The 71,097-nt window shown below is 42.6% G+C and overlaps 1 protein-coding gene across 1 annotated transcript; it reads right to left on the reverse strand.

The window, feature by feature from the left end:
• Positions 1–1,480: 1,480 nt before the first annotated feature.
• LOC115475538 (protein-glutamine gamma-glutamyltransferase E-like) lies at positions 1,481–34,839 on the reverse strand. The gene is made up of 13 exons (XM_030211323.1): positions 34,733–34,839; positions 25,531–25,704; positions 24,489–24,734; positions 22,606–22,724; positions 22,040–22,168; positions 18,927–19,098; positions 18,353–18,485; positions 15,104–15,207; positions 14,763–15,005; positions 10,310–10,627; positions 8,111–8,268; positions 5,917–6,050; positions 1,481–1,819 (listed from the first exon to the last, which is right to left on the reverse strand). The coding sequence occupies exons 1-13, from the start codon at positions 34,737–34,739 to the stop codon at positions 1,669–1,671; spliced, it is 2,088 nt and encodes a 695-aa protein (XP_030067183.1). The 5' UTR covers positions 34,740–34,839; the 3' UTR covers positions 1,481–1,668.
• Positions 34,840–71,097: the final 36,258 nt, after the last annotated feature.

Here is a 71,097-nt window from a genome sequence, read left to right on the forward strand (position 1 = left end):
TACCACACAAGTGAACTGAGATTTAAGCCCTGTAGGAAAGAGGCTTATAAAAATGTTTAAATGAAATACACCTAAGGAACATTCCTATTTTGAGTTGGAAATCTTTGAAGAGTTATACTGACTTGTAACTTGGTTAGGAGACTACATGTTTGGTTAGTAAAGGATGTAGAGTGTATACTGGATCCAGTAGGGAATCAGCAGTTTTACTGGTCTAATCCTGTACAATCTAACTGGAGAGTATTTCTTTCTGTTTACCAGTACAGTTAAATAATTTCATTCCACTTTAATAAATAATTTCTTGTTACATATATAAGGGAGTAGTATCTGGATTTATTGTAAATCAAATTGATTCCATTCACAGGAGTTTATGTTCACCTTTATGCATTCATCCGGTATTATCTTTTAAGGATGATGTTTTATTCTATGTTCACTCTGTCTCTGGTGACCTGAGCACAGTTAGTTCCCTCGGTTGGCGTGACTACATATTAGAGGTATTTTGATACTGTGTGAAGTCTTACCACAGATGGGTGACATATACATAATCTCCTCTTCCCCTTAACCGAGGGAAGTGAATAACCAAGGTCACTGTTTTGTCTTGTTTTCTGAGCAACAAGAAACAAAAAAATGATCGTACAAGTAATCAGGTGCTAAAACCATGCAAGACATTAAGGAGAAAACAAGCTAACCTGAAATGTACTCTGGGTTAAATAGGCAACCAATGTAATTTGAAATAACTGGGAGAAATAATATCATATTTGGATAAACCAAAAATCAATTGAACTGCAGCATTCTGAATAGTTTACGGTCTCCTAAGAAGACTTTTATTACATCCTAGTAATAAGACATGGAAAGGGAACCTGGGTGTTGGATTTAGTGGTAGTCTTGAAAGAATCATAGCGCAGGATCGAAAGACTGCAATGGCTTGCCAGTGAAGGTAGAGGGCAGATTCTGGTCATGATTGGGATCCAATGTGGAAGGCGGTGGTAGGGAAAGGGTTGCAAATTCAGATGCAAGACTTCAGGTGGGGGTGGGGGTTGGGGTTGGGTAGACTTGTGTTGGTGGAGTATGGACATGTCTATATTCATTTACAGACTTTTATTGTGGTACTGTGTAATTGAAAACTGTTCAAGCAAACTGCAAAATGGGCATATACTGTGTGTCTGTAACTCATTTTAATCCACGTGGATGGTGCCATCAGCTCTGCAGATTCAAACAATTTTTGCGCCATCAGGTTTGACGAGGACTTGCCTTTTGGCATCTAAGACTCAGTGGTGCACCCTATGTCCCCCCCCCCCCCTTGTGAAAAATGCAGTGTAATTCAACATAACAAGTGTGGAAGCCTACTTTAGTCATTCAGTGAAACCTTAAATCTACTCTTGTGCCTGATACAGCAGCCTCTGAGTTCTGTGTTGTGAGGGGTTTCCTTGATGTTCTACAAGTAATAACAGAAGACCGTGTACAATATAGAGACAAAACCCCATAAATCTAACAAATATTTTATTTCCAGATAAACTTCCATTCAGGAATTTTTGTTGTTGTTGTGTTGATGTTTAGCCATTTCATAGAATGAAATAATTTTATCCTGCATTTTATAAAAACTTCTTTTCAAGAAATATCTTTTCACACACTGGTAACAAATTTTTTCAGCAGACAGAGATGAGGAAATTACTAGTGTGCTGTCACATTTAGGTCTTGACCTCCCTTAACATTTGTAAACAAGTTGGAAGAAAAGTTGCACAGCAACTGCCTGACGTTGGCCCTGTAAGGGATGATGTCAAACTGGATTCGTGATCTCTGGTTTGGCCTTAAGGATGGTGTCCTGAAACAAGAAACAAGACTGTTAGTAGAAGGCACCTCCTGGGGATAATTGTGACTAGTTATCTGCCAAATAATCTGTGATGAAGAAACATTGAAGTACATATTCAATAGAATGAGTGCCAGATAACCTCGAATGGATAAATTATCTATTCACAGTCAGACTATGCAAGTATTTTTAAAAATCTGAAATGTCTCTCTTAAAAAGTAGGAGGAACAGACCCCAGCAGCTCAACTATTGAAGCCAAGAATTTTTGCCTGTATCTGGAAATCAACGTATCATGCCTTCCAGCACTTCATCCATTGACCAATATCTAAAAAACCTCCTTGTTCCATAAATCTTAGTTTTAATTTTTAATGAAATTAGATAAATCCTATATAATAAAACGCAACTCCAACGTTCTGAAGCCGAGAAAGTGAAGCCTTCAAACCTTGAAGCATTCCTGCAACGTTCCAGAACTACGTGTCGTCAATTGAGGAGATGGAGCCTTACAGAGCCACGAATGCTTCAAGGCTTGAAGGCTTCACTTTCTCACACACACATTCACTCTCTGTCTCTCACATACACTCTCTCTCACACTCTCTCTCACACACAGACTCACACACACACTCTGTCTCTCACACACTCTCTCTCTGACACAAACACACACACACACACACTGTCTGTCTGTCTCTCTCTCTCTCACTCACTCATTCTCTCTCACATACACACTCCATCTCTCACCCACACACTCTCTCTCTCAAACACACTCCGAGGAAAGGGTGGCATGGAACACGCTGGGGAGGAGAGGGAGGGGGGCATGGAACTCAGAGGGAAAGGGGGGGGGCCAAGAACTCAGAGGGGGAGGAGGGACCTTGGACGGAAGGGGGGCCTGGAACTCGGAGGGGGGGAGAGGGAGGGAGGGAAGGAGGGGGTCATGGAACTTGGAGCCCCCCACATACACACTCACTCTCTGTCTCTCACATACACTCTCTCTCACACACTCACTCTCACACACACATACACTCTGTCTCTCACACACTCTCTCTCTGTCTCTCTCTCACTCATTCTCTCTCTCACTCACACACACACTCTCCATCTCTCACACACACTTTCTCTCTCTCTCTCAAACATACACACTCCAAGGAAAACCTTGCTAGCGCTCGTTTCATTTGTGTCAGAAACGGGCCTGTTTTACTAGTTATTTATAATCTTCATCTGTTATCATCAATCAAGACTACTTATGAGGACATGTGATTTTCATATCATTTCATATCATGTCAATTTATAGATGTGGAGGGCCATAATCGAATGGGGCCGGCCATCTATATGGGCAGCCTTCTCTAAGGCTGACGCCGTAAAGAGGTGTCTCGAGCCGTATTATCGAAACAAGATGGCCGGCCATCTTTCGTTTCGATAATACGGTTGGGGGGGTTGAGATGGCCGGCATCGGTTTTCGCCGGCCATCTCCCGATTTGTGTCAGAAGATGGCCACCCTTCTCTTTCTAAAATAAACAGAATAGCGACTTACCCCCTGTTTACTAAGCCTCGCTAGTGGCTGGTGGTGCTCTAAAGCCGACTCAGAATTGCCGCATGGCAGCTGCTAGCTCTGCTTAGCAAACAAGGGGGTTAGTCTATAAATTGACATGATATGAAAATCGTATGTCGTCACAAGTAGTCTTGCTTGATGATGACAGATGAAGATTATAAATAATTTGTCTTAATTTAATTATAAATTAAAACTAAGATTTATGGAAGGAGGATGTTTTTAGATCTTCGAAGATATTGCTCAACAGTTGACGTGCTGGAAGGCACAATATATTTATTTCAAGATACAGAGAAGAATTCTGTCTTTTTTATCATGCTCTTTATGGAAGACAGTGGGTCTTATATGTTCGCAATAAAGAGAAGAAACAGGCATGAAATCCTCATTCACACCGAAAACAGAAGAACGGACCTCCTCAGACCTTGTGTTAAAACTCTGGCATTGAGTTCAGCCTTTTGCTTTTCTGAGCAGTTCTTCGCATCTGCACTGAATAGCTACTAACTTCATTACTGAGGATTTAAATGTCCTGTGTGCTGTTGTCTGTGAGGCCTTGTGCATAGCTAGCTTACGAAGAAACCGGTTCTTACATAGGGCAACACAAAATTGTGTTCTAAAGCCAACATAACCACTGCAGAAAGCCTAGAACATTTTACTGCATCAACCCTAAAGACCATTTTCGTAGAAAGGAGCAAGCATTTATTAAATAAATACATTTTATTTCTATAACTGTTCTTTTCCTTCAATTCATTTTACTGGTAGTGTCCTGAAGAATAAAGATTGTTTTCCATTATTTTCCTCGTCCTGCTTTTTATGGAAGAGCTCTGCTGATCACATTACTCCTTGCTTTTACCAGTAGAGGGAGCCATTGCAGAAGATTCTTGAAGATCACTGTTCTGCCCAATTTTGAGGGCACTGCATTCAGCTTTCACATCCAGGCAGCTGACATATTTGATTCCAAGCACAGCACTTTCGCTTACTCATGAACAGACGCATTTCTTCCTCCAGCTTGCTGCCTACCCTTCCTGGCTAGTTTCCTGGCTACATAAGTACATAAGTAATGCCACACTGGGAAAACACCAAGGGTCCATCGAGCCCAGCATCCTGTCCACGACAGCGGCCAATCCAGGCCAAGGGCACCTGGCAAGCTTCCCAAACGTACAAACATTCTATACATGTTATTCCTGGAATTTTGGATTTTTCCAAGTCCGTTTAGTAGCGGTTTATGGACTTGTCCTTTAGGAAACCGTCCAACCCCTTTTTAAACTCTGCTAAGCTAACCGCCTTCACCACTTTCTCCGGCAACGAATTCCAGAGTTTAATTACACGTTGGGTGAAGAAACATTTTCTCCGATTTGTTTTAAATTTACTACACTGTAGTTTCATCGCATGCCCCCTAGTCCTAGTATTTTTGGAAAGCGTGAACAGACGCTTCACATCCACCTGTTCCACTCCACTCATTATTTTATATACCTCTATCATGTCTCCCCTCAGCCGTCTCTTCTCCAAGCTGAAAAGGCCTAGCCTCCTTAGTCTTTCTTCATAGGGAAGTCGTCCCATCCCCGCTATCATTTTAGTCACCCTTCGCTGCACCTTTTCCAATTCCACTATATCTTTCTTGAGATGCGGCGACCAGAATTGGACACAATACTCAAGGTGCGGTCGCACCATGGAACGCACCATGGCATTATAACATCCTCACACCTGTTTTCCATACCTTTCCTAATAATACCCAACATTCTATTCGCTTTCCGAGCAGCAGCAGCACACTGCGCAGAAGGTTTCAGCGTATTATCAACGACGACACCCAGATCCCTTTTTTTGGTCTCTAGCTCCTAATGTGGAACCTTGCATGATGTAGCTATAATTCGGGTTCTTTTTTCCCACATGCATCACCTTGCACTTGCTCACATTAAATGTCATCTGCCATTTAGACGCCCAGTCTCCCAGTCTCGTAAGGTCCTTGTGTAATTTTTCACAATCCTCTCACGAGTTAACGACTCTGAATAACTTTGTATCATCAGCAAATTTAATTTCCTCGCTAGTTACTCCCATCTCTAAATCATTTATAAATATATTAAAAAGCAGCGGTCCTAGCACGGACCCCTGAGGAACCCCACTAACTACCCTTCTCCATTGTGAATACTGCCCATTTAACCCCACTCTCTGTTTCCTATCCTTCAACCAGTTTTTAATCCACAATAGGACATGTCCTCCTATCCCATGACCCTCCAATTTCCTCTGTAGCCTTTCATGAGGTACCTTGTCAAACGCCTTTTGAAAATCCAGATACACAATATCAACCGGCTCCCCTTTATCCACATGCTTGTTTACTCCTTCAAAGAATTGAAGTAAATTGGTCAGGCAAGATTACCCCCCACAAAAGCCGTGCTGGCTTGGTCTCAGTAATCCATGTCCTCGGATGTGCTTTGTAATTTTGTTTTTAATAATAGCCTCTACCATTTTCCCCGTCACCGACGTCAGACTCACCGGTCTATAATTTCCCGGATCTCCCCTGGAACCTTTTTTAAAAATGGGCGTTACATTGGCTAGGATTTCCTCTTAATGCTATACTTACTTTACTTCAAGTGGTTCTCTTAGCAGTCCACTGCCTTCCACCACTAACACGCAGTCCTTCACTTCCACTTTGAGTGGGTTGGCAAATTGTATGTCCACCATTAAAGGCTTGCCTTCCACATGCTGGCCAGTAAACTGCAGAGAAAAAGAGACTATACGTAAGTTATGCGCATATTTACAGAGCCAACATACATCACAAACAACTCTCTGTTTCGAACAAGTCACAATGCTTCCTCTTTAGGAGGAAACCATCTCAGGGAAGCATAAACATTCCTGTATTTATGCTTATCCTGTCATCTATCACTGGCATAAAAGTCCTCCACATTCGACAGTGCAGATCACTATTCTCATTTGGTAACTGAAATAGAAAAGTGCTTATCTTAACGAATGATGGTCCCTCGACAACGGCCAAAGTTTCGTGGCCGAGACACCACTGCTTCAGGGCTTCGGGACCATTACTGTAAAGCACTACTTTTCCGTTGATCATGAAGCCTACAGTACTGGTCCCGAGGCACTGAAGCAGTGGTCTCTGGGCCACAAATGTTGACCGTTCTCAGAGGACATTCATTTGTTATGATGAGCACTTGAGTTATTACTTGAATGCATGTCAGATGCAGCTAGAACCGTTTACACATTGTGGTTCTACTTGTACAATAGTTGGTGTCCACACTATAATAACAACGTCCCTAGATTTTCTGATTCCTAACGCAGGCCTTTAGGGCCAAAACACAGCTGTGTCGAGGCTTGTTAAGCCATGGGCTATCACTCTTTTATGTACAAGAGTTTTGATGTTTTGCCCACATATGAACTTTTATATATTTCAATAAACCGATATCGTTGGGGCTAATGACCATTCTCACCTTGTGTGTGTATTTTATAGAATTAACTCCAGTATGAACCATATTTCTGATAAATGAATGTTCTACTTTGCTATCTAATAGGATGCTTCATTTATACTGTGCTAATATTGTTATAATGTGAATGTTACCAGGGCCACTGCAAGAGTATTGGGTACTGTAGATGAATCCTCAGTATTCGTCCTTCTCAATTAACTTTCAGGCCCAGATGCATTAAAGACATTGGTAATTCCCGTTCCCTACCGATTCCATAGCGAATCGGTAGGGAACGGGAATGCATCAACGATAGGGAATGCAAATGAGCTACTCGTTGTAGCTCACTTGCATTCTCTAGTCCTTCGGTACCTGAGTCGGAGAATCGGGACGTCCCTTTAGATTAGGCTCCTCTTCCTGGTCTCTTCAGCCAATCAAAGCGGGCTTAGCTGGCTGTTGTTAGCGAAACGCGCTCTGATTGGCTGAAGAGACCAGGAAGAGGAGCCTAATCTAAAGGGACGTCCCGATTCTCCGGCAACCAGGAAAATAGAAAAATTTCGCTGTGGAGGTCAGACATCGGAAAAACGGTAGTGCATCTCATTATAATGGGCTGCAACGGTAGTGCAGCTCATTATAATAGCTTTTCAATCATTTGCATTCCGTTTTCGTTGCCTGCTACCGTGGCAGGGAAAATGCCCTTAGTGCATGCCCGGGGTGCACTACTTGCGTTTTAAACTGGCTGGAACCAGTTTAAAACACAAGTTGTGGGCTCGTTAGGTTTTGTGCATATGGGCCTCTGTCCTCTAATCTGACCCTTCCTCCCTAAGGACATGACTAATGAGGGCAATTTCCTAAAGCAATTTACCAAGATAAATGGGCTATTTGAAGATTGCTCACTCATCCTGCAGGTGGCAGTATAAGCTGATAGTTCTTTGAGTCGGTCTGACTCAGATCTGTTGCTTTGCTTTCACTGCAGCTGCGCTTTGCTGCACCCTAGGCATCTCGCTAGACATGTCCAATGGTTGGGATGGCCCTGAATGTTGCTGACAATTATTATTTCATTTCCTTATTTTCAAGTTTCCTCACTATTCTAACACGAATCTTGCTGATATCTAGTCATTGTGCTATAATGTAAACAGCCAATGTCAAGGTACAAGTGTTGCACCCCACCTTGTGTGAATCTCTTCATAAAGGTAGTTAAATAAATATTAATAAATAACATAAATAATATCACCTGACAATTTCTTGATCAGTAAACTACCAACAACAAAGAAGAAAAAAAGAAAAAAATAATTTGGAACGTCCATTGCCTTCTATAATTGTATTTCTACCCCTCTCCAGCCCCACCAAGCAGACGGCTCTTACCTTGATGAGAAGTGGAGGACTCTTCAAGGTCAGAGTTTCAGTTACCAACAGTTCCCCCTGTTTATCATCCTGACAAACAGCAGACATTTTGATCATATTGTCTTCCGTCAGAAGTTTGTCATACTGGGCGTAAGTTATTTTCAGGGACGCAGGTTTCTCTGGAAAATTCAGTATTATGATATTTAAAATATCAGAGCACAGTTGCATTTATCGCTAGATTTCAGAATAAAAGAAAAAGTCTGAGGGGTCCTTTGACAAAGGCAGGCTAGCGGTTTTAGCGCACGCTAAAAATAAGCACACACTAAACGTTAGAGAACCCATATATTTCTATGGGTGACTAGCATTTAGCGCGCCTGAAAAATGCTAGTGTACCTTTGTAAAAGGACCCTTGAATTTGTAAGTATTGACAATGGTCTCGGGGGCTCTTTTACTAAGCTGCCTTAGGCGCCAATGCATGCCTAATACAGCAATAAATGGAGTACCGCGGGACACAGTACAGCATCACCTGGAAGTTTTTGGATGTGTACATGCTAAATAGTTTTCTGTATTTTTATGGAGGGGGGGGGGGGAGAAATGTTAGGGGTGGAGAGTAGATGTTTCTACACTAACCAGTTAATGCATCTACATTATTGAGCGTTAACTGGTTAGCACCAGTGTGTTTTTTCTAGAAAAAAAGGTACCAGTACTCAAATGCCTGGCCACCCTTCAGGGGTGGCATAATCACTGAGGAACCCACCCCACAATAGCCAGGCCCCCTACAACCAGTCACAGAACCTATGACAAGGCAGAACTGGTGTGTAGAGCCTAAGCTTTTTCATTAAGACTTGTGGACCATGGGTCAATCTTAGAAGACAATGGAAAAGCTGCTGGTACTCAGTACCCCCAAGTACCCCCTTACAAAAAGCCCTGGTTAGCACACAAATAGCGTGGGAGCCCTTACTGACTACAAAGTAGGGGGCCCTGTTTACAAAGGCGTGCTAGCTAACTGTGTAGATGCCCGCAATATTCCTATAGGCGCCTACACAGTTAGCGTGCACTAAAAGAACGCTAGTGCACCTTTGTAAGCATGGCCCTAGGTGTTGTCTGTGGGAATTTTTAAAAATGGCCTGGTTAGCGCCACATGGTGGAAATAGAAATGATTTTCTGCTGCGCATTTTCAACGTGTGTCAAAATTAGAATTACCACCCGGGGCATGTGGTAGCCAGGCGGTAGTTCTAATTTGATGTGCGTTATACGTGCTGAGGCATCTACGCGTCTTAGTAGAAGGGCCCTCGAATAAACTACTCCAAAAGCAAGTTCATTTTTAAAGGGACCGATATTCGAAGGTGCTACTAACCGGATAGATGCTGGTGAGAGAGATATTCAGTAGCACTAACTGATGAGCCCTTTTACTGAGCCGCGCAGGTGTGTACGCGCATCCTATATGTGTCAATTTTGAACTACTGCCCGGCTACTGTGTGGGCCCGGGTGATAATTTCATTTTGTATGAGTGTCTGTTACACATGCCAGAAAAGATTTCTTATTTTCCAGTACATGGTGCTAACCAGATGGTAATCAGCATTCTACACGCACTGACGATTACCGCCTGGTTAACACGTGAGACCTTATTGCTAAGTCAATGGTAGCGGTAAGGTCTCAGGCCCAATGTCCATTTTCAACTCCCACCAAAAAGGCCTCTTTTGCAGGTGCGCTGAAAAATGGATCTGCGCGCGTCCAATACATGCATCTACATCAGCGCAGGCCATTTCTGGCGCACCTTAGTAAAAGGACCCCTAAATATCTTTCTGATCTCCTCAGCACTATCCAGACGGTGTTGGAGTGGTCCTGTGGGCAGTGCTTGGGAGAGCTGGAGGTTGTCCGCTTAGTGGCTATATTCAGATCAGTAACTGGATAGCAAACTGGATAAAGTTAAGATAACAGTTCTGGGTCGGTACTGAAGCCATATATTCAGCCCCGGCTGGTATCCAGATACTGGCGCTGAACATTTTCATTTTACCCACTGTGGCTGGTGTTTTTCTCAATGGCCAACTGTTGCTGTTACATAATCAAGCCCAAAATGTTTGTCAGATATTTGACATGCCAAAGGATGAAGTGACCATTCCCAGGGATGCTCTTTATTCAAGTGGCCAACAGCGATGGATAATATTTGCATCTTAAACAAGCTACTTCTATACATTCTGAAATAATTTGAAAAGTTACCTTCATTAGGCCCAAGAGAAACAGACTGGGAGGTGTTCAGGATCTCATTTACTGGCTTGTTGGTGTAGACTATGGCAGTAGCGTTAATAGCCACCTTTACTGTCTTGGAATCAGAAGCCTCATTCTTGAGAATCAAATTGAGGTTCACATCCTTGCCAACCTCAAGGGCTCCGACCACTTCAAACTTCCCAGAGAATGTAGGCTTTACAGCCTTTTCTACAGCTCCTGCACCTCCTGCAATTGACATAGCATGGAAAGATTCTGCTCTAGACAACCTTCCACGAGCCTTTTGATAGACCTGTCTTTCTTCTGCAGATCCTAATAATAAAAAGAAACAAGGTGGTAAAACATATCTGGTTGCATTAATGTCTTTCTTCCACATCATGTGGTATTTCTAGGTGCAAAATTGCCTGAAATGGATAACTAAGGGGGCCTTTTACTAATGAAGCAGCAAATGGACTAACACGGGATGAGTTACATCATGCATTATTCTTTGCATTAGCATGTACCAACTTGAGCCAAATAATTTTTTGAAGGGGTGTGTGAGAGGCAGAGAGTGGGCGTTCCTGTGCCAACCAGTTAATGTGCGGTAATGTAAATGAGCAAACTGGATGCACTTTTGTATATAACTTTGTTTCATTTATTTTTATTTGCTGTTTGATTATAATTATTTATTTCCTATGATCTGATACTTATCTGGTTGTTTATTTATCTATGTTATGGCTCTATTATGATTTTATATGATTTGTGACTTATTTATATTTTAACAGTAACGTTTTGCCCCTGAAGCAGCCCTTGTCGGGCAAAACATGGTCATGTTGGGCTTGATTTTATATTTGATTCTCCAATAAAATATCTTTTATCCTGCATTAACTGTGCCTGCTTCTATGACTACCATCCTAACATGGGATCCCTTACTGCCTACAAAATAGATGATGGTAAGTTCTCCCCTGGTAATCTTAACAAATGGCCACATGTTAATGGCAAAATTAGCACACGACTATTAATGAAATAAATACAAAATCGGGGTTTTCACGACCATGGTAAAACTGGCCTTAGCACGCAGGAAAGACCCGCGTAAGGTTACGCCACACTGCAGCTTAGTAAAAGGACCCCTACGTTTGAAATAGATGATTTTTCACTCTGTGATAAATAATTTAATAGTTTTCTTGTACATTGTCTTATTTTGGTTTTCTGTGGGGCCCTTTTACCAAGCTGCGGTAAAAAGGGCCCTGAGGTAGCGGGCAGCGACCATTTTTGCCGCACGCTGTGGCCCTTTTTACTGCAGTGGGTAAAAAGGCAGAAAATAGATGTGGCCACGTGGTTAGATGGCTCTTACCGCGTGGCAATGTGAGGGGAAGCACTTACTGTCACCCATTAAGGCGGCAGGATGGGCTCCTGCGCTAACCCAGTGGTAACTGGGTAGCAAGCAGCACTGCCCGATTACCGCCGGGTTACCACCGCACCAGAAAATCACGGCCGATTTTCTATAGCGCGGTAAATGGCACATGCTAGGGCTGGAACTACCGGCTGCACCCACATTGGGCCAATGGTAGTTCCAGTGGCGTAGCTACGTGGGGCCAGGGAGGCCTGGGCCCCCGTAGATTTGGCCCTGGACCCCCCTGCTGACAACCCTCTCGACCCCCCTCCCGCCGCCTACCCTCCCCCACCGTCGCCGTGGGCTACCTTTGATGGCTGGGTCCCCAATCCCCGTCAGCCGAGGAGGTCCTCTTCTTCCTCCGAAGGCTTTGTTCTGTTTCTGACGTCTGATTTTCTATAACGCGGTAAATGGCAAATGCTAGGGCTGGAACGACCACCTGCACCCACATTGGGCCAGTGGTGGTTCCATATTGGTGCGGTATGCCTGTGTTGGGCTTACTACCGCTTAATAAAAGGGCTTCTATATGCGTTTATCGGACATTTTCATGATTACAGATGAGCAAAATTGATGAGGCCAATAGTCAAGCGATTTCACCAGCTGCTGAGCTGTTAAATCACTTGGTCGGTTCTAGCCGCTAATTTTCAGTGACACTTAACTGGCTAAGTGCCATTGAAATTCACGGTTACGGCCAGATTCTATATATGGTTCCTAAAAAATCTGCATATTCTGTAAGATTTAGGTGTAGTGTATATAATACACTTAGTTAGTACAGTAGCGCCTAAGTCTACTTGCCTCCTTTTATGCAAATAAAAACCCGGTGGAAATCCCTGCACATAGATTTAGGCGCACTGACCTGTATTCTGTAATTACTCATGGAAATTTTGGAATGCCCATGAAATGCCCATAAACACGCCCCTTTTAAGCTACCTGCGATAATTTTGAACTGCGCTTTGCAAGTTAGGCGCAGTTCTTTATAGAATATGCTTAGAGATTTCTGTGCATAAATTGTAATTATTGCCAATTAGTGCTGGTTATTGCTTATTAAGTGCTATTAAAAATGCTGATTACCTTGTTACACCAATTAATTTACATGCATATCTCCACACGGGATCCAGGCCCCATATATAGAATCCAGGGTCTAGCGCCTAACTCGGTCGGATATATTAGGGATGTTCCGGGGGAGAAGTCGGCACTTGGCCGCTTAAGTGCTGATATTCAGACAACTCCGTCAGCAGTCAGCAAAATACTCATCGCTGCTAGCTGAATATTGGACCTGGTATTTCCTTTACCCATTGTACTATAACTATTCAAAAGACTGATAGTTTATAATGTCTTTGAGCATGGACCAACCATATGATTAATGCTTATTAATATCTGGGTACCCTTCTGATTATTCCCCCCCCCCCCCCAAACACATTTCTTATCCAATTTCATTGAGTCACACCTCACTGGCAAAGCCCTTGGGCCTTAAATATGAAATGAAGAGAATTGTATCCAGATCAATATCAGATTCAAAATGGAAAATGTCTTTCTGTTTTCTATTAGTCTTTTGGTGTTTGCCAGATGAAAGGCTGCAGTATCAGCCATAATGTGAAGGTGTCAGTATAATGGATTAGTTAGGGCTGCAATACCAACAATGACCACAAGGTACCTGTATAATTACATTTTCATTGCTTTTGCTCTCCTAATTGATTTTTACCACATGGTCTTTTTACTAAGCCACGCTAAAGTCAGCTCATGAGTTTCCCACGTGCTGTGGCCACATGGCAGTAAAATGACCACGTTTGTAATGGCCATGCGCTCATTTCCCCATTAGCCTGTGGCCATAACCACAAAAGCTCTTACTGCCACCTATTTAAGAGGTAAGGAACAGTAGGCATTTTCCTGTTCCTGGAGGGCTCAGAGCTTAAAATAAAAGAGTTTTAGGGAGATATGAACCTGGGTGCCTTGGTTTACAGTCCACTACACTGACCACTGAGCTGCCCCTCATCTCTGTAAGGATGCCAGTGTGGCCATTTCTGTAAAAATGCTGCCAGCCAGACATCTTTGTCCCTGGCTGGACATTTGGCATTCATGATTTGAACATTCCAGTTTGTAAAATGGCTGTTCATTCTGCATGCTCTTAGATATTTTGAAACAGGAAACCCTGACATATTTCCTGTTCAAAACTGGCTGTGAGATGGATAATCCCAATTCAGATGTCGGCATCTTTTCAAAAATGCTCCTCCACGTTTTCATTTTTGTATTTTGTGTTTTAACCTAAACTGTGTATGTTAATTGTAATTCACCTTGATTTAAGGTGGAATATAAATGATTAAAACCATAACTATATTATTGATGATGTGGAAATATTATGTAATGTGAAAGATTTTGCCATTTATCCCAAGTGGTCAGTTTTGTTCTCATTAATCTGAACACATGATAAGAGACTTTCACCTATGTAAGAAGATTTTATACCCCAGCTGAAAACGAAAAAAGTGTCTACCTTTTTCATGATTTATAATTTAAAAAGAGAAGTCTTTGATTGTTCATCCATTCAACTCTGCTTGATTGACCATTCATAAATTGATGCACTCTATAAGGATTAGGGGGCACATAATGAAGCTACTAAGTAGTAAATTTAAAACAAACTTGGGAAAATAGTTCTTCACTCAATGTGTAAATTAAACTATGGTACTCATTGCCAAAGAATGTAGTAAAATCAGTTAGCTTAGCAGGGTTTTAAAAAGAAAAGCCCAGAAGACATTATTAAGATGGGAAAATCCACTGCTTATTTCTGAGATAAGCAGCATAAAATCTGTTTTACTGTTCTGGGATCTGGCCAGGTACTTGTGACCTAGTTTGGCCATTGCTGGAAACAGGATACTGGGCTTGGTGGACCTTTGATCTGACCCAATATGATAATACTTATATTCTTATGCTCTCTCTTATAAACAAGCAGAGATTAATAAAAAATATTATTGTCAGAAGAAGTGTGATGCAGGGGGAGGCAGGAAAGAAGAATGATCAAAACCAAGTACCAAAGAAAACAATCGCACAATTAAAAGGTGAAGGTAAGCAAGGTTTCTTTACCTTCTGGGTATTTGTAGTTGTTCGTCACATCTACTCGACTAAAGCTGCCCACTGCTTTTGTGCTGGTGTATTGACCAACTGATCTTGTATCACTGTAAACCTTTTTCGTAGTCCCATCATCATACTGAATCCATTCATAACGATCAGCATTTGTTTCTGAATACACAAATGGCCCATCGTAATTCAGATCTATATCTCCTTCCTTAACAGCTTTCCGGGAGGTAGGACCCAGGCGAAATATCCCTAGAGTGTTAAGAAAAAGATCATTGAAGTGGACAATGACAGTAGAATCTCACGTATGCAGTGGCAAGGATTTTCTGCACGGTTTAGTCCATTCTTACCTCCACTTGGCTCCTGAGGAGTTGCATCTACTATCTGCCAACCGCTGTAGTTGGATCCTAGGTCAGGTCGGGTGAACCAACACTCATTCCAAACGTGGAAGTTCCTGCCAGTGAGAATGAACAAGTCCACATAAGAAAGTCATGAATTCTTTAGCTCTTTTTTAAGGGGACTCAAATGACTTCAGAGTATTGTCTGCATGATAACTGTTCCATAGTTCTTAGTTAATGCATTTCCATTAAAGAATAAAGTGTGGCCTTCAGCGAATGAATTCCGTACCCCTTTCTCGCAGCATTAAATAGCATGAAGTAAGTATTCAGCCAGCAAACAGATAAATGTGTTCATTTAACATTACGCAAAATTGCAGTACAGCTATCCATCCAGATTGGAGAACTGATAATAATAGCATAACATTAGAGAGATTACTTTTTAATTTAAAAGAATTCCAGATATTTTAAGTGGCTTGGGAATGGTGGTGTGGGCTGGGTGGGGATTAGTGAGCGGGCAAAGGACTTTGGGGAAAGGAATGTCAATGGGAAAAAAAGTATGATTTGAACTGTACTCTTTCTGATAAAGAGAAATGCTCTGGTTGATGGCATTATATGCTATGTTATACGGCAAAAAATAATTTAAAAAAAGCTGGTGAGTGGCCAAACATTGATGCTTAATGGATAACTTTTAGTCCTGCCCCACACCATCTCAAATCACACTCTAATTTAAAATGGATAAGTAGCTAGTGTTGGATTTCAGGGAACTTAACAGACTGGCTGTTGTAACTTTAAGTTCCTTTGGGAAGATCACAATCCACCTGACTGATGGACTGTAATCACTACCAAAGCTCACAAGCTGCAGATCATAAACATTTCATTTGAGATCTTTCTCCCATCACTGATCATTCTGGAGTCAGAATGATCAGAGTTTCTTCTCTGGCTGGAAAACCCGTTCGGTGTCCATCTCCCCACAGGGGACACTCGATGAAGTTACATGGAAATACTTTTAAAACAAATAGGAGGAAATATTTTTTTTACTCAACGAAGTGTTAAGCTCTGGAACTCGTTGCCTGAGAATATGGTATCAGCAATTAGCATATCCGGGTTTAAAAAAGGTTTGGACAGGTTCCTGGAGGAAAACTCCATGGTCTGCTATTGAGATAGATATATGGAAGCCACTGCTTGCCCTAGGATTGGTAACATGGAATGTGGCTACTATCTGAGTTTCTGTCATGTATGGGGACCTGGTTGGCCACTGCTGGAAGCAGGATACTGGGTTAGATGAACCATTTGTCTGACCCAATATGGCTATTCTTATGTTCTTATCTGGAGTGTAATAGGTACTTTCAGAAGCCTTGCTTCTGTCAGAATACTGAAGCAAATAGAAGCAGGAGAGATGGCAGACACTGGGAAAATCATTGATCCTTGTGATCTGGTTGATTTGAGTTATATTTTCATTGCTAAAATCTGAACTGTCTCTCAGAGGAGCTGCAATCTTTCAGATTGGAGGAGTTGCCTAGTGAGCAGAGCACTGGGCTGAGAACCAGGAGAGCCTGGTTGAAATCCAGCTGTTGCTCCTTGTGATCTTAGGCAAATCACGTAACCCTCTACATGCAAAATTTAGAGGGTAATTTTCATCCAGTGGCAGTCAGTGTTTTTTTAAATGCCCAGATATTCATTAAATATCCCGTATGTGTGGATGGCCAACACTTAAGTACCATTATTCAGCCCTTAACCGCTTAAGTTAAATCAGGTAAAGATAGGACTGCTATTGATGTGGTCCTATTTGCCAGTGAATATCGGCATTTATCCAGTAAAGTGACGACTCTGTCCCCAGACCGCCCACACAACAGCCAGTTTTAGCTTTAGTGGTTAGAGGGGACACTCAGTGTGAATATTTGGGTAAGTGGCACTGAATATTCCCTCAGGGCCAGCTCAGTGCCAATTATCTGGGCAAAAGGATCTCTTACTCAGGGGTCCTTTTACTAAGGTGTGCCAAAAAACGGCCTGTGCTGGTGTATATGCATATATTGGACGCTCGCAGGTCCATTTTTCAACACACCTGCAAAAAAGACCCTTTTTGGCCAAAAGTAGACGTTCAGCCAAATGAAAATTGGCGCACGTCCATTTTGGGCCTCAGACTTTACCGCAGGGGTGTGCTGGTAAATTTTTAACAACAGGCTCTTTCTCTGGACGTAGCCAGCTCTGCAGTTGGAAGGGCCAAGGGTGGCCCAGGGAGGGGGGGGAGGGGGAGCAACACTTGCCTACCTCTCCTCCCTCCCTTCGTGCGGGCGCACTAGGCATACCTTTGCTGGCAGCCAATAAATGGACTGCCACCACTCCCAAGGTCTTGCTCTGAGCAGCATGCTGGAACTTCTCACACATGCTGGAGAAGTCCCAGCCTGCTGCTCTGCTCAGAGCTGGAAACAAGGAGCAGGGAACAGCAGCAGTCTATTTACTTGGCTGGCAGGGCTCAGCATCCCCACCAGCAAAGTAAAAGAGAATTCAGCAGGGGGCCCAAGCCCACATTTTGGAAGCCAGTTGTTAAAGTAGCCATGGAGGGCTCTACTTTAACAACCGGCTCCCAAAATTCTTAAAAACTTAACAAGCGGCTCTTGCGAGCCTGTGAGAGCCTGCTCCAGCACATCACTGCCTTAACACCACCCATTGACTTAGCAGTAACATCTCACGCATTAACCAGGCGGTAATTGTCAGCGCATGTACAATGCCGATTACTACCCGGTTAGCGCCGTGCGCCGGAAAATAAAAAATATTTTCAGGCACCTGGGCCAAGCAGTAGTTCAAAATAGATGTTTGTAGGACATGCCTAAGTCACGTTTACTCTCCTACACGGCTTAGTAAAAGGGCCCCCCAGTTAAATGGCTTTGAATATCGACCCCTTAGATTCTAAATTCTCCAGGGATAGGGCAATATCTACTGTACCTGAATGCAACTCATCTTTAGCTACTACTGAAACAGTGCGAGCTAAATCAAAATAAATATCTACCTTTAGCTCTTCTGGCTTTTTTATAAATACTGCACTCCACAGAATGGAAGAGTAGCCTAGAGGGCAGCGGGCTTTGATCCTGGCAACCTGGCTTTGATTCCCACTGCAGCTCCTTGTGAGTCTAGGTAAATCACGTAACCCTCCATTGCCCCAGGTACAAAATAAGTATCTGTATATCATATGCAAACTACTTTGATTGTAACCACAGAAAGGCAGTATATCAAGTCCCATCCCCTTTCACTATTGATATTTACCAGACACTGTCAGCGCCTCCCAGGCTTTTTCCATCCTTGTCAAAATATTGATCAACACTCAGGTTTCTATCTGTGTCATGGGCGGACTCGAAGTTTGAGATCATCCGTGCTGGAATTCCTAAAGCACGCAGAGCTACAGAAAAAGATACATGCTTACGTCAATGAATGTACCGACAGTTGAAACGTAAAAGCTTATTGAAAATACTCTGGAGATTATCCTGTGCATTATAAAATGTTCTTTTCTACAGCATTTGCTAACATTCAGTATGTTGTTTCTGTTAAAATTAAAACTTCTAGGGCTGCATTTTGATTAAAACTTTAATCGTGATTAATTGCATGATTAAAAGTATGTTATTTAATTATTTCTGTTCCCACTGCAACTCCTTGTGACTCTGAGTTAGTCATGATTTAATTTTTTAAAATGCAGCCCTAAAAAATTAAAGAATAAAAAGATAAGAAATGCAAAGTACAAACTGAACATTTATGAATTAAAGAATCTGCAGAATAGCTATGAACAGCCTTCTAGTTTTCACAGCCTACTTCAGAAAAGGAAGCCTGATTTTTAATATTGTACCTGTACACAGCACCCCGGCAAAGACCCAGCATTGTCCATATCGGACTGGCCCTGATGAATTCCACTTTCTGAGGAGGGCAATGCTTCCATTCCAGGTACTTGGGCCAACTCCATCACTGTAGTTTCCATCCCATCTTCCCAGCACAACCCCTCGGTCGTCATTTGAATTAACCTTAAAAATAAAAAGAATCCTTCATAAAAAAATTAACATTAAAACTGTACCAGAACAAGCCAATATTGAATTTCTTAATTTGACTATTTTAACAATATTGTTATTATTGAACGTTATACTTTATCCTTGAATATACCTGATATGAATTATCTATTAATTTACTTCTAATTTTCTTGATATTTTATGTACCTTAATTGTAATAATACTCTGTACTTCTCATTCCGTTAATGGCGATCGCCATTGCGGCATAATGTAAGCCACATTGAGCCTGCAAAGAGGTGGGAAAATGTGGGATACAAATGCAGCAAATAAAAAAGCACATTACAAATTGCGGTCTTGGTTGTACTGCCCATTGCAGTTTTTCTTAAGCAAACTATATTTTTGTATCTGCCAAGTCAAAATATCCCCTTGAGATTTCTTACAGAACATGTGAATTCCCTTCAGAAAATGCTGAAAAAGCACAAAAGCTTTCACACCTGGTCTTCTGGCTTCTCCACTTGCTGTAGCTTTTACATTACTTTGTATTACACCCTGTACTTGTATTCCACTAATACCCATGTGAGTTCAGAAAAATTAGATAAAACACCCAGGAAAGACCATATATAAAATGTAAAAAATTTCTGCAAATAAAATCCAGATTACATCATTGCACTGGGTTTTCAATGTTGTGCAAAGGTTCATCCTGTTTTTCCCATGGACACATTCCCCTGATTCTAGAAATGGTGTACAAAGATAGCCACGGAATTGGGCATGTACTTATAAAATAGACTCCCTCCTGTTCATAAACTAATTGGATCAATTGGTGCTTAATTAGTAATAACTATCAATAATTGGCTTTAACAAGTGCCAAGTCATACTAATCAGGAGCTACGTGAGTAACTGATCTATGCCCTTATTCTATGCCCTTATTTTCAGCTGACGGGCAGTGCTATTAAAGGGCCGCTTCTGGCGCTGAACCCGGAAATTCAGTGCTGGGCCATTTCCAGTGACCAGCACTGACTATCTAGTTTCATTTTTGGCCACCAGTTGATAACTGGTTAAGCCAATATTCAGTCCTAACCGTCCATCCTCTAGCGCATAAAGATAGGGCAACTAAGTATGCGGTCCTATTTTTTCACTAACCTTGCACGGTTAATGCTGAATATCGGGCTGTACATATGACTGATTCTCGAGATAGCCAGCTCCTGGTTATGCATTAACCGTGAATATTGAGTGGACATAGCTGGTTATCTTCCATGGAATATTTGCGGATAACTGGTTCTGTGCGATTTAAATTTTCAGTGGCCATTGCTGACTGGTTAAATTGCTTTAAATATCGGTCCCAGTGTACCTAATTTCTATAACATAAATCTCCTAAGAGGGTGTGGCTAAGGGAGGGGCATGGGTGGGTCAGGGATGTGCCCAGTATTTAGATGCGGATTTATAGCATACTTGCATTTACATGTCTACTTGCCAGTAGGGAGGTGCAAACATTTACACCAGTCTTTGACTGACGTAAATGTTCGCGCCTAAAGTTGGTTTAGAGCCGCAGTCCGGAAAGATTGTTAATTATTTGATTTGTGTATTACAGGGGAATGTCCTTGAGACAGCCCATTTTGGGCGAAACGTGCATGTCGGACACATGATCCCCTGGGTTCGATAGATAGAAAGGATAAATCAAAGCTAAGTTAAAATCTTTTCATAAACTACTTGAAGATGCTATATATATGTATATGTTAAAAAAGAACCAGTGAAGACTTTGATGTTATATATATCGCTTCAGCCTAAAAATCTGGCAGCGATTAACATCACTGAGGTTCTTGATAAATTCTTATGAGATTTACTGAAAAGATATAAGGTTTGAAGATCTGAAGATAGCTGCTGTATACACAAGGTTGATTGTCTTGTAAAGAAATGTGATTAAGTTCCTAGTGAATTTTTACTGGATGCATAATAACGTTTATGGTTAGAGTTAAATCCAGTATTTGAAGATCAAAAATCTGCCTAATACCGAGTGGGCGCGCCTAAAGTTGGACATGAGAATGCAGACTTAGGGCCCTGTTTCCTAAGCAGCGCTAAGGGTGCGTTAGCATTTGTAGCGTGCACCAGGGGCATAGCTACGTGGGGCCATGGGGGCCTGAGCCCCCATAGATTTGGTCCTGGACCCCCCTGCCGATGACCCTCTCGACCCCCTCCCACCGCCAACCCTCCCCCGCCATCGCCGTGGGCTATCTTTGCTGGCGGGGGACCCCAATCCCCTCCAGCCGAGGGCCTCTTGCTTCCCGCGCAAGGCTTCATTCTGTTTCTGACGTCCTGCACGTTGTACGTGCAGGACGTCAGAAACAGAACGAAGCCTTGCGCGGGAAGCAAGAGGACCTCAGCTGGTGGGGGTTGGGGTCCCTCGCCAGCAAAGGTAGGTGACGATGGCGGCAGCGGTGGGAGGTGGTTCGAGAGGGTCGTCGGGGGGGGGGGGCAGCAATGGCGGAGCGTCGGCAGTGCCGGGGTGGGGCTAAAATGTGCCCTCTCACCTGGGCTCTGGACCCCCCTCCCGCTGAATTCTGGCTATGCCCCTGGCGTGCACTAATGATTAAGATGCGCTGAATGCTAAGTTGCCCATATGAATATATGGGCAACTCTAGTGTTTAGCGTGTGCTAATTCTAGCATGTGCTAAAAACGCTAATGCGGCTTAGTAAACAGGACCCTTAAACTAGCATTCTATACCGGTTCCATGTGGAACTGCCATTAAAGAATTTGCCTGCATCCTGGCACCTATCTATCCCATTGATTGTCGGCTAATTTGCAATGCAACTCAATGTTATATGGTACGTCACCTTTGGTATGGTAAAATTATTTGTGGAGGTTGCTTGGATTTATTTTGCTCTCAAAACCTTATTTAACTGATTGCAATGAAAATGAATACGTTGCTCTTTAAACGTAAGCTTCCAGGTGTGCTTTCCTTACCATGGCGCTCAGCACTCTGCTCACATATTTCGGATCGTTCCTCCTGGCGACATCTGCAGCTGCATCACGTCGGTACTCTATGCTGCTGTCTTGTAATTTCAGAATGATGTTCAGAATGCCTTGTTCAAACTGCAGAAGCAAAGGAAAATGTAGCATGTCATCCGATATGAAGGAATCAGCAATCACATTGGTGGTTTTTCAAATACTATGTGGAAGAATCTAATTCAAACGTTTCCAGATTGATTGATTGTTTTCTAAGTGACCACAACTTTAATTCTTTGCAACATTAGTGACAATATTTTCTTGTTAAAAAGCCAATTATTGGTACTAATTAAGTCATTAGTCATGTGCAAATTGGGTGTGAGCCCAAATTTGCGCTTGCAAGTTTTGGTGACTTTTATAGAATTAGGGGGTAAGTGAACAATCAATGCGTTGCATAGCAAATTCTTTGGGATTTTTGCAATATTGCAGGGCATCGAAATTCAGAGGAGCTGCAAAGGGTTAGCTCAGATTGGCAACAGCTATCCCTTGGTGGGTGAGAAAGAAATATCCATATTTCAAAGTACCTGACCATAGTCCCATCCTCTGCCTCCAAAATTGTTTGCACTTCCAACAAAAACAAGTCCAGCTTCATTCAGGACATACTCGTTCCTCTCGGCAGCTCCGGACATGTAGACATCATCTCCTGCAAAAGCGAAGCCATCAATACTGACTGTTAACATCTGTTCCTGCACGAGGTGCGTTGAAGATTTTAGAGAAACCCTTTATCCTGGAATTTTCCCATCTTTATGGAAGCGATTTTCAAACAGTGTGCATGGTTGCAAACTATATGGGCCCTGTTTACTAAGCCACGCTGTAGGCGTGCTAGCGTTTTTAGTGTGCGCTAACAATTAGCATATGTGAGTGTTTTTAATGTATTTATCTTACACAAATTTTTAAAGAAGATCTACCCATGATGCAAAATGTGCACAAGCCCTTTTGTTCTTTGCATATACTTTTTGTGCAAGCAACACGAGGGCAATTGTAGGAAAGGGCACTTTTTTAAGGCCCTAAGAACACACCTATTAATAGCTTATTCTATAAAGAAAAGTAGGCGCCTACTTTTTATATAGTTCTAGCCTCACAGGTCAAACGTGCATGCATATTTTAGGCATGAACACTTAGTCTAGTGCTTCTCAACCCAGACCTCAGAGCACATCCAGCCAGTTGGGTCTTCAGAATATCCACAATGAATATGCATGAGACCTTCCCACTGCACAGCATGGGTGCGTGATGGAGTTCCTGGTTACCCGTTGTGGTTGACCCCTGATGACGCTCAGTTGAGCGAAACACGGACCGTGTAGGGTCACATAAAGATGAGGGTTCAACCCAATGTAAGAAGGATTCCCGCACTCTGAAGAGCAGTTTTGTTTGACAATGGTCATATTTTGATTGACTTGGCGTTGGTAACAACTGGAGAGACTCGACAAAAGTCTATACTTGATGCCTTTAATATTTGGAAAGCTGTAGTGCTTGGAGATCATATCTGCAGTGGGACACTCTTATGGTTTGGGAACCCTGAATAGTATTGAGAGCTGTTGATGAATTGGCATTGCTGCAGCTGATTTTATATGAATGCATTTTGGGGGGGGCTGAAAAATTGTTGAGAGAAGTTACCATAAAAACACCTCTTTTGTTTTGTTACTTGCCATGCTATGTATTACACAATAAATTATATTGGATATATGGTGCTGTTAGGAACATGTGTTAGTGGAATCCATGAAAGAATGAAGAGTTATGGTATGAGTAGTGAGATTGAAGTATGGATGTAGCTATTTATAGGTTTCAATTTTTATGTATTTTGGAAGAGTTTATAGATTTAAAAAAATAATAAAGATTTGGAATTATATATAGTTGTGATTAATATATAGTGTAGTAACACTTTATATTGGAATATAGATACCCTGTTTGAATATTTTGTGATGCACATTCATTGGAGAAATCCTGAAAACCCAACTGCGTTGAGGCCCTCGAGGATCGACATTGAGCACCCCTGGCCTAAATGTTAGGCATGTTGATGCCTGGTTATGCTAGTATTCTATAAAGGAAAGGAAAGAAAGTAGTTGCTTACTTGGAGGAACCGCGTTATAGAATTGTCCCCCTCCCCCCCCCCCAAGAAAAAACTCCACTAATGGCTTTATTGTATGCTCACACTGGGTTTTTTAAAAATTTGTTACACTTCCAGACAAAGACATGGACTATGTGAATCAAATTACTTAAACACTTCCATTTTTAAAATGCACTCGTTAGTTTGAAAGGAGAAGATCATCTAATACTGTTCCATTTTTAAAGGATATTTCATCAGAGTGGCAAGTCTCTAAATTCATCAGTGTTCTCTGGGCTCATGAGCCATATCACGACATAGGATTAATCACATGCACTTTTACTTTAAGAAGAGAACATATGTTACCTGAAGCCCAAGCGTTAAACAGCAGTATGCATTTCCCTAGTGTGACGGATGAACTGCTGCCATTGGAAACTATCTGAGCTGACAGACTGTAAAGGCCAACGATCGAATCACTGGTGGTGGAGATACTGATCCTCAAGGTGTTCGAGTTGCTGGATTGTACGACAGCACTCCAGGAGCTACTGTCACTCCCTGATTTGGAAAGGTTGAACACTCTTCTTGTCTTGTTAGAGTCTGAAGGGCGGGGTCCTATGGGGAACAAGAGCAAGCAATGAGGTTTATTCAGCAGTCTGAAAAGAAAATGGCTGTGAAAAATAAACAAGGTGCACTGAGGTGACATGTCTGAGTTTCAGAACATTTCTCGGACAGACAAAGCTTGCCATTAGGCATTTTTGTGTAGAATAATGTTTATGATGATGAAGATTAAAAAACGTGAGAGGAATATTTACTCTGGCATTGGAGAGAGGGGGCAACCTCTTCCCCATTCCACCCTCGACCTCAAGCTAGTTCATTTTTGGTTCATTGTGAAACCATCTCCATCTCCCACAACCCTTGCCTTTACCTCTTCCTGTTCCCTACTATATCTCCATCTGTACGTCCACTAAGTAAATTCCCTTTCACTTTCCCAAAATCTCTCAATCCAAGACTCTCTGTAATGTCTTCTTGACTGTCCTTCTGCCCTTCCCTTCAGTTTCTCCATTTTCCTGCTCCCTGTTGATTCCCTCCAACCTGCTTCTCCAAATGAAACTGTAACAAGTCTAAAAAGTAATGGATATTTTAAGTAGATATAAACCCTGTCTCCCTGTCCAAAGCTAATAAGTCTGGGGCAAAACTCTGCTTGACATTCTTAACCAATGAGTTTTGCTTGAGAGTGAAGTGAAAATGGCAGAGATGGAGATCACCTGTCTACAAGATGAGTATTTGATGGAAGCCACCAGCCTGTGAGGTAAGTGTATGATGAGAACCACTTGTTGATGAGATGTGATATGAGTGTATGATGAAGGCCACCTGCCTGCCTGCGAGCTTAGCATGTGGTAGTGATTACCTGTTTGTGCTGTAAATGTGATATTATCCCCGGACTGCAGAGCTCTGTTGCATGTAAGTGTGATGAAGAAGGGCTGTGCTCTTCTTAAGATTAAGTCTGAACTGTCGTAGTAGCTGGTGTTGTGTGCATTCTTATTGGAGGTAAGTTCTAAATTCACATTAGATACCGTCAGGGCTGCAAAAGAAAAAGTAAAGTTTAGTTGCAGTGTGAAAAATGCATTCAGTCTCTGAAGAGAACTTTTAGACAAAGGAGAGAGGTCCATCATGTAAGTATAAATACTGTATATTATTAAAATATAAGTGAAAGTATTAGAAAAGACATTGGGCCAGATTTTATAAATGGCATCTTAAAAATCGGCATTGAAAAAACATGCGCTTAGCGTGATTCCATAAACCACGCCCAAAGTTAGACAGTTTATAGAATATGCTCACATGCTGTTATTACAACTAAAATTTGGGTGCACCCATTTAGCTCACCTAAAACCAGGCCTAAATACCTGCGCCTAAGTTAGGCGCAGATCATGCGTATCCTATAATAGTGCACATAGGGGCCCTTTTACTAAGGCGCACCAAAAAATGGCCTATGCTGGTATAGGCGTGTGCTTTGGACGCAAGCAGGTCCATATTTCAGCGCGCTTGCAAAAATGGCCTTTTTTTGGGGGGGGGGGGGGGGGAATGAACGTGTGGCAAAATTAAAACGAGTGTGTGTCCATTTTTGGCCTGAGACTTTACTCTAACCATTGACTTAGCAGTAAGGTCTCATGTGTTAACCAGGCAGACCTTTAAAGTCTGCTCCCTAGTTCACAAAATTCTATATGGTGAAGTCCCTGGCTATATGCTTAATCTAATCATCCTACAACCCAGGAATGCATTAAGACTATCCCGTTCATATCTAAACCTTCATTACCCAAGCTGCAACGGACTTAAGTACAAAACCATGCATGCTTCATCCTTCTCCCTCATCAGCTCACAACTATGGAATTCTCTGCCAAAAACTATTAAAACCATCCACAACCATCTCAATTTTAGGAAATCACTTAAGACCATGTTATTTGGAAAAGCTTATCCCAAGGACTCAGCATGTGTCTCCTCTGCCTGATACACATCAATCTACTGACAATTTTGGACCCATCCACCCTTCCCTCCTCTCTCCCGGTTTCCCTGCTCCTTCCGTCCCTTCCCCATCTTCCCCATTATTTCTAATGTAGGTTTTCTGTTGTATTAGCTAGATTTTACTGCACTGGCGTCTGTCTCTGTGGTGCGCTGTAAGCCACATTGAGCCTGACGCTGTTGGGAAAATGTGGGGTATAAATGAGATAATTAATAAATAAATCAATCAATCAATAAAATAAAATAAAATAAATAAATAAATTCTAATTGGTTGTTAAGTACCAATTATTGGCACCGATTGGTTTGTTAATCAAGTTGTGCGCAATTTGGCCATGCGGCCAAATTAGCATGCAGTACTTAAAGGCTGTTTATAAAATTTGGGGAATTGCACTCATCGCAATATTTTGTTAACTATTATGGGGTCGTCTGTATAGCTTTCCCCTTTAGAAAACCACCACTCTTCAACATCCCAGCCCTGTGTGTGCTCTGTGTGTGTTTTGGGTAGGACTAGGGCAGAGCCAGAAGGTACACCTACATTCCCCATTTCAGATGCACATTCATTTCTGCCAACATTAATACTGGAATTTAGACCTGCTGCCGGGGATTTTTAGGCTTGAGAAAAATGCCCGTTTTGTGCAGTGCTCCACTGGAGGGATTAGGAATAGTCACCCCCCCCCCCCCCCCCCCCCTTAATCAAGTTTCAAGTTCATTGAGATTGAATATACCATCCATCAAGAAGCGTCTTACAGTTATTTTTGTTTACAGCCCACTAAAGCCGACAAAACAGTTCAAAGCGGATTACATAATCAAAACACTAAATAATGAATCAATCATAGCTCATCAAAAACAGCAGCTCATTTCTTCATCCAAGCATTCTTCCGGAATACAATTGTTTTTAACCTTCGAAGTCAGAATGATTAAATATTTTGACACCCACCAGACAGGACTTAATAAAGATCTGGGTTTTCTAGCCCGTTATAAACCATAGAATTGTACTGCTTTGTCACCCTCCTGTCTCCATACATATCTCACCTGTCCCTCTTCCTGTCTCTCACCTATCCACCCCCATCCTGTTAGACTGTCACTGGAATGCTTTGATGTTTCACTTATATATACTGTCATCTACCAACATTCGCTTATTTCCGATCTGACGAAGAAGGGCAACCTTCGAAAGCTAATCAAGAAATGAATTATGTCCAATAAAAAAAGGCATCCTCTTATTTTCTTTTCCATGTTTTATTTTGTTTTATTTCTATTGATTACCTTTAAAAGTGGACTAACACGGCTACCACACCTCTCTATAATATTTTAAAAAGCACTTGAGGCCTAAATGATTCATTCCACTGAAAAAACTAATATGCAGGGCTTTAATTTATAGAAAGAAGAAGAAGAAGAAGAAGAAGAAGAAGAAGTAGCTGGAAAGGGGATAGGAAGGCTATAGGTAGGAGAAGCAAGAGACCAAGAGCTGGATTAGGGAGAAGAGTGACAAGTTCCTGGAGGAAAAGTCCATAGTCTGCTATTGAGACAGACATGGGGAAGTCACTGCTTTCCCTGGGATTGGTAGCTACTATTTGGTAGGAATGTTGCTACTATTTGGGTTTCTGCCAGGTACTTGTGACCTGGATTGGCCACTGTTGGAAACAGGATGCTGAGTTTGATGGATCTTTGGTCTGTCCCAGTATGGCAACACTTATATACTTGGGATTCTGAATGGAATCTTACTACTCTTTGGGTTCTACATGGAATGCTGCTACACTTTGAAATTCTGCATGGAATCTTGTTATTCTTCAGAATTCTAGAATCTTGCTACTCTTTGCAGTTCTACATGGAATGTTGCTACTATTTGGATTTCTGCCAGGTACTTGTGACCTGGATTGGCCACTGTTGGAAACAGGATACTGGTCTAGATGGACCGTTAGTCTGACCCAATATGGCTATTCTTATGCTTTGGGTTCTCCCTCCCCCTCCCCTCCTCTTTCCTGCAGGCTGCCTGGAAGGAAAGGGCTAGAGCTGAACATCCGTTCTGTTCTGTGCCCCAGAAATATAAGTCCTATAAAATGTACAGTATACCCTATAGACAAGAAAACAACTATGCAGATATGATAGAGGTACTCCTAATCAAAAGATATAATCAGGCACAATAATACAACCTTTCTTATAGGAAAAAATGCTCTAAAATAGAGATTCCACCTAAAATAAAAATCCTAATTTCTTTGCCCCTACAACTGTTAAGGTAGACCGTTGGCAAGGATTAACAATTTTAATAAACAGAAGCTTCAACCACAGTTCCTTGAAAAAAAGCCAAAAACGGAACTCAACAAGTTTTTTTGGCAGATTCTACAAGCAATGTGAAATAGCTGGTACAGTTAAAGCTGAGTAGCTGTTGAGTCTCATTTTTGGCCTTTTTCAAGGAACTGTAATGTTTTTGACTAATGTGGAGTAGAATTAAGTGGATGCTTTGGCTTTTAGGAGTTTGAGTCTGTGCTTTTTTTTTTTCCAAGGGTGGTTTTTTCTCTCTTAAAATATATTTTTGATAGGGAGATGTTTCCCCACCATAGTTTTGTTTTAGATGGACTGAAGCCTGTGATAGAATGCTCATTGAGGTTTGTTAAAAAGTCTACGACTTTCCTCGGGGTGGTTAAAGCTTCTGTTTATTTAATTTGTTAATCCTTGCCAACAATCTACCGTAACTCACCTTGAGCTACTACTGAAAAAGGTGTGAGCAAAATCCCAAATAAATAAAACAGAGAGACCTATATTAGTCCTGGGGAACCCCAGCCAGTCAGAGTTTCAGGAAATCAGTATTGAATATGCTTGAAAGAAATTTACATGCAATGGAGGTGGCACATGCAAATCTGTCTTATGAATATTCATTGTGGATATCCTGATAAGCTGACTGGCTAGGGGCCCCCCAGGGACAAGTTTGAAACCACTGTTCTAGAGTAAGTGGTCACATTATGAAAGATTAGGGGATGGACTCATGAACAACAGAAAATATTTCTTTGTGAAAAGGATGGTAGATATATGGAATGGAAGTCCAGTGAAGAGAAACATGCTAGTTGAATTAAAAATGCATAGCATTAGTACACAGCATCCCTAGTGGTGAGGAGGTGAAGGGAAGGTTGAGATTTCCCCTGGGAACGAGATGGGGTGTACTGTATAATTTGAATGGTTCCTATCATATGTTATGACCATGGTACCAACAGGGTTTGGAGGTTGTAGTACTGCAAACAATCCACCCTTCATTGCCTCAGGACAGAGGCAGGGGTGACAAGGGGTGACAAATGAAAGCCGGGTAAAGGAATCTTGAACTAATGATACTGTGATAGTCAGACTGATAGCTGCAGGCTTTAACTGCCCAGAAACCAACCAGTTTGGTAATGGCAGTTTGGTGGATAGGTTCTGTACAGCAAGGCCACAGTTTCTTGGTAGAGTTCATATTCAGCCAATAGACTCACTAGTTTTGGTAACTCCTTAGATTTTTACAAAATGTGGAAGTATAACATGGACAGCACCATGGGCCTTTAAAAATGGAACACAGTTCTTTAATGAATGAGCCTTGACAAAAAGACCCGACACGGGCCGTGTTTCGGTGACTAGCACCTGCGTCAGGGGTCACAGTGATGACGTGGAAAACTTGGGGAATAGCTCGAATATATTCCTCTACAATATATTATTCCTTACCCCACGTCTCATGTAGTAAAAGCTACAAAGCACCAAATGGATACAGAAAGTGAAAGTGCCTTGGTGCTTTGTAGCTTTTACTACATGAGACGTGGGGTAAGGAATAATATATTGTAGAGGAATATATTCGAGTTATTCCCCAAGTTTTCCACGTCATCACTGTGACCCCTGACGCAGGTGCTAGTCACCGAAACACGGCCCGTGTCGGGTCTTTTTGTCAAGGCTCATGTTCCATTTTTAAAGGCCCATGGTGCTGTTTTTTTTGTTTGGACTTTAGTTTGTACTTCATTCCCTCTCTTTTGTTATATCGAAGTATAACATGGAGCCATGAGGTGGATGATGGGTGGGGGGATTAAAGACACAGAAATTGATGGCATATAAAGATGGTACAGCCTGTCCAGTCTGCCCATCTATACCAGCTACTAAGCTCTACCATCCTTCGCTCTCCTTCACAACCGAAGGGCTTATCTGGATCTAGACCAGAATTAAGATTTCACACCTAGTTACATCCCTTAATTAGAGGATGCAGTGAAAATTGCAGTAGACTTTAAAGGAGAAATTAGCTGCTTGTGTCCACTGCATGTAATTTCTGAGTTGACCCTGGCACGGAGCAGTTCTATACATCGCATGCATTGCATTAGAAATATATTTGCATACAATGAAGTCAGTGCATGCAAATGAATCTCATGCATATCCTCTGTGCATGTCCTATGATTTCTTGAATTCAGAGACAGTCCTTGTCTCCACCACCTCCACTGACACCTTCAAGCACGCCGTAGTCACACCTCTCCTCAAAAAACCATCACTTGACCCTACCTGTCCCTTCAACTACCGCCCCATCTCCCTAGTAGTGCTTTAGAAATGTTAAGTAGTAGTAGTAGTAGTAGTGTTGCACATATCCACCAGCCTTTCCATAAAGATGGATTTCCATATTTTCTGGCTCTATTTGTTCCGTTGATGCTGTGTGAGAACATTTTTATCTGCTTTACTGAGGTGTGTTTTAGATGTGTATTAATTTTATGCTTTGTTACAACATACTGTGAAGATTATGATAACACCCAGACCTAGTTTTTGGATTTGGTTTGCTGTTACTCCTTTGGGAGTGACAACATAAGAATTACATTAATTACCAGTGAACCAGTCCAGAAAAGTAATTGCTTTTATCACTACATCTTTTCCTTGGTTTCTCAAGATTGCTTCGGTTTGCATTTTGCTGTGTCATGTTAACCACTATTGCTCTCTTTAAAAGAAGGTTTGTAAAGTTTTTCATAGACTCTGTATGGCTACCTAATGGTTCTTTCTGGGTTAGCGTGGGAGTCCTTATCGCCACCTCAATGGGTGGTGGTAAGGGCTTCCCGTTGCATGGACATGCGATAAGAGTTCTCTTTCTGCATGGCCATGTGTGCTGGGGGCTTTTTTATCTGCTGCGGTAAAGAGGGCCCTGGCACATGGGAAAAACGGCCCCTGTCACCAGCGCAGGGCCCTTTTTCCCTCAGCTTGGTAAAAGGGTCCCTTAGTTACCTACGGTGTGACCACCTCCCTGCATGCCACAAGGAGATTCCCTTTGAAAATATGCTTGGAGATAGAGAATTGCACGGGGGCAGAAATGTCATCTGTCCCCGATGGAATCTAACGCATCCCGCCTGTCTCCACTGGATTCTCCTCCATCCCCGCTCATCCCCTGTGATAAAATAATCCAACTTGTGGTAAAATAGTTCAACTTAACAGTAGCCCATGTTGATAACTTCCCCTCTCAGTGCTTATGGGGATTTCAATGCTATCAACCATATCCATTAATTTTTTTAGTGCTATAATAATTGGCATGGCACAAGGAAAGGATAGGTAGGCTGACCTGTCACTACACTTCTGCAGGACCCCGCAAGACCTGCGTCCATCCCCACAGGACCCCCGCAGGACCTGTATCCATCCCCGCAGGAGTCCCATGGACCTGGAAGGGATTCCCGCTATCCCTGTTCCTGTGCAGCTGTCTACTTGGAGACCCTGAAGGGGGGTTGAAAAATTGTCCTCTAAGGGTATATATCGTATCAGGAGTTTGATAGGACAACTCATATTCCTCTTCATTTTGAAGTCTTTTCTGATGCCCCAAAAAGGGCCTTCTAATTTTTTTTTATACAAGGTCAATACTCAGAAGTGTTTGATTTCATTTCCTCCCCTTTGCTTTTTTTTCTTTTTCTTTCTCTTTTCTAATGTTTCTTTAAGTCTCATTCTTTCATTTAGGTTTTCTGTCGCTTTTCATGCAATCTGCATACATTAAATGTAGACCCTTAAAACAAACATTACATACAACAATACCAAATCCCCAGCAATAAAGGATGAATTCAAGGATGACAAACATCAATTTGGTCAGCCATTAAGACTATCCAGCTCATTTTCGAAAGAGAAGGCTGGCCATCTTCCGACACAAATCAGGAGATGGCCGGCCAAATCGGTATAATCGAAAGCCGATTTTGGCTGGTTTCAACAGCACTCCGTCGCGGAGCCGGCGAAAGTCAAAGGGAGCGTGTCGACGGTGTAGCGAAGGTGGGACATGGGTGGGCATGGGCGTGGTTAACAGATGGGCGACTTCAGCCCATAATGGGGAAAAAAAAACGGCGATGATGAGCATTTCGCCGGCTTCACTTGGTCCATTTTTATTCACGACCAAGCCTCAAAAAGGTAACCCAACTGACCAGATGACAACAGCAGGGAATCGTGGATCACCTCCCCTTATTCCCCCAATGGTTGCCAACCCCCTCCAACCCTAAAAAAACCTTTAAAATATTTTTTTGCCAGCCTCAAATGTCATACCCAGCTCCATGACAGCAGTATGCAGGTCCCTGGAGCAGTTTTTTTTTGTTGTTGTTACATTTGTACTCTGCGCTTTCCCACTCATGGCAGGCTCAATGCGGCTTACATATTATATACAGGTACTTATTTGTACCCGAGGCAATGGAGGGTTAAGTGACTTGCCCAGAGTCACAAGGAGCTGCCTGTGCCTGAAGTGGGAATCAAACTCAGTTCCTCAGTTCCCCAGGACCAAAGTCCACCACCCTAACCACTAGGCCACTCCTCCACTTCAGACAGTGGTCCAGTGCACTACAAGTCCTGGCTCCTCCCACGACCAAATGGCTTGGATTTAGCCGGGTTTGAGATGGCCGGCTTCAGTTTCCATTATCGCTGAAAATCGATGCCGGACATCTCAAACCCGGCCATCTCTGACATTTGGCCGGCCCCAACCATATTATCGAAACGCAAGATGGCCGCCCATCTCATTCGATAATACGGTTCGTCCCACCCCATCGCGCCGCTGTTCTCTGAGATGGCCGCCCTTAGAGATGGCTGGCCGCGTTCAATTATGCCCCTCTATGACATCTACCAGTTAGAGACTGCCAAAAATAAAAGAAATTTATGACTTCCCTATCCCTGGGAATATCCTTTTTCTCAGCTGTGTGTAGAAGGTATGCTTAGCGTATGCATTGGTTAAAAATACCCACACTCTTATTGCAAATGCATGTCACTTCTTGCATAGAGGCTGGACAGTGAAATTAAGTATCTTTATTCATGTAAGCAAACTCACCTATGGGAAACAAGCACACAATTGCCAACACTGGGTCAATGAAAGCGAAGGTGTGATACGTTGCTAAGAGTGTGTGTGTGTTTGAGTGTGAGGGGGTGTTAGAGTGAAGTTATACATATACATTTAGTCGTCATAGAGCAATTGCCATATGAAGCAGCAAGAGAGGAAGATGCCTGACGCAGTGGCAACAGAGCTGCGAAATGCTAGCCACGTTGCAGTGTGTACTGGTCTGCGGTGAGGAGAACTAATGGGTCATGCTGTTTGAAGTGTCCTTGGAGGACAAGCGAACTTTTTCACTACCACATACTAAGCACGTTTACATAAAATGGAAAAAGGAAAAAGAATATGCAAATATATTTATGATAATCAAATGTGACTATTTCTAAAATTCTGAAGAAAATTTGAAACTGCATATCCCTGACATAGGGAGGTTTTTAAGCCAATGATTGAAAAATAGGACGCGAGTAAGCTACAGACTTTTCCTACCCTTTAAAAAAGCATATAGATAGATATAAGCAACATTTTTTAGAGGAGGTTTCGTTGTTGCTGAACTGTTAGGGATATTTAAATGTTTATTTATGCTATTACAGTGGGATTACTACGTAATTGTTTTTTGTCAAGATTAAGGACCCAATTCTATATATATGGCGCCTAAAATTAACGCATGGTAGACAATCACGCCTAAGTGTATTCTAAATACATAGAGAGATTCCCCCTTGGAAATGCCAACAACTCCAACATCACAGAATTCAAATTCATCTCCGTTTTGTAATGCCAGCAAAAAGAAGCCTCAGGTTTTAACCTGCAATTAATTTCAATTCATGTTACCTACCTGCCATGATGGTTATGTTTCTCTCTCCGTCTGTTTCTTCTCCTCTCTTTCTTGAAGTTTGGGTGCTTCAGCGTACAGTGAAACTCTGATGATTTTACCTAATGCAGCCAATATTTATAGTCTAAATATGAGGCCATAGTTGATTCAGATGAGATAGGTGTGGTTGTCTCTGATGATTCCATGCAACATTCCGTATGAAACTTGCTTTCCCTGACAGGTCATATGGAGTTGCTCAATTTTGGGAGTGGCCAAAGGATGCTTCTTGCTACACCTTTTGCAGAGCTTGACAGGGACCTGTCAAACATGTTCTCCTTGACTTGACTAGAGGAATCTTTAGTCTTGGAAATGTATCTCTTTGGTACAGTGTTTCTAGGCAGGAAGGGTGCATATCTTTATTTGAGAGCGATGACAGGAGCAGGCTTGTTGAAATTGTTACAATATCAGGATGTGAAAAAGAGATATGCCTATGATACTTCCCACAGAAAAACACAGAAGTCGGTTCTAAAAAATGCTTGCCTCATTTTCCCCGTCATTCTACATAGTGTGGCAAAAATTAGATGCCAATTTGGCAGTTACATACCAAGATGGGGGGGGGGGGGGGGGGGGTGAAACGGCAAGTTCATGTGTTAGTTTATTTATTTGTTTGTTGCATTTGTATCCCACATTTTCCCACCTATTTGCAGGCTCAATGTGGCTTACAATTTTCTGTCATGACTTATGCCATTTCAGAGTAAAGATACAATTGGTAATGGATATAGAACATGGATGATAAAGTGAACAGTCAAGTAAAAAAGGGAAAAAAAACATACAATAGGTATCGTATATTGAAAACGGATAACATAATAAAATTAGGTAATGCAATATAGGGAGAAAAGGGCATTTTCGAAAGGGATGTCCAAGTTGCGATTTGGACATCCTTGCAAAACGTCCAAATCCAGGGGCGGGGAAACCAGTATTTTCGAAACAAGATGGACGTCCATCTTTCGTTTCAAAAATACTGTCAGGGACGTCCAAATCCTTAAATTTTGCCAACCCTAGATTTGGACGTCCCTAGACGTGGACGTTGCTGATTTTCGGCGATTTTCAAACCAAAGACGTCCATGTCAAAAATGACGGAATGTAAGCCATTTGGTCGTGGGAGGAGCCAGCATTTGTAGTACACTGGTCCACCTGACATGCAAGGACAGCAACCGGACACCTTAGGGGGCACTGAAGTGGACTTCATAAATTGCTCCCAGGAACATAGCTCCCTTACCTTGTGTGCTGAGCCCCCCAACCCCCCCCCCCCCCCAAAACCCACTACCCCCAACTTTACACCACTATCATAGCCCTTACGGGTGAAGGGGGCACGTAGATTTGGGTACAGTGGGTTTGTGGTGGGTTTTGGAGGACTCACTGTTTCCTCCACAAACGTAACAGGTAGGGGGGATGGGGATGGGTCTGCCTGTCTGAAATGCACTGCACCCACTAAAACTGCTCCAGGGACCTGCATACTGCACTCATGGACCTGAGTATGACATCTGAGGCTGTCATAGAGGCTGGCACAAAATATTTTTAAAGATGTTTTTTGAGGGTGGGAGGGGGTTGGTGACCACTGGGGGAGTAAGTGGAGATCATCCCTGATTCCGTCCGGTGGTCATCTGGTCATTTCAGGCACCTTTTTGTGCCTTAGTCGTAAGAAAAACAGGTCCGGGTGAAAACCTCCGTGCTCGTCAGGGACGTCCTTGTTTTTTTCGATTATGGGTCAAGGACGTCCAAATGTTAGGCACGCCCAGTTCCCACCTTCGCTACGCCTCCAACACGTCCCCTTGAACTTTGGCCGTCCTTGCGACGGAGTGCAGTTGAAGACGTCCTAAATCGAGCTTTGATTATACGATTTGGACGTCCCTGGGAGTAGGATGTCCATCTTCCGATTTATGTTGAAAGATGGACGTCCTTCTGTTTCAAAAATGAGCCCGTTTGGTGCTATTCTGTAACTTGGGGCATAAATGTATTAGGGTGTACGTGCAAGGGGGAATTCATGTGGAAGGGTCATGGGCATGTTGCCAAACAATGTATGCAAATTATAGGGGAAGGGAAATGGGACTTGATATATACCACCTTTCTAAGGTTTTTGCAACTACATTCAAAGTGGTTTACATATATTCAAGTACTTATTTTTTTGTACCAGGGGCAATGGAGGATTAAGTGACTTGCCCAGAGTCACAAGGAGCTGCAGTGGGAATTGAACCCACTTCCCCAGAATCAGAGTCCACTGCACTAACCACTAGGCTACTCCTCCACTAGCAACATGCCATGTAGAAACCTGCCCTTGCATTGCATTGGTGATCTGCAAGGGCAGGCTTCTACATGGAATGTTGAGATTCTGTTGCTTCTATTTGAGATTCTACATGGAATGTTAATGTTGCTATTCCATTAGCAACATTCCATGTAGAAGCCTGCCCTTGCAGATCAGCAACGCGGCCGTGCAGGCTTCTGTTTCTGTGAGTCTGATGTCCTGCACATAGCTGATTGTGTAAAGTGGATAGTTTGTTACAATAAAAAATGTATAAAATACAATCCAAGAGGACCTGTTGGATTGTATTTTATACATTTTTTATTTCCCATGCACTTGCTATTTAAGAAATTTACTCTTTATAATAAGTCAGCCTTGTGTTTTATTTGTAGGAAGTTTATACCTTATATGAAAGTTTTTTTTGTAAGAACCTATCGACTTTACACAATCAGCTGTACATCATAAGGTTAGTAGATTTATTGGAACATACTGTATTATTTCTTAACCTTTGTTTTCTTTTCTTTTTTGTGTATAATATCTATTTGACAATTTGTTTTAAATATGGCTTATTATTTTGGTTATATAACACTATCCTGCTTATAATCGAAAGAGAAAAACGCCTATATTGCGACCCAAATCGGGAGATAGACGTTTATCTCCCAAAAACGAATAAATCGGTATAAGCGAAAGCCGATTTTGGACGTTTTCAACTGCACTCCATCGCGGATGCGGACAAAGTTGATGGGGGCGTGTCAGAGGTGTGGCGAAGGCGGAACTGGGGTGTGGTTATTGGCCGAACAGAGATGGGCACATTTCACCGATAATGGAAAAAAAGTATGTGTTTTTAGCTAGAATTTAGGACACTTTTCCTGGACCCTGTTTTTTCACGAATAAGGCCCCAAAAAGTGCCCTAAATGACCAGATGACAACCGGAAGGAATCGGGGATGACCTCCCCTGACTCCCCCAGTGGTCACTAACCCCCTCCCACCACAAAAAATGATGTTTCACAATTTTTTATTTTCACCCTCAAATGTCATACCCACCTCCCTGGCAGCAGTATGCAGGTCCCTGGAGCAGTTGTTAGGGGGTGCAGTGGACTTCAGGCAGGTGGACCCAGGCCCATCCCCCCCTACCTGTTACAATTGTGCTGCTTAATGCTTAGTCGTCCAACCCCCCCCAAACCCACTGTACCCACTTGTAGGTGCCCCCCTTCACCCCTTAGGGCTATAGTAATGGTGTAGACTTGTGGCCAGTGGGTTTTGAGGGGGATCTGGGGGGCTCAACACACAAGGGAAGGGTTTCTATGCACCTGGGAGCTCTTTTACCTTTTTTTTTGTTTTTGTAAAAGTGCCCCCTAGGGTGCCCGGTTGGTGTCCTGGCATGTGAGGGGGACCAGTGCACTACGACTCCTGGCCCCTCCCACGAACAAATGCCTTGGATTTATTCGTTTTTGAGCTGGGCGCTTTCATTTTCCATTATCGCTGAAAAACAAAAACGCCCAGCTCACACATCTATATATATAAAAGGCAACCCCAACGTTCTGAAGCCTCCACGGAAGTTGAGGCGCCCGAGATATCCGGTGTGCCCTGGAGTGTCTGCACCGCCCTCGCGTCAAAACGTCATGACGCGTCAAAACGTCATGACGTCGAGGGCGGAGCTATTGACACTCGAGGGCCGAAACGGCCCACAGCGAACAAGGCAAGTAGCTTCGAGGGACGGAGGGAGGGCGAACAAGGCAAGTAGCTTCCAGGGACGGAGGGAGGGGGCCCCTTGCTAGCGCCCATTTCATTCCGCTCAGAAACGGGCATTTTTTCCTAGTTGTTGAATAAAACATGGACGTCTATTTTTTTCGAAAATACGGTTCGGTCCGCCCCTTCACGGACCCGTTCTCGGAGATAAACGCCCATGGAGATAGACGTTTTCGTTCAATTATGCCCCTCCACATATATATATATAATGTTTGTTCTCTCTTTTTCCTTTTTTTTATTTGGATAGGTCTTCTTATGTGTTCATACGTAGTTATTATTGTGCAATAAATAGTTATACATTTTTGTGACCCGTTTGTTTTTTATGCTCGTATACAACACCATTGTATCTTATACAAATAATATTTTATTCACAACTTTTATTTTACATCATTTATTATCCTATGAATTGTTGTATTAGTCAATTTATGTAACACATATATACATATATATACTTTTTAAATTATGAGTTTTATGGTTATTCATGCATATCTGTTGCATATAATATATTTTTATTATCATATGTCCATATGCTGTTATCATTTTATACATTTGTTTGTGGATAAATTAATAATGATTTGTTTGTTTATATATATATAAAAATGATTATTTCTGTTGATGTTTTGATATATATGTTTTTAATTCCTATACATTTTTATTACAAAGATATGTTTTTCTATCTATGGTATCAGGCATACTTTGATTATTTGTTTTTGTGTTTTTATAAATCTTATGTTTGTAGACTCCTGAAGAAGGCGCGAGCTAGTGCCGAAACACAGCTGTGTTGAGTCGTTGTCACTTCGCTTGCAATAAAGAATTGTTTCTTTATAGGCGTCTCCTCCGGTTTTTAGAGGCGCCTACCTTTCCTACTTCTTGCTTCTGTGACCTGGATTTGCCACTTTTGGAAACAGGATACTGGGCTTGGCAGACCTTCGGTCTTCCCTAGTATGGTGATGCTTATATTCTTATGGAATTGCTCTTTTGTGTCCATGGCAAAACCCCTTTGAAAACAGTGGAAGAAAGACTTTTCAGCACTGATCTAATGTTAAAAACCTAAGACACTTTCCATCTCTTTGAAATCGTATGGCCAAATAGTCAGCCAGGAATGATCAGTGTTTTGCTGACTCCTGCCGGCATTATACCCAGAAATTCAATGACGAGCTATGTCCGAGCTCTGGCATTGAATTTCTAGGTATAAGGAGGATCTTTCTGGTGGGTTTTATTTTGTTTGATTTCTATTGATAACCTAGGTATAAGGAGACAGCCAAATTTTAGCCGGTAGGGGCTCTTTTACTAAGCTGCGTAGGCGCATCACTTTTGAACTACTGCCTGGCTACCGCATGGCCCGGGCGGTAATTTCATTTTTTTATATACGTCCGCCATGCGGGCAGGAAAATATTTTTTCTTTTCTGGCATGTGGCGCTAACCGGGCAGTAATTTTCATTGTACGCACACTGACGATTACTGCCCGGTTAACATATGAGACCTTCCCGCTAAGTCGATGGGTAGCGGTAAGGTCACAGGCCCCAAATGGACGTGCACCAATTTTTATTTTGCCACACGTCCATTTTCAGCCCCCAAGAAGGCTTTTTGTTGCAGGTGCACTGGAAAAATGGGCCTGTGCATGTCCAATACATGCATCTACACCAGCGCAGTGACCCCGCAATATTTGGCACTTAACCGGTTATAAAGAACTGCATAAAGGTAGAATTGCCTTTTTTGAGGTTCTATTTATGTAGTTAACTTGGACTAGTTAGTACCAAATATTGCACTTAGATGGTTAAGTGCCAACTCCACCACTGGAATGCTTCAGAGTAGCCGATTTCGGCTTGGGTCCTAACCAAGCATTTTCAGCAGCACTGTCCAGTTAAATGCCATTGAACATGCCTGGCTAGGTCCAGGTAGGCAATGTAAATGGTTAGGAGCGTCTCCTGGTTCTTTAAATCATTTTGAATATTGAGCCTCCAGAATTTTGTGCTTCCATTGGTAGTTCTATCTTTTTTTTTTTTTTCAAATCTCTGTCATCATTTGTTGCATGTCTTGTACTTTGGAGGAGGATGAGTAGCCTAGTGGTTAATGCAGTGGACTTTGATCCTGGGGAAATGAGCTCAATTCCCACTGCAGCTCCTTGTGACTCTGGGCAAGTCACTTAACCCTCCATTGCCCCTGTTACAAAATAAGTACCGGAATATATATAAACCGCTTTGAATGTAGTTGCAAAAACCTCAGAAAGGCAGTACATCAAGTCACAGTTCCCTTTCCCTTATGACATCACAATATCAGAAGTGAGCCAAGTATTGGGCAATCAAGCCATTGTGACATCACTGATGAGGTTGGCTCTTATTGGTGGAATGAGGGAAGGAGTAGCCTAGTGGTTAGTGCAGCGGACTTTGATCCTGGGGAACTGAGTTCAATTCCTACTGCAGCTCCTTGTGACTCTGGGCAAGTCACTTAACCCTCCATTGCCCCTGGTACAAAATAAGTACCTGAATATATGTAAACCGCTTTGAATGTAGTTGCAAAAACCTCAGAAAGGCGGTATATTATTTCCCTTTCCTTTATGACATCACAATATCAGAAGTGAGCCAAGTATCAGGCAATCAAGCCATTGTGACATCACTGATGAGGTTGGCTCTTATTGGTGGAATGAATGGAGGAGTAGCCTATTTCCCTTTCCCCTCCCCTTATATACATCATTCCATTGGAAGCATCACTAGTTTTTACATGCCCAAAAGATGTCCACTACACATAATATCCACAAACCAAGGGAATCAAAATCAATCACATAACATACAATAATGCACATACACAATATACAATTAAAATTAAGACCCTCAGAAATATAATCTACCCTTGCAGCTTACCAGAAATCTGGTAGCTAAAGAGAGTGTACAAGTTTTTTTGTTCATTGGGTCCTTCACACTGCAAACCAAAGCCCTTAACCAACGTTCCCTTCACAAAAAGCAATGTGGAAGAGCAAAGCAACTTAAATGAATACACTGTGAAAAAGCACTAATATAGCATAAAGTAATGTAGCAATAATCTTTTTATGCATAACATCAAAATGAAGCAATAGTCCTTCAAAATTAATTCTTCACGACAGATCTTACAGGTCTAGCTACTATAAAGTCTCCAAATGAAAAAAAATTGAAACATGTACTTATCTTCAGACTTTCCCACCCGGCATCTCCATAATCACAGCGCCTCGGAAAACCAAATGTTTCTTAATATTGCTTTCAACAATCTTCACAGCCTCCCTGAACGCCCGACACCACGGGTTTTGCAATCTGCCTTATGGACTCGGGTACAAGTTGTTGCAACTGAAAAAGAAAACATAGACGCCACACAGCTGTAGCGGCTGTACACGAGTCCCCTGAGGCAGATGGCGAAAGCCGCTGTGTCGGGCGTTCAGGGAGGCAGTATTAAGAAGCATTTGGTTTTCCAAGGCGCTGTGATTATGGAGCTGCTTCCAGTATCAATAGGCTGCTGCTCAACAACAAATCATACCCAAATCTAAAACTGAATTTAAAAAATGCTCTCACAAAAAGATGTGCCTTCAGAAGTTTTTTTAAACTGTGGGGTATTTGCACAATGACGAAGTGGACCAGAAAGTGTGTTCCATAAGGAAATCCCTGCTGCAACAAAGCTGAGGCTCTAATACACCTTTCTTCCCAAGAGCAACTTTTCGATACCTAATACAATCAATGGTCCTAAGCCATGCAGATTATTGCAACGGAATCTACGCGGGCTGCAAAGAACAACTCATAAAAAAACTCCAGACCACCCAAAATGCAGCAGCCAGGCTGATATTCAGCAAAACACGCTTCGAAAGTGCCAAACCCCTCCGAGAAAAGTTGCATTGGCTCCCAATCAAAGGACGGATCATCTTCAAAATCTGTACCTTAGTCCACAAAATCATATACGGCGGTGTCCCAGAATACATGACAGACCTCATAGACTTACCAATAAGAAACAAAGTCAGTTCATCAAGATCCTACCTAAACCTACACTACCCAAATTGCAAAGGACTGAAATGCAAAACAACTTACGCAGCCGGCTTCTCCTACATAAACGCACAACTATGGAATGGGCTCCCAAAAGCTGTGAAAACAATCCACGACCACTTGAACTTCAGGAAATCACTAAAAACCAACCTCATCAAAAAGGCCTACCCCAACGACCCCACGTAACCCTCTTCACCTACCAACACAGCCATGACTACGATCGAACAGGACATCACGCAATCTTCATCCATTCCGACCCTCCACTTAGACCTCATACGATCACTATACAACTTTGTATTTGTTATCCACCGACTGGGCAAACGCCTTTGACGGTACTATGTAAGCCACATTGAGCCTGCAAATAGGTGGGAAAATGTGGGGTACAAATGCAACAAATAAATAAATAATATCAGCCTGATGTATCTGTACCACTATATCCAGGGAAATCCGCATTGCATTCTCAGACCTCTTGGATGATAAACACTCAAAACTTGCTTTAGTAAAAAGGAGCATCAGCATGTAAAGCCCGATGTACAATTGTCAATACCTTAAACTGAATTCTTTGCATTATGGGCAACCAATGAAGTTGTTTAAGAACTGGTGTCACATTAGAAAACTTTGCCAAAAGAAACAAACAAGTAGTCGCCTCTACGTAAAACCAGCCAGAAAACAGTAGGAGTAGAGGTTGACACAAACCACTCCCAGCCACTGTAAAAGGATCAGAATCCTTTAATGAAAACACCAGAGTGGGACCCGACACAGTCTGTGTTTTGGTAGTGAACTGTAGAGGTAGTTTCCTGCTATCTCACCTTTGCTGGTATTACAGGGGCTTGAGACCCCCCCCCCCCCCCCAAAGAATTAAATAAATAAATGATCTGCGAATGAATGTGTAAGCAGGGCTCTAGTTATACAAGGGATAAAGTAAAAAGAAGAGACCTTAAAAAATGTGTGATAAAAATGGAGTACATGTAGATTGTAACACACTGTATAAGATCACCACATAAACTTATACTGTTATAAAATGTAAATATAATAAGTGTCCAAAGCAGTTAATAAACCATTGTGTACAGTGTTTATACAAAAACAAAAATATATTTTATATTAAAAATAAACAACAAAAAAAAACCTTAGAAATGCATGTTTGGCATTACCACAAAACCACTGACTAAAGATAAAAAATATTATATTGTAAACCTTAAAATATGCGTGTCAATAAAACAAGTGATGTTCGGCATTGTTATGAATCATAAAATAACAGCATATCATATAATGTTATCCTTTAATAAAGGCAATCTTCCAGGGGGAATTTCTGAGGGACTTGTAAATCTTGGGCAACATGTATATCTTTGGTGTAACGGGATGGTCTGTAATAAAAAAAATCTCAAAACCAAAATTGACCCAAAGTTGATTTCTTTTCTCAGTTCTTTAGTTGGATCAGTATCAAGAATACAATAAAAATTGGTGTCCTATAGTTGCTATTCTACTTCTTGTATGTAATCAACAGTATTTTGGATCACAATCCCTCCTCCCTTTTCTGCAGGTTTTATTTCAATGTCTTTATTTCTTTACGACTCTTGAGGGTCAGATTCTCTTTCTTGGAGAGATTGAAAAAAAGTCTCTTCTTCTTGTTCTCTAATGGCCCTTAATACACATTGATTAATGTCCCTTAATACACATTGATGAAATGTTGAAATTAAAGGATCTGTCGGACCAGGTGGAACCCATTTAGACTTATGTCTAACCAAAGTTGTATCAGTGTTAGAAGGAATCTGTTGAGCAAAATAAAATGAACAATCCTAAGTTTCCTTTCAAATCTGAAGAAATTGATCTTAGTTTGCAATGGATCATATTGATTAGCAGGTACAAACTTCAAACCTTTCTGCAAAACCAAAATCTCTGTACTAGAGAGTACACTGTTGGATAAAATAATTACTGGGATATCGGGTTTCTGTAAGACTGGTAACAGGAAGTGTTCATTTTCTAACCTCTCCCTCTGAGATGTCCTCTCCCTCAAAACTCCTTTCTTTGATAAGGACAATAACCTCCCTCTCTGTTACTTGACTCCACTTTGTGATAGGGACAATGACCTCTCTCTGTTTCTATTCTGTTGGTTCTTGTCTCCCAATCATATCCAATCATATTTAGATTATTTTAATCTATATACATGCTTATATTGTATTATATTATAAAGTGTTTGAGGCAGGCAGTGTGCGCCGAAATACGGCCCATGTTGGGTCGATTAAATTGAAGGATTCTCCTTTGCTCCACTCTTGAATGCTCTTCTGTCTATGTGTTTAGTCATTTTATTCTTTAGAAACGTTTTCACTATTTTGCCTGGCACTGCCATATTGCTTTTTTTAGCAGACTTGCAGGGCGATGGTGCATCTTGCTTTGCTTTTTTTACGCAGCTTACATTACTACAGAATAGGCACGATATGATGATATTAAAATGCGGATGTTAAGTAACTAGTGATGTGATTTGAGAGCTTGTATGGTATGAATGGTTTTGTGTTTTTAGATTTTTTAATGCTGGTGTATTGTAAGTGTGTTATGTAAGGTTGTGAATCGTTTTGAGTGGTGTCATATTTTATGTTGCCTGTGCTTGGGAGACTGAGTAATATTCAATTATATATTTCTATGCTCAAACAAGCTTTTGTTAACTTTTGATATGCAATAAAACTATGCATTTTATTCAAGCATATTTAGCTTTCTGAAGAGCAAAATTGCTTTGCAAATATGTTTAGAGATCAATTTCTTAGTTGTATTGATTTGTATTGATATTCCTTATCTTGCTTTCGATGTTTTTTCAAGTGCAATTTTTTTCCAGTAATTTTCTTTGGACATGTATTTTAATTCTATTTATGAAACAGATGAAACAGTGGACAGCAATAGTGCTAGACTGAGATTCTCAGCCCTCCTGCTGTGGCTCAGGGAGGCAAGGCAATTCATCTTTTAGTCAAGTTTTGGCCTTTCATAACAAACCTTACACTGAAACTGAGAAATAGTGCCAATTATGATAATGCTGTAATATAGAAGAATGTTAACTCAGTTGACACAGACTTGGCTCGGATCACGGGCTAATTTACACAAGTCTGGTTCTGATTCAGATCCCTTCAATAACTAGGTATGCATGATGGATGCAAGAGGGTGTGGTGTTATTTGACAACATCTTATTACAGTACTCAGAATTATAGGATTTTTCACTTGCATTTGTGTTAACCTTTATTTGACAGGGGGTAAAAAAAGCAACAGTGTAAAATATAGTCAAAACCAAACAAATCATATCAAGCAAAATTATACCTATCTATCTACTTATCATTTCTATAGCGCTACAAGGCATACACAGCGTTGTACACCACACACAGAACACAGTCCCTGCTCAAAGAGCTTACAATCTAGATAAGACAGGTAAACATACAGAACAATTAAGGGTAAGGGAATAAAGAGGTGAGGATAAAGGACAGGGTAAGTGAGTTAGGAGTCAAAAGCAGTGGTAAAGAGGTGGGTTTTGAGTTTGGACTTGAAAATGGCCTAAGACGGGGCTAGACGTACAGGCTCGGGAAGTCTATTCTAGGTGTGAGGTGCAGCGAGACAAAAGGAACAGAGTCTTGAATTAGCAGTAGAGGAGAAAGGGACAGATAGGAGAGATTTATCTACAGAACGGAGTACTCGAGGGGGGACGTAGGGAGAGAAGACCGGATAGGTACTGGGGAGCGGCAGAGTGAATGCACTTATAGGTCAATAGGAGAAGTTTGAATAGAATACGGAAACGGATAGGGAGCCAGTGAAGTGACTTAAGGAGAGGGCTAATGTGAGTATAGCGACTTTGGCGGAAAATGAGTCATGCAGCAGAGTTTTGGATTCATTGAAGAGGAGAGAGATGGCTAAGAGGGAGGCTGGTGAGTAGTAGGTTACAATAATCAAGACGAGAGGTGATAAGAGTGTGGATAAGGGTTTTGGTAGAGTGTTCAGAGATGAAGGGACGGATTTTGCTGATGTTATAGAGAAAGAAACGGCAGGTTTTGGCAGTCTGCTGAATGTGAGAAGAGAAGGAGAGAGAGGAGTCGAAGATGACCCCAAGGTTACGGGCTGATGAGACTGGGAGAATGAGAGTGCCATCCACCGAAATAGAGAAAGGGGGGAGAGGAGAGGTAGGTTTTGGGGGTAAAGATGAGGAGCTCGGTTTTGGCCATATTAAGTTTCAGATGTCATTGAGACATCCAGGCAGCGATGCCAGATAGGCAGGCTGAGACATTGGTCTGGATGCTGGTTGAAATTTCGGGGGTAGAGAGGTAGATTTGGGAGTCATCAGCATAGAGATGGTATTGAAAGCCATGGGAAGATATTAGAGAGCCAAGGGAAGTATAGATGGAGAACAGGAGAGGACCGAGAACAGAACCCTGAGGTACACCGATTGGTAGAGGGATAGAAGTGGAAGAGGATCCACCAGAGTGTACACTAAAGGTGCAAAGGGAGAGGTAGGAGGAGAACCAGGAAAGAACAGAGTCCTGGAATCCAAATGAAGATAGCGTGTCAAGGAGTAGGCTGTGATCAACAGTGTCAAAAGCGGCAGATAGATCAAGAAGGATGAGGATAGAATAGAGACCTTTGGATTTGGCCAGGAACAGGTCGTTAGAAACTTTAGTAAGTGCAGTTTCAGTTGAATGAAGAGGGCAAAAGCCAGATTGGAGTGGGTCAAGAACAGTACGAGATGAGAGTAAGTCAAGTCAGTGGCGGTGAATGGCGCGTTCAAGTAACTTGGAAAGGAAGGGGAGGAGGGAGATGGGTCGATAGTTGGAAGGACAGGAAAAAAAACACTAGTGGGGTTTAACAAATGAACATGAATGGGGTGATTTTCTAAAGCTTTTTCTGTGAGTAAAGCCTGCTTCATCAACTTTGCTCAGTTCATAGATTCTTTGATTGTGACACTTTTCATGCTTTGATCCTTTCTCTCCTCCTCCTCATCAGGTTAGATTATTGTAACATCATCTTGTAACTGCCATTTTGAATATCAACCCCATCATGTTTAAAGCAAATGATAACAATATACAATAAAGTCTCAATTATCCAACCTAAATGGGACCGACCCATTGTCAGATAAATGAAAAGTCGAATGATATGGAAAACAATGGCAACCCCTCAAACAATGCAGAAACAAAGGAAGTAAAAGCAGGGTCCCGGCTCATAGTGGGGTGCTGTTTTGCGATAAAAGCAGGGTACCGGGTTCAGAAAATGGAAAGACAAGATGCGTGACGCCAACAGGGGTCTGTTGGATATGCTGGATGGTCAGGTCAGCGAAGGTCGGATAATTGAGACTGTACTGTACCTAGAGACATTTTCTGAGATAGTAATTTATTTATTTATTACATTTGTACCCCGCGCTTTCCCACACATTGCAGGCTCAATGCGGCTTACATAGCAAATACAATTACAAAGTATAGAGGAGAATATTACAAATAGTAGTAAACGTAGTAATTGGGAGGTTTTGAGGACATGTGAGTTGAATATGAAGGCAAACAAAGATAGGATAGCAAAAGGAAAAGAGATTGGGAAGGATAAGGGGTAGAAAGGATGGAAAGGAAAGATAGAGGGAAATATAGTCTAAGGTAAAACAATCATCAAAACCAGAATCAGGTGGATGGGTTTAAAAGTTTAAGTACAGTCATTCGGGTAAGCTTTCTTAAGAGGTGGATTTTCAACATTTTCCTGAAGGGTAGATGGTCGTTGATGTTTCGGATGGATCTTGGCAGAGCATTCCAAAGCTGGCAGCTAGTTGTCTGACTGCCAGGAATGATGTTAGGGTGCTGTTTGCATTAACAAAATTGGCACTTTGAATACTGATTCAACGTTTAGTTGACTGATACTGACCTTAACACACCTCTTTTTTTCATTATGACTGTCAGCCCCGAGTCATTAGAACTAATATTTTCATACTTTACTGGGAAGATGCTAGAGGAACTGGATAAGAACCCAAAATATTAGTTCAGTGAGAAACAAACAAGTGAATTTATTCTTGTCTGACATACATTGGTAACAATGTCAGCTGCTTTAACTCTTTCCTTGCTATTCAGTGTTTGCCCTGTTTGATTACCAATCGTATTATTCCCTGTAGGAGTGTATGTAGGGGCAGATTAATAACTGTCCATCTGAAAAGTTCACCATTGCTTTTTACGCTTAGACCTTACACCAGATTTCAAAGGGAATGGACCAGGGGCGTAGCTATGTGGGGCCACGGGGGCATGGACCCCCACAGATTATGCCCTGGCCCCCCTGGCGGCGGTCCAAAGTGGCGGGGGGGGGGGGTTGCGGTTGCGGCGGCGGGGGGTCCAAAGTGGTGGTGGTGGGGGTTGGCGGCTAAACAGTGCCCCCCCACCTCGGGGTCTGGCCCCCCCTCACGCTGAGGTCTGGCTATGCCCCTGGAATGGACATGATGCGTTCACTCTGAAATCACCGAAGGAAACAGTAAATCGCATGCACTTGTCCCTCCTTTTTCTGAAAGTGTCTGTTTTTAATTAAACCAAAAGCCAGATAAAAGATGGTGGAGAGGCAAAAAAAGATCCAGACACAAAGCTGTGCGGTGCAGTCAACACACCATTAAAATGACACAGGACCCGACACAGGCCATGTTAAAAACATAAGAACAGAAGAATAGCCACAGTGGGTCAGACCAATGGTCCATCTAGCCCAGTTTCCTGCTTCCAACAGTGGCCAATCCAGGTCAAACGTATCTGCCAGAAACCCAATTAGTAGTAACATTCTATGCTACAAATCCTGGGGCATATATAATTAAAGTTTCCAGCTGTATCGATGCCTCAATTTTTCAAAATCACAGTTCTAGACACCACAATTTCATAATATATTAAGACGAAGAATGTCTCTCTTTATCAAATATGTTTATTTATATATTTTCCATAAAGTCACAGTTGTCGCCGATGCTTTGAAAACCGCTTTTCCAGTTCAGTTTACAAAACGTATTTCTTCTTTGTTGATAACGCTTCACTTTAAGATCGTAAAACTTGAAAAGCATCACCGTTTCACTTGTTAAGCATGGCTATCACTTATCTTCAAGCATTGCAGAATACAGAAGCCTCCACCAACATGCGACATGTTTAGCAAATGCTGCCTCAGGGTGTTGGGCCGACAAAGCTATAAAACAAAGCCAGAAATCAGTACCTGATTATACCTGTGCTTAAAACGGACTTATAGTCAGCAAAACAATGTATACCTTGATCAGTGTTGGTTGCACATACCACATTTTATTACATTTGTACCCCACGCTTTCCCACTCATGGCAGGCTCAATGCAGCTTACATATTGTATACAGGTACTTATTTGTACCTGGGGCAGTGGAGGGCTAAGTGACTTGCCCAGAGTCACAAGGAGCTGCCTGTGCCTGAAGTGGGAATCAAACTCAGTCCCTCAGTTCCCCAGGACCAAAGTCCACCACCCTAACCACTAGGCCACTCCTCCACTGTTGCTACTATTTGAGATTCTACATGGAATGTTGCTATTCCACTAGCAACATTCCATGTAGAAGTCAGCCCTTGCAGATCACCAATGTGGCCGCGCAGGCTTCTGCTTCTGTGAGTCTGACATCCTGCACGTACGTGCAGGACGTCAGACTCACAGAAACAGAAGCCTGCGCAGCCTTCTACATGGAATGTTGCTAGTGGAATAGCAACATTCCATGTAGAATCTCCAATAGTAGCAACATTCCATTGTAGCAACATTCCATGTAGAATCTCCAATTGTATCCATGCAGCTTACATGGGGCAATGGAGGGTTAAGTGACTTGCCCAGAGTCACAAGGAGCTGCCTGTGCCTGAAGTGGGAATCAAACTCAGTTCCCCAGGACCAAAGTCCACCACTCTAACCACTAGGCCACTCCTCCACTGTTGCTACTATTTGAGATTCTACATGGAATGTTGCTATTCCACTAGCAACATTCCATGTAGAAGTCGGCCCTTGCAGATCACCAATGTGGCCGCTCAGGCTTCTGCTTCTGTGAGTCTGACGCAGGACGTCAGACTCACAGAAACAGAAGCCTGCGCAGCCTTCTACATGGAATGTTGCTAGTGGAATAGCAACATTCCATGTAGAATCTCCAATAGTAGCAACATTCCATTGTAGCAACATTCCATGTAGAATCTCCAATTGTATCCATGCAGCTTACATGGGGCAATGGAGGGTTAAGTGACTTGCCCAGAGTCACAAGGAGCTGCCTGGGCCTGAAGTGGGAATCCAACTTAGTTCCCCACAACCAAAGTCCTCCACCCTAACCACTAGGCCACTCCTCCACTGTTGCTACTATTTGAGATTCTACATGGAATGTTGCTATTCCACTAGCAACATTCCATGTAGAAGTCGGCCCTTGCAGATCACCAATGTGGCCGCTCAGGCTTCTGCTTCTGTGAGTCTGACGTCCTGCACGTACGTGCAGGACGTCAGACTCACAGAAACAGAAGCCTGCGCAGCCTTCTACATGGAATGTTGCTAGTGGAATAGCAACATTCCATGTAGAATCTCCAACATTCCATGTAGAATCTCCAATAGTATCTTTTATTTTTGTTACATTTGTACCCTGTGCTTTCCCACTCATGGCAGGCTCAATGTGGCTTACATGGGGCAATGGAGAGTTAAGTGACTTGCCCAGAGTCACAAGGAGCTGCCTGTGCCTGAAGTGGGAATTGAACTCAGTTCCTCAGGACCAACCACTAGGCCACTCCTCCACACTCTCAATACCTTCTTCATGATTTCTCTAAGTCACTGATGCTAGATGCGCTTTTTTAAAAAAACAAATCACATGACCCTTCAGGATGTGATTCCTGGGGGGGTTAAATTTGGAGCTCGACTTAAAAACCTGGCTCTTTCAACAGGTGTTTGGTAAGATTGTCTGACTGATAGCACCATCTACACAATCCTAAGTAATCTTTTGATTGACCTTTCCCTGCCCATTCTTCCGTCTTTCCCTTTGTTCATTCTTTGTGTGACTGCTACTTTCTCCTATGTTATAATGGAGTTCCTCTTTTATTTATTTATTTATTTATTTATTGCATTTGTATCCCACATTTTCCCACCTTTTTGCAGGCTCAATGTGGCTTACAATACATCATGAATGGTGGAAATATATTAGGAAATAGACATTTAGTGTAACAGAAGAATCTTGGGTAACATGATAATGATAAAACATGATAGTAACATAACAAGCAGATATTTTTATTTATTTATTTATAGCATTTATACCCCGCTTTTTCCCGCTCGATAGCAGGTTCAGTGCGGCTTACAAGGTATGGTGCAAAGTATCACAGAGATAAAACAAAGTATGGTACAACGTATCACAAAGGTAACCCAGTTATAGAGAGTAGGACAATAGGACGAGACATGGGGGAGAGGATTGGAGTATGGGTGGTGCTAGTGGTGTGGATTAAGTTCGAGATTTAAGTTGGGTTGTTGGGGTAGGCTTGTTTGCTCTAAGGGGCCCTTTTCCTAAGCCGCGTAAGCATCTGTGCGCACCCAACGTGCTCCAAAATGGAGTTACCGCTCGACTACCATGTGGCTCTTGTGGTAATTTCATTTTTGGCATGCGTCCAAGGTGCACGGCTGAAAATAACGTTTATTTTCGGACACGCGCCTAGTGGCATTTGATGCGCGTAGGTCATTATCGCCTGGTTACCATGCGAGACTTTACCACTAGGTCAATGGCTGGCGGTAAGGTTGAAGGCCCAAAATGGACGCGCGGCAATTTTGATTTTGCTGCACATCCATTTTTGTCAAAAATGTAAAAAAAAAAGGCCTGAAAAATGGATCGATGTGCACCCAAAACCCGCGCCTACACTACCGCAAGCCATTTTTCAGTGCACCTTAGTAAAAGGACCCCTTAGTGTAATTGTTATACTTTCCTATATCTACAATGGAGTTCTTTTCTCTCTTTATTTTTAGCCTGTACACCGCTCAGCTCTGCTGGTCCTGCTAGCAAAGGGAAAACGTCCAGGCTGCAGAAGACAGTCTGCTTACCTCACTGACACTGATGCTGCCGGTGGCCAGGAACATTAAAGGAGGGCAACGCTGCAGGGAGGAAGGAGTGTTACCGTATCCTGCGGGGAGAGGGTGCAGGAAGCGAAATGCAACCGTGGATTGGGAGGGGGAAGGGAGAAAGAGCCACTACATAATTTGCTGTGGGAGGGGAAGGATAGAAATACCAAATGGGGGGGGGGGGAGGTGGGGGGGGGGGGAGAAAGAAGAGAAATGCCAGATTGTGGGTGGGGTGAAGGGATGAAGAGAAATGCCAGACCACAGGAGGAGGGAGGGAGGAAGGAAGGAAGGAAAGGAGTGAGACCTGCCATACCACGAGAGAAGGGGAGAGATAGAAGATACAGGCGATAGAGACACAGAGGGAAGATGGATAGTGGACATGGAGAGAAAAGAAATGCCAAACGGACCAAGAGGCCCTGGCAAGAGATATGATAGTGATAATGATAATGATAATGATAAACTGGTCTTATATCCCAGTACCTCACAATTTGAAGTGGGTTACGCAATCACAAGAGACCAGAATCAATTTTCTGGGATAAACATAACACTGTTAGATATAATCAGCAATTTGGGTGCAAAACATGTTTCTGAAACAGCGAAGTTTCCTAAAAACAAAATATGATTGAGAAGAGTGAAAATTATCAGCAATATCATTCCAAAACCTAGCTGCCTAAAAAGCCAGGCTTAATTCAAACAAACGTAATCTCCTCTTCCCCTTAACCGAGGGGAGTGAAGAACCAACACCACTGTTTCGTCTTGTTCTCTCTGAGCGACAAAGAACAAAAAAAAAAATGATCGTACGCGTAATCAGGTGCTAAACCATGCAGGATGTTAAGGAGAAAACAAGCTAACTTGAAATGCACTCTGGGTTCAATAGGCAACCAACGTAATTTTAAATAACTGGGAGAAATAATATCATATTTGGATAAACCAAAAATCAAATAAACTGCAGCATTCTGAATAGTTTACAATCTCCTAAGAAGACTTTTATTACATCCTAAGTATAGAAGATTGCAATAAGCTAATTGAGAAATCAAAAGTGCCTGAACCAATAATTTAAATTGTAATCGAGGAGGATTACAAGGAGCTAATCACATCCCAGCTCAAGTGTCACCACGGCTGGCCTTTCACATACCTGCTCCTGAAAACTGGATGCAGCCTGGCGTCAAACCCTTATCTACTTATGTATTTATATCAGGGGCGTATCTGCTATGGGGCCACAGGGGCCTGGCCCCCGCAGATTTGCCCCTGGACCCCCCTACCGACGGCACTCTCAACCCCCCTGCTCCTGCCGTCACTCCGCTGTCACACCTCACCTCCCTTTGCTAGTGGGGGACCCCAACCCCCGCCAGCCGAAGTCTCCATCCTTCCTTCCTTCCTTCGTTTGGGGTTGGTGGTTTCTGATGTCCTGCACGCATGCACGTACAACGTGCATGCGTGCAGGACGTCAGAAGCCACCAACCCAAACGAAGGAAGGAAGGACGGAGACTTCGGCTGGTGGGGGTTGGGGTCCCCCGCCAGCAAAGGGAGGTGAGACGCGACGGCGGAGTGACCAAAGGAAGGAAGGAAGAAAGGACGGAGACTTCAGCAAAGGGAGGTGAGGCGCGACGGCGGAGTGACGGCGGGTTCAAAGTAGTTGGAGCTGTCTTCCGTGATAGGGGGGGTTTAAAGTAGTCAGGCGAGGGGGGTTGGCTTCGTCGTCGGGTTCATCTTCAGCAGGGGGGGGGGTCAGCGGCGCCGGGGGAGGGGGGGCTAAAATGTGCCCCCTCTCCTCGGCTCTGGCCCCCTCTACTGTTGAAGTTCAGATACGCCCCTATATGTTTTACACATTTATAGACCGCTTAAATCAAAGTGGTTTACAAAAACAGTAAAAAACATACAAAACAAAATACATACAGCACCAACAATAAAATCAATAAACAACATGGAAATCATATGTTCTTACACAGTAATATGTTAAATTAGACCATACCTCTTACTCTGTTTATGATTATACCTTTTGCAACATAGTGTAAGCCACATTGAGCCTGCAATTAGGTGGGAAAATGTGGGGTACAAATGCAGCAAATAAATAAATAAATGTGTTATCACTGATGTCTCATATCATGACTTCCATCAGAACTGCGTCACTGTAACAGCCATACACGCTTCCACAAACAGAGCATTTGCGATTTTCGTGGGGTTATCCAGAGTATGGTGCTATCACGATTGGACTACTGCAATGCTCTTTATCTTCGATTGGCAAAGGCCAGGGTTAAGGCATTGCAGATAGTCCAAAATGCTGGTAACAGGTGTAACTCGGGTAACACAGATTACTCCGATTTTGAGACAGTTACTCTGGTTGCCAGTGCAGAGTAGACTACAGTTTAAAGTTCTTTGTTCTGTGCATCAGGCTATTTATAGATCTGCACCAAAGTACTTGAAAGATAGTTTTGTTGCGGATCGTCCTGTTAGAAGTTTGAGGTCAGAGTCGACAATGCATTTGTCATCTGATGCGGTGTCCCACACAGATGTTGTGAGACTAGATCTGACATTTTTTCTGTGGTTCAGGTACAGCTATGAAATGAATTAAAAGGCCAATTGAGATTGTGCTCTGAAATTTTGCAGTTGAAGTGGTTATTAATAACATATTAGCAACCGGATAATGAAATACTTGTGTGGTTTTCATGAAGAGTGGAAGATTTTCTTTTTTGTCTCATCATAGAAACATAAAAAACATGACAGCAGATAAATAAAGGTCACATGACCCATCCAGGCTGCCCATCCTCTGTAACCCCTAATTCTACCTGTTCCTAAGTGATCCCACATGCTTATTTATTTGTTACATTTGTACCCCGCACTTTCCCACTCATGGCAGGCTCAACGTGGCTTACATATTGTATACAGGTACTTATTTGTACCTGGGGCAGTGGAGGGTTAAGTGACTTGCCCAGAGTCACAAGGAGCTGCCTATGCCTGAAGTGGGAATCGAACTCAGTTCCTCAGGACCACAGTCCACCACCCTAACTACTAGGCCACTCCTCCACTGTTGCTACTATTTGAGATTCTACATGGAATGTTGCTATTCTACTAGCAACAAGCAACATTCCATGTAGAAGTCAGCCCTTGCAGATCACCAATGTGGCTGCACAGGTTTCTGCTTTTGTGAGTCTGACGTCCTGCATGTACGTGCAGGACGTCAGACTCACAGAAACAGAAGCCTGCGCAGCCTTCTACATGGAATGTTGCTAGTGGAATAGCAACATTCCATGTAGAATCTCCAATAGTATCTATTTTATTTTTGTTACATTTGAACCCTGCGCTTTCCCACTCATGGCAGGCTCAATGCGGCTTACATGGGGCAATGGAGGGTTAAGTGATTTGCCCAGAGTCACAAGGAGCTGCCTGTGCCTGAAGTGGGAATCGAACTCAGTTCCTCAGTTCCCCAGGACCAAAGTCTACCACCCTAACCACTAGGCCACTCCTCCACTCCAATCCCATGCCTTTTAAAATTCTGGAACAGTCCTCGACTCCACCACCTCCACCGAGAGGCCATTGCACACCTCCACCACCCTTTCTGTGAAATAATACTTCCTTAGGTTACTCCTAAGCCTATTCCCTCTTAACTTTGTCATATGCCCCCTCATTCCAGAGCTCTCCTTCATTTGAAAAAGGCTCTCTTCCTGTACATAAATGCCCTTGAGATATTTAAACGTTTCTGCCATGTCTCCTCTCTCCCTCCTCTCTTCCAGCGTATACATGTTGAGGTTCATAAGCCTGTCCCTGTAATTTTTGCATTCAAGACCGCTTACTAATTTCGTAGCCGCCCTCTGGACCGACCCCATCCTGTTTATATCTTTCCACCATGAACATCCATTTTACAAACTGAAATGTCCAATTATGAACCTGTGAACAAAAGGAACTTGGATGTCTGTATGGCAGCATAGGGACATCCATCTTGTAGATTGCCCACACAGAAGGCCATGTAGAGCAGGGGGTTAGCATCAAGGAACCCAGTTTCAAATCCCACTTCAGCTGTTTGTAATTTTTTTTTTTTAAATTGTGAGCCCTCTAGGAACAGAGAAATACCTACTGTACCAGAATGGACACCACTTCAATAGCATTCAGGCTTGCAGGTGTCTTATATATTCAGGTACAGTAGATATTTTTCTGTCCCTGGAGGGTTCACAATTAAAAAAAAAAACAGTTCGAATGGGAGTGAAATCTGCATCCTTTGAATGATAATCCCCTGAACTAACCACTTGGTTACTCCTCAGGCTTAGTTACTGCACTGTTGAGAATGCCTATAATACCTTGAGCTGTCATAGAGCCTGGTTTCTGTTTCCAGTTTCAACCACTGAGGGATTAAGGCGGTGACTTGCCATAGGGGACCTTTTACGAAGCAGAGGTAAGCCCGATGCTATTCCGGAACTACCGCTAGCCCAACGTGGCCACCGGTGGTCGTTCCGGTTTGAGCGTGCGCCATTTCCGGCATTAAAAAAAAAATCCTGGAAATTGGTAGAGCGGTGCTAACCCGGCGGTAATCGGGCATCGCTGCGCATTCTTTACCGCCACCTCAATGGGTCGCGGTTCGTGCTCCCCACCGCATGGCCATGCGGTAGGAGTTACCTTACTGCATGGCCATTTTTTTTGGGGGGGGGGGTTACCTGCTGCAGTAAAAGGGACCCTGGCGTGGGGGGAAAACGGCCCGCGCTGCTACCGCAGGACCCTTTTTCACGCAGCTTAGTAAAAGGACCCCTTAATGCCTCCAGTAGACAATCAAAGCACCTTTCTGTAACCTGAATATGCTTGTAACAGGTACAAATAACAACATCTTTCTTTTCAGACATGGATGTCCCATCCTCTTCCGAAATCACCATTGAATGCCCATATTTTGTGCCCTCCGTTGTCCCGCCCATAATACTCCCAGACCACACCCCCTTGGTATATGGACATACTGCAGTGTTAGACGTCCATATCTTGCTTTTGTAAAATTGGGATTTGGATGTCCATGCAATATGGACGTCTACATGCCAGTTTTCAGATCTCCAAAACGAGAATAGAGATTCTAAAATAACCACCAAAATCTATTAAGATTCTTTGAAATTTCAATATGTGGAAATATTCCCGTAGCTATCTATGACACTTGAAAAGATGAACTGGCACATTTACAGTCATACACCCCAATATATTTATTATACAAACATTTATCTTTAAAATTTTACAAAATCACAAGAGTAGCTCCAAAATGCTAAATAGCACAGCTTAGTAAAAGACCCTTTTTGTAAACTGAGGGGTCCTTTTACAAAGGCGCGCTGAAAAATGGCCCACGGTAGTGCAGGCGTGGGTTTTGGCTGCGTGCAAAATCATTTTTCAGCGCACCTGTAAAAAAATGGCCCTTTTCTTTTGCCGAAAATGGACGCGCGGCAAAATCAAAATTCCCGCGTGTCCATTTTGGGTCTGAAACCTTACCGTCAGCCATAGACCTAGCGGTAAAGAATTTGGGCGGTAATGACCTACGCGCGTCAGATGCCACTTGGCGCGCGTCCGCTATGCGTGCCAGAAAATAAGAAATATTTTTCAGATACATGTACCGGACGCACGCCAAAAATGAAATTACCGCAAGAGTCATGCGGTAGTCGGGCGATAACTGCATTTTGGTGTACGTTGGGCGTGTGTAGGCGCCTACACTGCTTAGTAAAAGGAACCCTAAATAAATCAATGCATTTTGCAATTTTTGTTTCATAATCTGTTCACAGTGCTGAGCTTTAAATAAATTAAACTATCAGATAGATGGCTAATAAGTTTTAATAACAAATACATAAATGAGCAATTAAAATGAATTAATGTCTTGGTCTCGACTCCTTACAGGTCTGAACTAGATTTACGGTCTATAACTGGCTAAGAGATGAAAGCTGTGCACAAGAAGGCCCATCCAATCTCCTTTAAAACTGCAATTATAAGCTTCTATTTAATTAGCATTTATGCTCTCTTCATGTCAACTCCCTCTTTCTCTTCCTCCTCCACCCTTTCTTCCAAAATCCATGACTGAAGCATGTTTCACTACCAAAAGTGCCATCCCTGAAAGTTCAAGCGAAGTCAGACTAGAAAGTCCCGTTCGGCCAGGTTTTTCCCTGCAGTTATGAGAAGAAATGGGTGTATACATTAGCAGAGTTTTCCTGGATTGCTTTTAAGTTTGGACATCAAAGTACGGGTTCAGAGGTCAATTGTCAAAGTCTTAGTTGTCTTTTCCGGAGTAAAAATAGGGTTGTCTAACAGCCATAGTTGGCTACGTAAAGTTTTAAGGGTTAACGCTAGGAGAGATCTGAGCATTTTGAACAGTGTTTACACACTCAAGAAAGTGCTTACAAATTTGCTCTGGGGAACACACACATGCAAAGTAGACACACAGGAGCATAATTTTATCGAGCCACTTTAGTACATAAGTGGAAAAATATGCATGTTAAATAGCTACAAAATTGGATGCTGCTGGCTCTAATGGGGTGGAGGAGTAGCCTAGACGTTAATGAATTGATCTAAGAAGCTGGGGAACTGGGTTCAGTTCACAGTGCAACTCTTTGTGGATCATGGCAAGTCACTTAGGGGTCCTTTTACTAAGGTGCACTGAAGAATGGACTGCAGAAGTGTACGCACGTGTTTTGGGCGCACGCAGATCCATTTTTCAACGCGCCTGCAAAAAATGCCCTTTTTTACATTTTTGCCGAAAATGGGTGTGCGACAAAATCAAAATCGGCACGCGTCCATTTTGGGTCTGAGACCTTACTGCCAGCCATTGACCTAGCGGTAAAGTCTGAAATGGTAACCGGGCGGTAATGACCTACGCGCATCAAATGCCACTTAGAACGCGTGCCAGAAAATAAAAATTATTTTTCAGACGCGCGTAGTGGACACGTGCCAAAAATGAAATGACTACAAAAGCCACACGGTAGCCGGGTAGTAACTCCATTCTAGCGTGCGCTGGGCACGCATAGATGCTTACGTGGATTAGCAAAAGAGCCCCTCAACCCTCCATTGCCCCAGGTACAAAATAAGTACTTGCATATAATATATAAAGCAGTTTGATTGTTGCCACAGAATGTCCCATCCCCTAATAAATGCTACTGCTGTGGGAACTCTATCTCATACCCTGTATGAATTTCAAACAATTTGGGGTACCAGTACGGAATAGAATTATAAATGTGTTAGGAATTCACACATAGGTCTCTATTACATTGTAAGCGTGCATAGAGGGGCATAATCAAACGGGGGCGCCCACCTATAAGTGCACCCATCTCTAAGGACGGCCCCGTAAAGGGGCATCCCTGACTGTATTGTCGAAACAAGTTGGGCGGCCATCTTTCGTTTCGATAATACGGTCGGGGACGGCCAAATTTCAACATTTGGGTTGACCTTAGAGATGGCCGACATTAGTTTTTCGCCGATAATGGAAACCGAGGACGGCCATCTACAAAACCGGCCAAATCCGAGCCATTTGGTCATGGGAGGAGCCAGCATTTGTAGTGCACTGGTCCCCCTGACATGCCAGGACACCAACCGGGCACCCTAGGGGGCACTGCAGTGTACTTCACAAATTGCTCCCAGGCGCATAGCTCCCTTACCTTGTGTGCTGAGCCCCCAAACCCACTCCCCACAACTGTATAGATGGCGCAAGTGAGGCGAAACGGTCCGGTGCTATCATCTCCCCTTGACAAAGCGTTCTTGCGAAACAGGCACCTGTTAGGGAAACAGGGCACCCCGGCCGACACAGATAAGTGAAACGCAGCCATCAATGTTGTTAAGATACAGACAAGACTGCTCTAGAGTGCGATTATAGAATGTATCATAGCAGTGGTCACTAGATAGTATTAGTAGAAAGGAGGGGGAAGGCGAGTCAATGATTATAAAGACACACAGAAGCTAAGACTCACTGTGGGGTGATGTGAAATCAGCTGTGTAAGTGTATGAGACTCCTCCTCCATTAGCAGTGGCCACACAATCGCACATCTCAGCAGCGTGCATTACTCTAAATAGCAACTCTACTTGTTATCCATTTCATATCCTAGAAATAAGCAGTGGATTTTCCCCCAAGTCCATTTTAATAATGGCCATAAATTGATTCACAAGACGTTGACAGAGTGTTGCTGTTCTGAGCTAAAATGTGCTTCAGTTTTGTTTGGCTTTGAAGGTATTTCTACAGAAAATTTGGCTGAGGTGAATCCTTACGTTACTGCTAATAAATGTTGAGCGTAATAGCATTGCCCTGATGACTAATACTCTTTGAGTTAGTATGGATAAAATGAAACTCAGACTATTATGAGACACCTCTTTTCCGAGTCACAGCTGAGTGAAAGCAAACCAGTCTGCTTATTACCTGGGGAGAGACCCTGATTCACTGGCCCTTCGGTATGAAATCATTGGAAGAATCAGGAAAAATGATGATCTGAGTTTCTGTTGAACTACTACTACTACTACTATTTAGCATTTCTATAGCGCTACAAGGCACACGCAGCGCTGCACAAACATAGAAGAAAGACAGTCCCTGCTCAAAGAGCTTACAATCTAATAGACAAGAAATAAAGTAAGCAAATCAAATCAATTAATGTGTACAGGAACATGGAAAAGTGACAATGGATAAAGAAAATAAGATTGTGGAGACCTGTGGACAACCAGGAATGTGCATGAAGCAGTAAGAATGAAGCCTACTTCAATATCAGATTTCAATATCTGTTATATGTATTTTCATCAGTGTTAGCCTTATGCAGTGGTGTGCTGGAGCAGGCTCTCACAGGCTCGCAAGAGCCGGTTGTTAAGTTTTTAAGAATTTTGGGAGCCGGTTGTTAAAGTAGGGCCCTCCATGGCTACTTTAACAACTGGCTTCCAAAATGTGGGCTTGGGCCCCCTGCTGAATTCTCTTTTACTTTGCTGGTGGGGATGCTGAGCCCTGCCAGCCAAGTAAATAGACTACTGCTGCTCCCCTCTCCTTGTTTCCAGCTCTGGGCAGCAGGCTGGGACTTCTCCAGCATGTGTGAGAAGTTTCAGCGCATGCAGCTCAGAGCAAGACATTGGGAGTGGTGGCAGTCCATTTATTGGCTGCCAGCAAAGGTATGCCTAGCGTGCCCGCACGAAGGGAGGGAGGAGAGAGAGGCAAGTGTTGCCCCCCCGGCCACCCCTGGCCCTTCCAAATGCAGAGCTGGCTACGTCCGGAGAAAGAGCCTGTTGTTAAAGATTTACCAGCACACTCCTGTCCTTATGCCACCACAGAAAACTTCCAATTTCCTTCCCCTCTTACCTATCCTATCCTATCCTATCCTTGTCCCCTCCCAATTTCCTTCCCCTTTTACCTATCCTATCCTTGTCTACCTCTCCATATTCCAATTCATATATTATTGGGCACTGTTGCCACTATGTTTTATCATAGTTTTTAATATTCTTCTTACATGTCCTTTGTAATGTTTTGTTTTATTTTTTTTACTATGGAAGCCGCATTGAGTCTGCCGTGTGTGGGAAAGAGTGGGTTACAAATGTAATAAATAAATATAAGAACACATATCCATTTATAGTAAGACCAGCTACTTAGCCATCGCTGCTTGGAAAGATAGGAGGCATTTTAGAAAGTTTGTGCAACATTTCCATAAAAACATGACAGCAGGGACTCTTTTACTAAGCTGCGTAAGGCTCTATGGATGCCCAATGCGCACCAAAATGGAGTTACTGCATGGCTCTTGCGCTAATTTCATTTTTGGCATGCGTCCGCTACGCGCGTCTGAAAAAAAATTTTTTGGACACACGTAGCAGACACATGCAAGTGGCATCTGATGTGCGTAGGTCATTACCACCCAAATTCTTTACCGCTAGGTCTATGGCTGGCTGTAAGGTCTCAGACCCAAAATGGACGGGCGGCAATTTTGATTTTGCCGCACGTCCATTTTCAGCAAAAATTTTTAAAAAGGCATTTTTTGTAGGTGCGCTGAAAAATAATTCTGCACGCGCCCAAAACCTGCGCTTACGCTACCGCAGGCCACTTTTTACCGTGCCTTTGTAAAAGGACTCCCTAGTCTGCTGATCCTCAGTAACCACTAACTCCTTTTCCTAAGGGATCCCACATGTCTGTTCCACATCTTCTTACTCTCTACGACCTCCACCAGGAGGCCATTCCATGCATCCACCACCCTTTCTGTGAAAGAATATTTCCTCAGATTCGTCCTAAGCTTATTTTCTCTTCATCTTATGCCTTTTCATTCCAGAGGTTTTCTTAATTTGAAAAAGGCTCATCTCCTGTACATTAACGTCACCGAGGTATTTAAATGTCTCTATCATATCCTCTTTCTCCCACCTCTCTTCCACCGTATATATGTTGAGGTTCATGACCCATCCCTATATTGTATTTATTTATTTGGATTTTGCTCACACCTTTTTCAGTAGTTGCTCAAGCTGAGTTACATTCAGGTACTCTGGATATTTCTCTGTCCCAGGAGGGCTCCCAATCTAAGTTTGTACCTGAGGCAATGGAGGGTTAAGTGACTTGCCCAAGATCACAAGGAGCAGCAGTGGGATTTGAACTGGCCACCTCTGGATTTCAAGACTGGTGCTCTAACCACTAGGCCAGTCCTCCACTCCATGTTTTATGACCAAGACCGCAGACCAACTTTGTAGCCACCCACTGGATCGACTCCATCCTGTCTAAATCTTTCCGTAAATGTGGTCTCCAGAATTGCACACAGTATTCTAAATGGGGCCTCACCATGTAAATGCTGCTAAATTCCACATGAATATAGCAGCATTTACATGTGCAAGGGGGGCGTTATCAATGTGGGCTACTGTAAAGACATAATATGTCACTTTCAGTTATTAATATTCATTTATTTATTTATTGGGATTTATTAACAACCTTTATGAACAGATTCACCCAATGCGATGTACAGCAGGTTCAGTTTTAACATAAAACTTACAATTTTGTAACATTGTAGCAATAGTAAAATGAACAAATATAAACATAAATACAGTATGGTAATAGACAGCATGGACGAATATTCAAATAACATAGATATAATGACATGGCCAAAGGGTTAGAAGGTAAAGTTTGCCTTTTTGCGGATGATAATAGGATTTGTAACAGAGTGGACTCCCGGGAGAGAGTAGAAAACATGAAAAAGGATCTGTAGAAGTTAGAAGAATGGTCTAAGGTTTGGTAATTACAATTCAATGCGAAGAAATGCAAAGTGATGCACTTAGGGAGTAGAAATCCATGGGAGACATATGTGTTAGGCGGTGATAGTCTGATATGTACGGACGGGGAGAGGGATCTTGGGGTGATAGTATCTGAGGATCTGAAGGTGATGAAACACTGTGACAAGGTGGTGGTCGTAGCTAGAAGGTTGCTAGGCTGTATAGAGAGAGGTGTGACCAGCAGAAGAAAAGAGGTTTTAATGCCCCTGTAGAAATCGTTGGTGAGGACCCACCTGGAGTATTGTGTTCAGTTTTGGAGGCCATATCTTGTTAAGGATGTAAAAAGAATTGAAGCAGTGCAAAGAAAAGCTACGAGAATGGTATGGGATTTGCGTTACAAGACGTATGAGGAGAGACTTGCTGACCTGAACATGTATACTCTGGAGGAAAGGAGGAACAGGGGTGATATGATACAGACGTTTAAATATTTGAAAGGTATTAATCCGCAAACAAACCTTTTCCATAGATGGGAAGGTGGTAGAACTAGAGGACATGAAATGAGATTGAAGGGGGGCAGACTCAAGAAAAATGTCAGGAAGTATTTTTTCATGGAGAGAGTGGTGGATACTTGGAATGCCCTCCCGCGGGAGGTGGTGGAAATGAAAACGGTAATGGAATTAAAAAATGCATGGGATAAACATAAAGGAATCCTATTCAGAAGGAATGGATCCTCAGAAGCGTAGCCGAGATTGGGTGGCAGAGCCGGTGGTGGTGGTGGTGGTGGGGGGGGGCTGGTGATTTGGAGGCGGGGCTAGTGTTGGGCAGACTTCTACAGTCTGTGCCCTGAAAATGGCAGATAAAAATCAAGGTAAGGTATACACAAAAAGTAGCACATATGAGTTTATCTTGTTGGGCAGACTGGGTGGACCGTGCAGGTCTTTTTCTGCCGTCATGTACTATGTTACTATGTATTATGTCTGCATAATACCAATGAAAACACCTAATAAGCAACGCAATAGAACATTCAAATAATAGATATGATGCTAGTGCTTTTCTATGTAGCTGAGAGGCCAAGTGCAGATATATAGATGGGAACAAGATGGGTGGTACAGTGTCAATTGGGATAAATAGATGGGTGGCTAAACTCAATGCAAAATCTTTGTACAGTTAAACAAGATATGAGGAACTGGTCTAAGTTACACGGTGTGCAGCAAGCTAGTTCAGGTGTGGAGCGAGTGTATAGTCATTCACCCTATGTATTAAAGGCTTGTGAGGAGAGCCAGGCTTTCACCTGCTTCCTGAAGGACCCTGGCATAGACTTCCTGAGCCGGTAGGTCAAGCTCCATCTCTGGCAGTCTTCAAATCTAAACTAAAAGCCCACCTTTTTGATGCTGCTTTTAACTCCTAACCCCTTATTCACTTGTTCAGAACCCTTATTTTATCATCCTCACTTTAATAATCCCTTATTTTATTTATTTATTTATTTATTTATTGCATTTGTACCCCACATTATCCCACCTTTTTGCAGGCTCAATGTGGCTTACAGGGTGTTAATTTGGTATGATCGTTACATAGTGTTAGATACAGTCGGTAATAAATTGGAAGTAAAAGAGGAATTAATTAGAAGGTAATGGGTAAGGTCGTGTCGAAGTGTTTTAGAGCGTTTGGGTGATGTACGGAGTACTATGATTCATCAAGGATTGTTTTTGTAGGCTTTGTTGAAGAGAAATGTCTTCAAAGATTTGTAGTTTGATTCATCAAGGATTATTTTTGTAGGCTTTGTTGAAGAGAAATGTCTTCAAAGATTTGCGAAAGTTGGTTAGGTTGTCCGTTGTTTTCAGGGTCTTGGGTAGTGCGTTCCATAGCTGTGTGCTTTTGTACGCAAAAGTAGTAGCGTATGCCTGTTTGTATTTGGTTCCTTTACAGCTGGGGAAGTTCAAGTTGAGGAACTTACGGGCTGATCTTCTGGCATTTCTGGGTGGTAAGTCAATTAGGTTCAGCATGTAGATTGGGGCCTCTGTGTGAATGATTTTGTATACGGTCGTGCAGATCTTGAACTCAATTCGTTCCTTGAGCGGGAGCCAGTGTAGTTTCTCTCTTAGGTGTTTTGCGCTTTCGTATTTGGGTTTTCCAAAAATAAGACGGGCTGCGGTGTTCTGGGCTGTCTGGAGTTTTTTAATGGTCTGTTCTTTACATCCTACATACAGAGCATTGCAATAGTCCAGGTGACTTATCACTAGTGATTGTACCAGGGTGCGGAAGACGTATCTAGGGAAAAAAGGTTTTATTCTTTTGAGTTTCCACATTGAGTAGAACATTTTTTTCGTTGTGTTCTTCACATGGGTATCGAGTGTGAGGTTTCGATCAATAGTGACTCCCAGAATTTTCAGATTTTCTGAGATGGGAAGTGTGCAGTAAGGTGTGGTTATGGTAGGATAGTTGCTTGTGTTGTACTGGGATGTGAGGACCAGACATTGAGTTTTTTCTGCGTTCAGTTTTAACTTGAATGAGTCCGCCCAAGAGTGCATGATGTGGAGGCTCTGATTGATCTCGTTGGTTATTTCGTTTAGGTTATTTTTGAACGGGATGTAGATCGTCACGTCATCCGCATATATATAGGGGTTAAGGTTCTGATTTGCAAGTAATTTGGCCAGTGGTGTCATCATCAGGTTGAAAATAGTTGGCGAGAGGGGGGATCCCTGAGGAACTCCACACTCCGGTGTCCAGGTTGGTGATCTGTCATTGTTCGTTGCTACTTGGTAGGACCTGGTGGTAAGGAAGCCTTTGATCCAGTTGAGAACTGGGCCTCCGATTCCAAAATATTCTAATAAGTGTAGTAATATTTCATGGTCTACCATGTCGAAAGCACTAGACATGTCGAATTGTAGTACGAGTATGTTTTTGCCGGTTGCAATTGTTTTTTTGAATGAGTTCATTGCAGACACAAGTACAGTTTCAGTGCTGTGGTTTGATCTGAAACCTGATTGAGACTCATGTAGGATTGAGTGTTTGGTTAGGTATTCCGTGAGTTGTTTTGTCACTATGCCCTCCATCAGTTTTGTTATGAGCGGGATGGAGGCGACTGGTCGGTAGTTTGTTAGGTCCATTGTGCTTTTCTTGGCATCTTTTGGCAATGGTGTGAGAAGGATATTTCCTTTGTCCTTAGGGAAGAGACCATTTAGGAGTCTGTAATTCAGTTGGTTCGTGAGGTCTATTTTGAATTGTTTGGGGGCAGCTTTTAGTAAGCTAATCGGGCAGATGTCAAGTTTGCATTGAGATTTGGCGTATTTTCCAAGCCAGTGTGTGAGTTCATCCATTGTAATCAAGTCAAAGTTGGTCCATGATCTGTCCGCTGGATATTCCCCAGGTTTCGGGTCTAGGCATTCAAGGATGCTTGTATATTCAGTGGTAGTGATTGGAATCATGTGTCGGAGCTTAGTGATTTTCTCTTTGAAATATTTTGCTAGGTTAGTAGCCGATGGTGTTTCTGTGCTATTTGAGGTGACCAGTGTGGTGTCTAGGTGATTGTTTACAAGTGAGAAGAGTTTGTGCGTGTCCTTGTAATTTGGTCCTATTATAGTTCTGTAGTGCATTCTTTTGGCTTGTCTGATTTTGAATTTGTATTTCCTTGTTTGTCCTGTTTGTCTGTCCTAATTAGATTGTAAGCTCTGTCGAGCAGGGACTGTCTCTTCATGTTCAAGTGTACAGTGCTGCATACGTCTAGTAGCACTATAGAAATGATAAGTAGTAGTAGTAGTCTTTGGGATTCCGGAATCTTGCTACTCTTTGGGATTCCAGAATCTTGCTACTCTTTGGGATTCCGGAATCTTGCTACCCTTTGTCCTATCCCTTATTTGTCCTGTTTCTCTGTCCTAATTAGATTGTAAGCTCTGTCGAGCAGGGGACTGTCTCTTCATGTTCAAGTGTACAGCGCTGCGTACGTCTAGTAGCGCTATAGAAATGATAAGTAGTAGTATGTGGAACCGATGCTGAATATCACTGGCACCTGTATATCTGCTGGTACCTCTCCATCTCCACTTTCATGTACTGTCACTTTGAATATTGACCAGATTTGTTATTACATTTCATGTTTTGAAAATAAAACCTTAAGGGGTCCTTTCACAAAACCGCTTTAAAAAGTGGCCTGCAGTAGTGTGGGCACGTCTTTTAGGCATGCGCTGGGCCATTTTATACCACGGCTGGGAAAAAGGCTATTTTTTAATGGGCCTGCGCTAATATTAAAACTAGTGCATGCCTACTATGGCTTGAGCCATTGACCTAGCGGTAAGGTCTCATGTACTACCCACATAGTAACCATGCAACGCGTGCCAACATGGGTGCAACAGATTACTGGTGGGAACGCCCCATGTGGTAGAAAATAGGGATTTGGTGCACGCCTAAATTGGAATTACCGCTGGGCACACGCGCTACCCCGGCGGTAGTGCTGATTGGACGCACACTTCTCATGCATTAGCCCTCCCACACCTTTGAAAAAAAGGGCCTTTAAATATTTTGTTTCCTTGAGTTTTCCCATTTTAGCACATGTTAAATCTTTTGGATTTAACCTCGTACTAAAACGAAATAAAACAGAAGAAAACAAACAAATATTTTAAAAGGGGTAGCCATGTTAGTCTGGTGTAATAAAAATGACAAAGACAGGTGTCACCTTCAGCGGCATAATCGAAAGAGAAGGACGCCCATCTTCTGACACAAATCAAGAGATGGGCGTCCTTCTTTCAGGTTGGTAAATGTGAGCCCTCCAAAACTCACCAGAAACCCACTGTACCCACATCAAAGTGCCCCCTTCACCCCTTAGGGCTATGGTAGTGGTGTACAGTTGTGGGGAGTGGGTTTTTTTTTGGGGGGGGGGTTGGGGGGCTCAGCACCAAAGGTAAGGGAGCTATGCACCTGGGAGCAATTTCTTAAGTCCACTGTAGTGCCCCCTAGGGTGCCCAGTTGGTGTCCTGGCATGTCAGGGGGACCAGTGCACTATGAATGCTGGCTCCTCCCACGACCAAAGGGCTTGCATTTGGTTGTTTTTGAGATGGGCGTCCATGTTTTCAATTATCGGTGAAACCCGAGGTCATCCATCTCTAAGGTCGACCATCTCACCATTTAGGTCGACCATCTCTTAGGTCGACCTAAATGTTGAGATGTGGGCGTCCTCGACCGTATTATCGAAACGAAAGATGGACGCCCATCTTGTTTCGATAATACGGGATGCCCCGCCCCTTCGCGGGGACATCCTCAGAGATGGGCGCCCTTAGAGATGGGCGTCCCCGTTCGAAAATGCCCCTCCTTGTAGACTAACCAATGTATTGAGGTACGGGTTTTCAAGGATCAGACATTTGCATGCATCTGATGAAGTACACTCTTGTCCTCATGCCACAATAAATCAGTTCATCTAGAGGGTTACCACCTGCCTCTATCATTTTTAAAGCAAACAAATGAAATTGTTTCTTTCCATGAACACCCCATATTTGCTCTTATACATTAATATACAGTTAAACATATGATACCTCAAGTAAAAGAAGGGATGAACTCATAAGAAATGTGATGTCATAACATCTGTGTAGCAACTGTGGTGAACTTTGTTGTAGTTTCCTAAAATATGCAGTAATAGAGCCAGAGGTATTTAGTATATTTCCCAGGAGTATAAAATGGGGAAAAATCTTCTAGGGCAACACACCCAATTAATTGTGCAATACAGGTAACACCACCACTAAAAATAACCCCATGGCACATTTCATAATTGCTTCCTTCCTGGGAAGACTTATTTTGATCTTTCAGGCCACTGGACTTTTTCTGCTATCATTGATGATGTTAAAGCTCTTCTCTTGTGACTGTGTATCTTGTAGAGATTTGGGTTGGTGTTCAGCTCAGTTTCAGACCTTTGCCCCAATTTTCAGGCATTTATTTGGTTTGCTTAACACATTCATTTTTTTAACATGTTAGTTTATTTATTTATTTATAGCATTTATACCCCGCTCTTTCCCGCTCGATAGCAGGTTCAGTGCGGCTTACAAGGTATGGTACAGAGTATCACAGAGATAATATAAAGTATGGTACAAAGTATCACAGAGATAACCCAGTTATAAAGAGTAGGACAATAGGACGATACGATATGCGGGGGAGAGGATTGGAATTTGGACGGTGCTAGTGATGTGGATGTGGATTAGGTTTAAGAATTAAGTTGGGTTGTTAGGGTAGGCTTGTTTGAAGAGGTACGTTTTCAGCAGCTTTCGGAAGAGTAGATGTTCATTGGTTGTTCGTATGCGTTGAGGTATTGCATTCCAGAGTTTGCTGCCTATAACGGAGAAGTTGGATGCGTAGTAGGTTTTGTTAGAACATTTTAACAAGTATTATCTGATACAGAACGTGGAGATTAGATTAAGATGTCCAGGTCAAGATGAACTCCATTGCTGTGGTCATTTAGAAAAGGCTCTGGGTCAACAGAGTCTCTTCTGAAACTACCTTCAGGAGTGCACATATATTTACTGGCATGTGCAATGTGAGCAGCCATTGTAGAACCACAAACATGGATAAAATGAACATCAAGATACCAACAGCTCAAGATACCAATAGCTTCCATGTGGAACTGGCAATTTTGAAACATCTACATATAAGTGGCACCACTTCCACATCTTAGCTACTCCATTATACAAAGCCCATTGCAAAAAAGAAAATCCAATCCTAAAGAATGCAAAATCAGAAAACAACAGTAGATGATGTGTCTCCTTTAATAAAGGCCCTTATATATTGGATCATCCAGCTTCATCGGTCTGGTCAGGGCCACCGAGGGGGGGGGGGGGGGGGGCAAGATTGCTCTTGGCCTGGCCTCCAAGGGGTGCCTGGAGCTGGCAATCGAAAAGCCGCTATCTACCCTTCTCCATTGAGAATACTGACTATTTAACCCTACTCTCAGTTTCCTATCTTTTAACCAGTTTTTAATCCACAATAGGACACTACCTCCTCTTCTATGACTCTCCAATTTCCTCTGGAGTCTTTCATGAGGTACTTTGTCAAATGCCTTCTAAAAATCCAGATACACAATCAGTGGCGTAGCCAGAAGTCAATTTTGGGTGGGCCAACAGGTTGGATGGGTGGGCACTAGACATGGTGTGCTGGTAATGTTAACAACAGCTCTCTCCCTGGTCCCCTCT

The sequence above is a fragment of the Microcaecilia unicolor genome, chromosome 8 (assembly GCF_901765095.1).
Source record: "Microcaecilia unicolor chromosome 8, aMicUni1.1, whole genome shotgun sequence".
NCBI lineage: Eukaryota > Metazoa > Chordata > Amphibia > Gymnophiona > Siphonopidae > Microcaecilia > Microcaecilia unicolor.

Coding starts and splice junctions, on each gene's coding strand:
- LOC115475538 (XM_030211323.1), bottom strand. Junction 24,735..25,530: donor CACATTTACAGCACAAACAG/GTAATCACTACC, acceptor TGTTCCCCATAG/GACCCCGCCCTTCAGACTCT. Junction 10,628..14,762: donor CAACTACAAATACCCAGAAG/GTAAAGAAACCT, acceptor TTTTATTATTAG/GATCTGCAGAAGAAAGACAG.